At 42.2% G+C, this 72,089-nt stretch overlaps 2 long non-coding RNA genes and 1 pseudogene across 2 annotated transcripts in view; 2 read left to right on the forward strand and 1 right to left on the reverse strand.

The window, feature by feature from the left end:
* Positions 1-9,500: 9,500 nt before the first annotated feature.
* Positions 9,501-45,248, forward strand: LOC117082538. Its single transcript, XR_004436652.1, has 5 exons — positions 9,501-9,556; positions 10,208-10,352; positions 11,330-11,466; positions 36,627-36,662; positions 43,485-45,248. It is a non-coding gene; the product is annotated as an uncharacterized LOC117082538 (long non-coding RNA).
* Positions 37,772-37,897, reverse strand: LOC117082935 (annotated as a pseudogene).
* Positions 45,249-69,379: 24,131 nt separating the features above from the next.
* The window catches only part of LOC117082537, a 3,588-nt gene continuing 878 nt past the window's right edge, over positions 69,380-72,089 (forward strand). Inside the window, exons 1-2 of the long non-coding RNA XR_004436651.1 lie at positions 69,380-69,558; positions 70,554-70,678. This is a non-coding gene — a long non-coding RNA (uncharacterized LOC117082537). The remainder of the gene's footprint in view (positions 69,559-70,553; positions 70,679-72,089) is intronic.

Here is a 72,089-nt window from a genome sequence, read left to right on the forward strand (position 1 = left end):
AGGTTGCAGTGAGCCATGATCCTGACACTGCACTCTGGTCTCAGCAATAGAGTGAGACCTTGTCAAAAAAGAAAAGGAAAAGAAAGGAAAAAAAGGAGGGAGGGAGGAAAAGAAATGAGGGAGGGAGAGAAAGAAAGGAAGGAGGGAGGGAGGGAAAAAAAAGAAGAACGCGAGAAAGCAAGAAAGAAAGAAAGGAAAGAGGCCGGGCGCGGTGGCTCAAGCCTGTAATCCCAGCACTTTGGGAGGCCGAGAAGGGTGGATCACGAGGTCAGGAGATCGAGACCATCCTGGCTCACACGGTGAAACCCCGTCTCTACTAAAAATACAAAAAATTAGCTGGGCGAGGTGGCGGGTGCCTGTGGTCCCAGCTACTCCGGAGGCTGAGGCAGGAGAATGGCGTGAACCTGGGAGACGGAGGTTGCAGTGGGCTGAGATCCGGCCACTGCACTCCAGCCTGGGCGGCAGAGCGAGACTCTGTCTCAAAAAAAAAAAAAAAAAAAAAAAAAGAAAAGAAATGAAAGAAAGGAAAGAAAAAGAAAGAGAAAGAAAGAAGACAGAAGAAAAGACAAAGAGAAAGAAGGAAAAATAAAGAAAGAGAAGGAGAAAGGAAGGAAAAGAAAGAGAAAGAAAAGGAAAGAGAAAGAAACAAGAAAAGAGAAAGAAAAAAGGAAAAAGGGAAAGATAAAGCAAGAAAGAAAGAAAGAGAAAGAAAGAAAGAAGAATGAGACAAGAATTGCTCTTGAACATAGCTGCACAGGGGAGGCAGACACTTAAAGGATGATAATCACAGTTTAGGAGCATTCAGGAGGACACGATGGAGTCTGTCTAGAGGAGACAGTGTATGTTAGGACACTGTACATGACCAGATATGAAATGCTGTTAATATGGGAAGCTGTTAATGTGGTTTGCTTTTATCAGATTATTTTATAATAGTAGAAATGATTTTTCTTCATCAGGGAGAAGATGGCACACTTCCAGCTGAGATAATGCCTATTTTCTAATGGAATTTATGAAGGAATGCATGGAAATGTGTCATGGGTCACCTCACATTCTGCTACTTCGGGTCAAAATCTGACACTAGCTATGTTTAACTCATTTGCTACTCTCTTAAGAGAGTTTGGGGAATCTATTCTTCTTAGTTAAGCATGGCACAGTAACTGAGTTTCATGCAGTGTGCCTGTAGCTGTGTCTAGAGCTACAATAAAGAAGAATACGAAATTGTAGTTAGACAGGAAGAATAAGTTTTGGAGTTCTGTTACAGGGTAGGGTGACTACAGCAAATAACAATGTAGTGTATACAATATTTCAAGATAGAAGATTTTGAATGTTGTCACCACAAAGAAATGATAAATGTTTAAAGTGATGGATATGGTAATTACCCTGATTCAATCATTATACTATGCATACCTGCATCTAAACACCACACTGTACCCTATAAATATATAAAATGATTTTGTGTCAATTATAAATACAAAATTAAATAAAAAATAAAATATCAACCCTTGGATAAAACCAAAACAAAAAAGAAGAAGAATACAGAGGTTGCTTTTTGAATTAGAATATCTGAAACAAGATCTGGGTTGTAGGAAGAAACCAACATTGTTTGGGTCTCCCTCTGTTGCCAGGCTGGAGTACAGTGGTGCACTTGTAGTTTACTGCAGCCTCAGACTCCTGAGTTCAAGTGATCCTCCCATCTCAGCCTCCTGAGTAGCTGGAACTACAGATATGTGCCACCATGCCTGGCTAATTAAAAATTTTTTTTTGTAGAGAGGGATCTTGCTTTGTTGCCCAGGCTGGTCTCAAACTCCTGACCTCAAGTGACCCTCCTGCCTTAGCCTCCCAAAGCACTGGGATTATAGGCGTGAGTCACTGTATCTGGCCTGAACCAACGTTTGTATTGTGTGGATGTGTGCAAGTGCATACACACACACACACACACGCTCACCCCCTGCAGAGATATCAGCCTATGAGTAAAATAGTGGCCCATGATATTACACATGTTCTTCTGCCTATCAGTCAACAAGAAGGTTTATGAATTTAGAATTGGTAGTCAGCTATGGACTTATTGATTGCCTTTGTTTTCACAGCTATTCCATGCACTCACTTGAGAGCATTTTCTATGATGAATTCAAGCACTAGCCCATTAGTGAGCATTTACCTTAATGTTCTAGAGTCCTTGTTAGTACAATACAGAGTTAAGGGCTATTTCACATTGCAGTAAAGATCCGGACAGTGTCTTTTATTCTTTGTGGGGATAATTAAGAAGCTGTTGCTAGTGTCTGATGAGAAGTGAAGCTGCTGTTTCTGGCAGAGGGGCAATGAGGATCAAAACACATATTTGGAATTTTATGTTGTTCCTGAGCTCCCCTGCTGGGCCAGGATGTGGGTTGAATTTGCTGTCTTGTATTAATGAAAAAAAAAAAAAAAAAAAAAAAAAGACACAAGGGAGGCCAGGCAGTGGAGAGCGGAGAAAATAAAAGGCGGGGAGATGAAGTCGAGTTTCCTCTGATCTCCCTCGGAGCTGCTGTCGACTCATCAGCCTCAGTTAATTATAGAGGCAGAAACTGAGCCACTGCCAAAATAAATGGTGCTGGGCACATACGTAGTCTCTTGATAAGGGCTGCATTTATCTGTGAGCAGAGCGTCTCAGATAAATGTGGAATGACTTACTGCCGGAACTTGGGACCTTTGTAAACCATGTCTACTAAATCTAGAGCTTGTTTATCAGCCAGTCTGCAGCTACTCGTCCCTGCAAACATTTTTTTTTTGGTGCACATTCTGTTTCTCTTCCTGAAGGAATGGGAAAGCTGGTCTCCTGTGCCCTGGAATGAAAGTATCTTAACTATTAATATCTGGGTTTAGATGGAGTGGTACTGCCTTTTAAGTTTGTGGAAAGCTTTGGAACCATGACTCTGCTGCGTAAAATTACTTTTCCCATTCTCTAGAGGGGGAATTTTGAATTGAAGTTTGAGAGGATCAAGTCAACAGAGTTTACAATTATTGTTGATAAGCGTTGGGATGTGATCTTGTCTGTTTTATTGAAATTCAACACAAGACTTTCTGAGCCCTTCCAAGTGTGGGATTTCAAAGAGTGCCCTTGGACCGTTGGGGAGCTCAGTCTTTTTTTTTTCCTTTGAGGCAGAGTCTTGCTCTGTGGCCCAGGCTGGAGTGCAGTGGTACAATCATAGCTCACTGCAGGCTTGAACTCCTGTCCTGGGTTCAACCGATCCTCCTTGAGCCTCCCAAATAGCTAGGACTATAGGCACACGCTACCACACTCAGCTAATTTTAAAATTATTTTCGTAGAGATAGGATCTTGCTATATTGCCCAGGGCCTCAAACGGTCCTCCTGCCTTTGCCTCCAAAGCACTGGGATTATAGGTGTGAGCCATCCGAAGCGGAGCTCAGTCTTGAGGTGGGATAAGCAATACAGATACCTAGATCTCTAGTCCAGAAACACGTTTGGAAATGTGTTCCCACCCTGCCAATATCAATATTCAATACCTTTTCCATATCATGTATGATGCTTGCATGGAGTTCTTTTTTTGCTAATGATTAATGGATTAAGAAATATCATTTTCAGATCGATTTTTAAATACATTCTTACAGATCCATTAAGAGATTATTTTTATTCCATAAAATCAGTTTTAAAGTTATTCTTTTATTCAAAATTTGGAAAGCATCAACCTCTCAGGTATCCTCAGTCGTACGCCTGTGTGCTTTTTGCCTTAATAATTAAATAACTTTTCATCGCCTGAAAGCTCCAAGCTGGTTGACTGTGGATAGTTAAGTGTTTATCTTTTGTTGCTTCTGGGTAGCACATTTTATGCTCCTGCGTGCTTTTGAGTGGTAGAAAAAAGTCAGTGTTATCATCAAACATTACCCCTCTGACCTGCTTGTTTATATGCCTACTGTAACATGGCTTTGCTTGAATTTCTGAGGTTAGTCAAAGCAAATATCCGTACAATCTTGAGACAACTGCATATAAACTAAAACATCTTTTGTCAAGATTGCCAGTAATACATTCCTTCAGACCAAAGCCTTAAGGAAAACTAGCTACCGATATTAATGGAGGGAATTTCTTAAAAACTTAAGAGGAAATATAGGACTTTTGTACCACCTCCCATTTACCACTTTATCCTGAAAGATGTGGGGTGGAGGTCCTCCCCCGGCTCAACTTAAGTGCCTTGTAGGGTTGTTGCTACAAGAAGGCACTGTTGTGTGAAACTAACTGTGCTTTGTGTTTGTTAAACTTAAATATTCTAAAATAGGCATTCGTTTTGTTTGTCCATTAGGCAAAGTATGGGGCAGCGTGAAACAGAAATATCTGGCTTCAAATAAATTGTATATGCTAAATTTTCACTGTGTATGTGAATCTAATTATAAGACAAAGCTATATAAGACATTTAGCAAACTGTTTTCTAGAGATGATATTAGATAAAACCTTAGAAATCACACTGATTTTTTTCCCATTCTAAAAAGTGCATTTTGGCTCGGTAGCTTAATAGCCATCTTTCCAGGATGAATCGTTTATGTTTTAGGGGTGGAGAGAAATCTGATCCACATTAAAAGAAAGGCCAATCACTAACTACTCCAGAAATCATATAAATAGATTGTTATGGGTCAGGTGCTGTGGCTTATGCCTGTAATCTGTACTTTGGGAGACCTAGCGGGGGAGGATTGCTTGAACCCAGGGCTATGAGACTAGCCTAGGCAACACTGAACTTGTCTCAACAAGAAATAAATAAATTAGCCGTGCAAGGTTGTGTATGCCTGTGATTCCAGACACTCAGGAGGCTAAGGCAAGGAGGATCGCTTGAGCCAGGGAGGTTGAGTCTGCTGTGAGCTGTGATTGTGCCACTGCAGGTCAGCCTGATGACAAAGTGAGACCCTGCCTATAAAGAAATAAACAGTTTCTTGCTAACGGTTGGCTTCACTATTTGGAAAGAAAAGTTTAAAAAGTTTTAATAATGTTGTGCCCTCCATATCAATTGTTAATGACAACACTCTGTGTCATATTGTAGAAGACAAAATCATTCTGGGTCCAAGGCTCTGCCAATAAAAGCAAGTTCACATTCTCCACAGTGGGCAGCAGAGGGGTACTCTTGATTTCTGGAGGCGTCGCTGAACTCGAGAACCCCTGTTCTAATCCCTAGAGTTCCTTTTTCCCTAGGAATTTTTCCCTAGTTGTTCACAGTGTTTCCATGCCAAGCAACAGAAGGATTTCCTTAGAGATCTTCATAATGAAACAAACCATAGACAAATTCCTATTACTGAGTCATGGCTTTGGTTTACTCATCAGATCTCCAGCACAGGACTCACAGTCTCTATCTTAGGCCTATCACTTTGTGGATTTTGTTTCTCTAGAGTGCTAGAGAAAGAGTTTTTGATTCAAATCAGCATAAACTGCTGTTAGGAAAGAAAATGTCCCTTCTTTATTTGCAGTTTGGTAGCCACAGTGCTGATTTAGCCTCATGCAGAATATATAATCCCTTCCTTTGTTTTTCTTAATACATTTGCTTGTGCCTCAATAATGAAAATTTCTACTTTATATTTATAGTAATTTGTTTATTTGCCTTCTCCCCCTACTCTCTCTCTCTCTCTCTATATATATATATAGATATATATGTGTATATATGTATATATAGATATATGTGTATATATAGATATATATGTGTATATATGTATATATATAGATATATATGTGTGTGTGTATATATGTGTGTGTGTGTATATATATATATATTTTTTTTTTTTTTTTTTTTTGACAGAGTCTCTCTCTGTTGCCCAGGCTGGAGTGCAGTCGTGAGATCTCAGCTCACTGCAACCTCCACCTCCTGGATTCAAACAATTCTCCTGCTTCAACCTCCTGAGTAGCTGGGATTACAGGCACCCGCCACCACGTCTGGCTAATTTTTGTATTTTTAGTAGAGACAGGGTTTCACCGTGTTGACCAGGCTTGTCTCCAACTCCTGACCTCAAGTGATGTGCCCTCCTCAGCCTCCCAAAGTGCTGGGATTACTGGCCTGAGCCACTGTGCCTGACCTTCCTCTACTGTATTATAACATCTTCAGGATGACATAATTTCTCATTCCACTTAAAATCTTCCATAGTATAACAACAATACTTTGCACATAGTAGGCTCTTGACAAATTCTGTTGAATCAAAAAATGCATTAAAAATGATTACCTCATACTAGTAGACTTTCTTCCTTATTAGTAATTTTAAAAGAGGGTCACCCTGTTTCGATTTCTTATCACATTGGAAAGGGTGCATTAACAGAAAGAGGCCCGTCTTCCTCAGTGGTTGGGGTCCAGAGAGTCCAAATGCTGCTTCTCCATTCTAATTAGATCATATTTTATTCTGAACAAAGCCCACTTTGAACTGACATTCAAAAGCCCCTTCTCTCCTCCATTTCTGCCCTTTTTCTCCTTGCCCATCTATCCTTCCTTCGTATTGCTGCAGCTCCTTGTGGTTGAGACCTGTTCTTGTCTCTATCAATAGATTCTTGCAGTCTTCAAATTGGAGCCTAAAAAAAAAACACTGTATTTTTTTTTGTTGTTGTTATTGCCATGGTAATCTGCAGCACAATAGCTTCTGTATTTTCATGCTCAATGACTCTATCTCTACCGAGAAGAGGATGAAAGGAATTCACTATAAATATAATCAACAATAAACATAGTAATAAAGTAAATTACATAGAATGTTAGAAGATAATAAATGCTATGCTCTCCAAAAATGAAAGAAAGAAAAAAGAAAAGGAAAAGTGTAGGGCAGGATAAGGGAACAGCGTGTTTGAGGAAGGAGCTGAAGTTGTGTGTTTAAATAGGATGATGAGAACTGGCTTATGACAATGTAAGATCATGAGATTTGAGTAAAGTCTTAGACAGGGAGAGGAAGTGAGCCATATGGATCTTTGAGGGCATGGTGTTCAGGCCGAGGAAAGGAAGGAGGCTGGAGGTTGATTGAGGAGCAGAAGGGAATTGCTGTGCTGGAGCTGGGATGGTAGGAGCTGAGACTAGGGAGGTCACAGAAGCCTGAATCACATGGAATAGACGATAAGGGGCAAGGTAGGAGCAGGGGGGCCTTTCAGGAGGCCAGAGCAGTTCTCCAGATGGTATTGGGATCAGAATAAGAGCAGCAAAAGCAGTGAGAAGTTGTCAGAATCCGGATGTGTTTTGAAGAAAGAGACAAGGGATATTCTTGTCTCTTTGAATCTATTGATACAGACAAGAATGGGTCTCAACCACAAGGAGCTGCAGCAATACGAATATGGATTGGACATAGGGTAGCAGAGAAAGAGACGAGTCAAGGATGAATCCAAGAAGTGTTCCGTTTTAGGCCAGAAGGATGAAATTGCCATCAACTAACTAACATGGGGAAGGTTGGGGTGCAGTAGGATAGGTAGGGAAAATCAATTCAGTAGTAGACGTGTGAGTTAGAGAAGTATATTAGATATTCATGTGAAAATGATGAGTATGCTATTGGATATGTAGGTTTGGAGTTTAGGACATAGGACTGGACTGGAGATATTCATTTGGGAGTTATCAGTGTGTGTAGTATTTAAAACCATGGAACCAGATGAGATCTCCAAGGGAGTAAGTAGAGACAGAGATGAAAATAAGAACAATGACTGAGCCCTGGAGTAATTAGAAGTTAAGAGGGGCAAAGGACTGCAACAAATGTGCACGACAAGATCCATGTATTGCCATCAAAGTGAGTGGCTGTTTCTGTGAGGGTAGAGGTCAAGATGACTGAAGGAGGAGAGAAGTTTAATGACCTGGAATGGTGGAGTTTTGGAAGCATTATTATCTATGCATTGAACATGCTCAGAAAAGAGAGGAGAAGTATTGGAGAGGATGCCAAGGGGCTGATGTTGTTGAAAAAGGTGGGGAACAGTGTTGGGCAGGGGTATTACAGGACCAATGCATTCATATGCCTGTCGTGCAGAAACAGATCAATACACCAAGACAGCAGGCTTTGCAGCAGAGAGGGGGTTTGATGACAGCAGGGAGGCCAAGTGAGCAGGTGCGAGAAGACCCTCAAATCCATCTTTCTGAAGAGTTCTCAGCTGAGGTTTTCAAGGGGATTGTGGGGGGTGAGGGGATGAAAAATTGTAGTCATTGATTGGTTGGGGAAAGGGGGATGGAATCATCAGGATGTAAAAACTGCATTCTTCAGTGAGTCAGCTTCTCATGGGGTCCTTCAGACCAGCTGGCATCAGTAGTTTCATCAGTATGCAGGACTTACAAGAATATCTCAAATGGAAAACAACATTTCACAATGTTCAGTTGTTTTCTGTAGAGCAGTGAAGGGGAACTCTAATCTTGTGACAGGGTCTGTGTGATTCTGGAGCAATAGGTAGCAAAATACTATGAGGAAGGATCAGAGAACAGCTGACCCCATGACTATCACTGAGTATGTGCAAACTTGGCTTATTTTTGTTTCTCTTCCTCTCTTCTCTTCTGATTAATTTTAGGGACAGTTTCAGGGGTGACAGATGATGATGGCATGAGATTTGCAGTAGATGCCGGGTGCGGTGGCTCAAGCCTGTAATCCCAGCACTTTGGGAGGCCGAGACGGGTGGATCACGAGGTCAGGAGATCGAGACCATCCTGGCTAACATGGTGAAACCCCGTCTCTACTAAAAAATACAAAAAACCAGCTGGGCAAGGTGGCGGGCGCCTGTAGTAACAGCTACTCGGGAGGCTGAGGCAGGAGAATGGCGGGAACCTGGGAGGCGGAGCTTGCAGTGAGCTGAGATCTGGCCACTGCACTCCAGCCTGGGCGACAGAGCGAGACTCCCTCTCAAAAAAAAAAAAAAAAAAAAAGAGAGATTTGCAGTAGAAGGCAAGGAGAAAGCTCTGGAAGGGGAAAAGAGGACCAGCAGGGCCCCTCCATCACTTCCAGGTCTGCAGGAGGTGGCAGGAGGGCCTGGAATGAAAAACAGCCTGCCGTGGTGCAGTGGCTCACGCCTGTAATCCCAGTACTTTGGGAGGCCAAGATGGGCAGATCACAAGGTCAAGAGATTGAGACCATCCTGGTCAACATGGGGAAACCCCGTCTCTACTAAAAATACAAAAAATAGCTGGGTGTGGTGGCGTGTGCCTGTAATCCCAGCTACTCGGGAGGCTGAGGTAGGAGAACCATTTGAACCCAGGAGGTGGAGGTTGCAGTGAGCTGAGACCACACCACTGCACTCCAGCCTGGTGACAGAGGGAGACTCCATCTCAAAAAAAGAAGAAAAAGAAGAAAAACAGCCCGCGCATAAGAGAAGAGGTGAGCATCGTCCTCAGGGAAGAGTCAGTTTTTGTCAGAGCAAGGAGGGACTATTTGGAAGTTAGATTTGGGATGTGAAGAGTTTTGCTATTAGTGGATCAGGCTGATGGCACCGTGGACGGGCTTCAGGAGTCAGGAATGGGTGGGAGAAAGTTTCCCACTGTGGGTTGTGCAGCACCTCCTGGCCCGGAGAGTGTGGGTGAGACAAGTGGCCTGGGAGACAAGAATGAAGAGCATGAATGCCAGTGTGCAGCACTGAGTTCGCGTCTGCCACATTGTAAGCTCTCAGAAGACCTCAGCTTCTATTCATTTTGTCACAAATCGATTAATTATTGAGCTGAAGGATATATTAGAAAAGGGTCAATAGCAATACTTCTAACTTCCAATCTGTACTTAGGCTTGGCATTCAATTGATGTTATCAAAACCCGTGCTAGCTCCAAGGAAGAGAGGACACTGTTTTCTGATTTAGTTGCTTCCTGAAAGGAGCTGAGAGCTGTAAAATGCAGGCAAGATTGGACTTTTCAGTAATGCTTATATATTGACTTGCAGGAACAGTATTAGAACATTTTTTTTAATGCACATATTATCTCCTTAGGGTAAGGGAAAAGGTTTTATCTTTTTATTTTTGCATCTCCCCTTTGAGTGAACATGGTTCTTTTTTCTTTAACTCACAACTTTGCAAGGTATTTGGAGAAACATGAGAGAGAGTTTCTGTTTCTTATCTCTTTAAGCAATATCCTCTTGTATACCAAATAATATCTTCCTGTGGTTAATGATGCGAGAAACAGAACACTTCTCCAGAAACCTTTTCACATCCCAGATTCAGAGTTCCTGTGTCCAGAATCTGATCTGACGTATTTTACTACTTAGGTAAATCCTTAATCTCAAGAGTGACAAGAGTGAAGTCTTTTTATGTTTGTTTTTTAGAGATGGGCCTCCTTCTGTCACCTAGGCTGGAGTGCAGTGGTGTGATTATAGCTCACTGCAGCCTCAACCTCCTGAGCTCAAGTAGTCCTTCTACCTCAGCTTTCTGAGTTGTGACTACAGCCACGAACCACTGCATCCAGTTCAGGTTTTTTGCTTGTTTGTTGTTTTTCTTAAAAAACACTAGTGATTCTATTTTGATTCTGGCAACTTTCATAAGGTCCAGGGACAAAATAAATGTGTTGTCTCCTGGGAGGAGATGGATTTATAAGCCCATAGGCACCATTCAGAAGCGGTGTGCCCTGGAAGCACCAAGGAATGTTGCTTGCTCCACCTTCCCAGGTGCTCAAGGCAAACCCCTGGATCATCCTTGACTCTTCTTTTGCTCTCACAGGGCACATCCAATCTATGAGGAAGTTAACTTGGCTCAGGTAGTTTAAAAATCTATCTGAATGTAGGGGCCAGGCACAGTGGCTCATACCTGGAGTCCCAACTACTCAGGAGGTTGAGGCGGGAGGATTGCTTGAGGCTCCAGGAGCTCGAGGCTGCAGTGAGCTATGATCATGCCACTGCACTGCAGCCTGGGCAACTGAACAAGGCTCAGGCTTGTCTTTAACTCCTGGCCTTCAGTGATCCTCTTGCCATGTCCTCCCAAAGTGTTGGGATTACAGGCATGGGCCACTGAGCCCTGCCTAAAACTTTTAATGTCAGTGACTTGGAAGAATGCTCTGGTGGACAGGAAAACCCTGGATGGAGAGAAGGTTGAGGCATTTGAGAGGTCAGAGAGAAGAAAGGTATCCAAGGACAATGGAATTGGCTGGTTGTTGCTCAATTGCATTGAGGCTCTACAGTAGGATAATGAAAAGCTGTAGGCAGGTAGGGAGCAATTGAAAGCCAAGTGTGAAGGCCTGAGGGCCTCCAGGAGAGAGGCCCATATTCACTCAATTCAGTGTAGAAAAAGCAGAAGACCAAACTATGGATTTAATAGGCTTGCCTAGCTTCAAAGATGATTATCATTACGCAAAGATCAGAGCACTGGTTGGGAAAACATGGAGCTCTTGTGCACGGAATGGGGACATTTGCGTGGATGCCTCCAAATATTTTGAGCTCTCAAACTCTTCTAAGCCCTCGGAGCCTGCAGAGGTGGCTCACCCTTCCCTGTTATCATCTGGAACTCCCACCACAGAGTTCCGTTTCCATGGGCCAAGAGGGCTTCTCAGGATCCTCAACTCCTTGCCTGGTTGTCAGACCAATCACTAGAGGTAAGTCACAACATCACCAAGCCAAGAATATTATGGCAACATTGATGAGCTAGAAGGAGACTGTACCTCCCCCAAACTGTGAGTAATTAGCCCCTATACTAGAAGGAAAGAACTGGATTTCGAAGGTGCTTGATCAAAGAGCAGGATAAAGGTAAATAAAGGAACTTGAGGGCATTTTCTCAGGATGTGGGACTTAATGCTTGGCAAAGACCCTAGAGGATAGTGCAAACTTGCTGCTTGGGTGGTTCAAGCCTGGAGATAGGTCCATGCTGAGTGGAGCTGAAACAGATTTTTAAAGGCTCAGGGAAGTGAACATGCTGGAGAGGGTATATTACGGTGATTAGAAGACCCACCAGAGGATTACGAAGCACAAGGAGGTCTGGAGAACACAGCATTCACCAAGCCGTTGGGAAATTAGCTGGAGGCTTTCCTCTGCAGGCCACAACTGGTGGTATGAAAGGTTGTTGTGGAGTTGAATCCACAGAGAGCAGTGACGATGGGGTGAAACAGATGGGAATCTTGTGAGGATATTTCTTAATACATCTAATTAAAAGAAAGCCAACACAAGCCGGGCATGGTGGCTCCCACCTGTAATCCCAGCACTTTGGGAGGCCGAAGTGGGTGGAACTCTTGAGGTCAGGAATTCAAGACTAGCCTGGCCAACATGGTGAAACCCTGTCTCCACTAAAAATACAAAAAATTAGCTGGGCGTGGTGGTGTACACCTGTGGTCCCAGCTACTTGGAAGGCTGAGGCAGGAGAATCACTTGAACCCGGAAGGTAGAGGTTGCAGTGAGCTGAGATTGTGCCACTTCACTCCAGCTTGGGCGACAGAGTGAGATCCTGTATCAAAAAAAAAAAAAAAAAAGCACCAACAAGGATGCCCAGGAGGCTGAGGGTGTTTGCTCTATCAAACATTTGCAATCCCTTGTCTAGTACCTAGAACCTGAGGCAGTTTTCAGACCTGGAATACCCCAATAGAAAGGGTGGCCACGTTCCCAGGATGAAGGACCCAGCAACACCACACCAAGTCTATGATGGTATCATTCCTTTTGTCCTTCCCCAAAGGACATTTATTCAAGTGACTCTACTCTGGGGAAAAACTCCCAGATGTTTTGAAGATTACTGGATGCCCTGTAGGGATGGATGGAGGTAGGCATTGAGGTGTGCAATGACTCAGATCTTCACTGGAGAAAGGACTTACCTGGCAGCTGCGAGGAGTGTGGGCAGCTGACAGCTTCTAGCTGCAGTGCCTGGAGGATCTGCTTCAGCTTTTGAACCAAGACCACACTTTTTCTAGGCAGCTCCCAGCCAATACCCGCACCATGGCGGTACCAAGGCTGTGTCTGTCCAACACAGGAATCCTCTTTGCTCCAGAGCTTCCCATCACATTGGTCAAATCTGTGCCTGACCCACCAAAATTTGAGACTCTCTCTTGTCTATCTTGTTTTCTACCCTTTTTCCTTTTGTAAGTGTCAAACGTACATCGTGATCTGAAGGCTTTCCATGCTTGGGCAATCTTCATATTTCCTCTTACACTTTTTACAAACATTACCCCCCCAACCCCAAATCTCTTGCACTTCTTTTTTTTTCCCTCCCCACCCGAGACGGAGTCTCGCTCTGTCGCCCAGGCAGGAGTGCAGTGGCCGGATCTCAGCTCACTGCAAGCTCCGCCTCCCGGGTTTACGCCATTCTCCTGCCTCAGCCTCCCGAGTAGCTGGGACTACAGGCGCCTGCCAGCTCGCCCGGCTAGTTTTTGTATTTTTTTAGTAGAGACAGGTTTTCACCGCGTTAGCCAGGATGGTCTCAATCTCCTGACCTCGTGATCCGCCCGTCTCGGCCTCCTAAAGTGCTGGGATTACGGGCTTGAGCCACCGCGCCCGGCCTGCACTTCTAACTCAACTTCATTGTCTGCTTTCCTTAGGATGCAACTGACATGATGCTTTGGTCTGCTCAGTTGTAGTCTGTTTAGCCACAGATAAGGCAGTCGGGTACAGTAAATGACTTTGCAAGAGGCTCGCTAACACATGGAAATGTTTATACCCATTTAAAAAGTTAATTCACAAAGTAGTACCAGATTTTCTCATTACAGTATTTTAATGCAGGGGCTCGTACAGTTAAAATATTCTGGAAGTTAAGTAGGAAAACTACATTGAAGATAAATCTACGTTAATTACAGATGCAAAATTTTTGTTTTAAATGTAAGCATCTACCCTACTCCCTTCCACCAGAGTTAGGCTGGGGTTCTGTGAATTGCACACAGACATTTCTTGCTTGTTATGGAATTTGCTTTTTGTATTTTGGAAGCAGCTAAATTCTGGGCAACAAAACCAAACTGGTCTCACATTTAGATTAAGCACCTTCAATGGCTGAGCCACTTCCTCTTGTATGTTTGATAGTCACCCAAAATTGAGGACAGTGGTGGATACACTCTTTGCCTTCTGTTTCAACACTCTCTTGCCTTTCTTATTTCCTAGTGCTATTTGTGGCACCGCAATCATATATGTTTACTAGGTTTAGACAACAACACCATCTTGGCTGACACTTTAAAAAAAGTATTTGAGATCCTTGACTACAGCTCAATTCCTCAGACTTAGGAAGAGGTCACATGGCTTCTCACAACGGCTAAGACAAGGGTGGGAGTAGGAAAGTCTTTCCATTTCTTCATCTAGGCACTTAGTAAACAAAACCAGCTCCTCAAAATAGCTTTTATACAAAGAACATAATCTTTTACCTAAGAATCTTTATTTGGGTTTCCATCATCCAGTCTTTTCCTTTTTTCTCTTTTAAAGCTCGAAGCCCACGGACTTTGAGATTTGTTGCATCTTTATCCACAAATCTCCTCCCTTTAATAACCAGTCTTCTCAGAACTTAGATTCCAGCCAAGCCAACACCTTCAACATCTTCTTCGGATGTTGACTATTACTAGACCGTTTTCCAGCCATTCTCATTTTATCAATAGCTCCTTCAATCTTGAGATTCCTTCTTAAGAACCATTTCCTTCTAAAGGTCTATTCTAACTGCCTCCAAATGATTTCTTCTTCTTCATCATTATCTTAATGCTTCCTTAGCCATGAGCTTGTTTGTACAAGTGTAAAGATAAATGGTGACTGGCAGAATGCCTGTGCTTGAAAGATACAACGGGCTTATTTGCCAATTTCTTCTGTCTTATAGAACTGTGGTTACACTACTCCGCCTTCATTGCAATCACAAATGTGTGAGAATGAAGGAGAGGCCAAGCATGCCTGTGATCTTGGCATTTTGGGAGGCTGTGGTGGGAGGATTCCTTGAGCCCAGGAGTTTGAGACCAGTCTGGGCAACATGGTGAAACCCTGTCTCTACAAAAAATACTAAAAATTAGCCTGGCATGGTGATGCATGCCTGTGGTCCCAGCTACTCAGGAGGCTGAAGTGGGAGGATCATCTGAGCCCAGGAGGTAGAGGCTTCAGTGAGTCCTCATTGCATTGCTGCACCCCAGCCTGGGTGACAGCTAAACCTGTCTCAAAAAAAAAAAAAAAAAAAAAAGAGTAAAGGAGAAATCACCATCTGAAATCCGAGGATTAAGGGACTAATTTGGCTAGTTTGTAATTGTTTTATTATTATTATTATTTTGGGATGAAGTCTCGCTCTGTCCTCTAGGCTGGAGTATAGTGGTATGATCTCGGCTGACTGCAACCTCCGCCTCCCGGGTTCAAACGACTCTCCTGCCTCAGCCTCTCGAGTAACTGGGACTACAGATACCCGCCACCACGCGTGGCTAATTTTTTGTATTTTTAGTAGAGACGGGGTTTCACTGTGTTAGCCAGGATGGTCTTGATCTCCTGAGCTCGTGATCTGTCCACCTCGGCCTCCCAAAGTGCTAGGATTACAGGCGTGAACCACTGCTCCCCGCCTGTGATTTTTATAAGTTGTTTGCTGTCAGAGCTAAGGATTTTACTTGAGTTAACAAATAACTATGCTGTAAGTAACAAAAATGCTTAGCCAAAGATGTGCTAATAGTTTTCCTGGTATTAGCTGGTTCCCCTTTGAGTTAGAACATACCTATGAGAACACATAGGAGGACATCTCTCAAAATGTAACTGGCACCAAGCTATTTATGTATACCTGTTTGCTTGTCATCCATTGAGCCAGACATCTGACATCTTTGTTGCCTTTTTGTTTCTAGGTCTTGGTACTGTTGACATTTGATAAATATTTATTTCTTGATTTTAATTCTTAGCCTTTGTTTCATTTAATACTTCAGTTCTTCATGCCAGAATTGTCTGGAAGGCAACTGGAAGTTTAACAGAGATAAAGGAAATCGAGATCACAGTATATTCTTCATAGTTCTAACATCTGCATTTTGGGAACAGAAGGCAAATGTCTTAAATGTTTTGCCAATTGCAATTAAACCAAATGATCAACTACTCATCATGATACAGTTTCAGGGATGTATGTCTGCAATTCACACATTTCATCTCCTAGCTTGTTCTTCTTTCAATAAAGAGGTCACGATTGGAGTGACTTTTAGGCTAAGTTATAAACAGTTACCTTTGCCTTTGTGTCTCTTGTAATAATTGTTGCATTGGGTAAAGATTACATGTGATATGTGCGTTGTGATATGCTTCAGAACAGGAGAGGAAATGTGTTGGTCTTCCCCAGGATCACCTCTGTGAACCACTCTAAAACTCTGGTAGACAGAGCACTGAAGAGTGTCCCCCAGAGAACTGTTTTAACTGGCCATCTGCCTCCTCACCCTCTAGATTATGGACCTGTGTTTTGCAGCTTTTGGGCTCCAGATATTTTTTTTTCAGTCTCAACCCCTAAATCCTAACAAGGCTAAATAGTCTTTTGTTTCTTTAAGTGTGTAGAAGCTATTCCAAAGCTTTTTAGCTTTCATTGACTAGTAAATTTCCAAAAGACACTTTTGAAGCCTTGCTTAAAGTTTTTAACATTTTTATTTTCTCAGGTAAAAATAGTTCTTAAAAAGAGATTGTCAAAGATATATATATTTTTTTTTTCTAGAAATATTTACTGTGGCAGATATTCCTCTCTCCTTCCTTTTTGGCAAAACTTCAATTTCATGTGGGAGTTTATCCCTCTCCCATATGAGTTAAAATTTAATCTTGACAAGTCGAAGCCTCTAAGTCAATATCCTTGAAAGCGATTGGCTTAAGGGGAGGCATGAGATCCTTTTCTGGACTGCTATGTACACGGGAAGGTCTGTTAGGGGTTTATGCTGGTCTGTTTCCATTTGTCCCACTCCATCCAGAACTCATCTGTCTTTTTCTGCTTTGTGCCCCAGGAGGTTGACCTCTAAGGATTGCGCTGTGAAGTCTTCCTTGTCCTCTGGCATTCCACTGGATTTGGCTAATGGAGGCATTGCTAGGAGGGCAGAGTATTCATAATTCGACCTCAGACTCCCTTCCTCCTGGCTGCGATCCAGACAGTAGCCACATTCCTGTAAGGCACAGCTCCCGTGTCGGGCAAGCTCTCTCCCTCAGCTACAGCTCTCTTTATGAAGGGTGGAAACTTCCTTTCTTCTTTCTCCTTCAGGACCAGAAGCAGGAGGACCCTCTGCTGTAATCCTTGGCATTTCACCTTTCCTCCTTGGTTCTCTTAACTTTGCTCGCTTGCAGTCTTTAAACAGCCCCTCCATTAAATTCACTTCTATTAAATTCTCTGAGAATGCAAGCTCTTCCCTGCTCAAACCTTGACTGATATAGGGGGCTTCGAGGAATGGTTCTTGAAAAGACTCACAGAGGAGGAAGACACAGTTTCTCTTGTACTGGAGGTCATTGTGTCAGCAGGTGACCCTGGAACCTTGGAGGCAGCCATTTTGAACAAGGAAGGGAGGGATCCAGGTGAGAGAGACTAACATGCTGTGGATAGCAGAGTCAGAAAATGGAAGGGGAGTGTGTCCTTGAGGCCCCTGTGCTTTTGAATGAATCAATTTTGGAGGTGTCCTGAAAAGGGACAGTGTGCTGGATGATCTAGTACACATTGCTGATGCTTTATGTCACTTTGAGCAGCAGTCTTGTGTTCTGTGAAGCTGAACAATTTCTCTCTCGCTCCCTTCTTGAGATGGGGTCTTGCTCTGCACTCAGGCTGGAGTGCAGTGGGGTGATCAAAACTCACTGCAGCCTAATACTCCTGGGATCAAGCGATCTTCCTACCTCAACCTCCCCAGTAGTTGGGACTACAGGCATGTACTGCCACACCCACCTAATTAAAAAAAAAAAGCTTTGTGAAGAGGGATCTTACTATGTTGCCCAGACTAGTCTCAAATTCATGGTCTCAAGCAGTCCTCCTGCTTCTGCCTCCCAAAATACTGTAATTGCAGGCATGAGCAACCATGACCATCAGAAAGTTTTCTTGAGTCTGATAAAGCAAACCCACAGGGTGCAATTATAAAACAATGGGATCGTTGTGGGGGAAATGTACTTAAATAGAGTGCGCAGAGATACATCTAAAGTGACTTGAACAATGAGAAGTTCAATGAGAGATGAGCAGGTGGGAAAACTATCACTACTACTTCAGAAAGAAAGGGACATTTAAATTCCAAATATGCAGAAAGAAAATAAACTGAGAATAAATGGGAGGGCTAGAAAATGAAATGGAATATTAAGGACATTCCTTTTATTTTTTCTCAATGTTTGGTAAGCACTAATGTGTGTGTGTGTGTGTGTGTGTGTGTGCGCGCACGCGTATGTGTGTGTGTAGTGTCTTTTTCCATGGTTTATGGCTTAAAATAAATTTTTTGGTAGAAATTATACAAAGCACTCATTGCTGCATGCATATGTAACAGGGTGGCATTTAACCCAGTTTAGGCAATGGGGTAAAGTCAGTGAAGGCTGGTGCCGGGATCCTGTACCTGTAAGACTGATGTGGTTTTCAGGGCCGCCGCTCCACTCCCACACGCCTTCACCAATTCCTGGTCTTGTCTCTGCCTCATCCTGCTCTGGGTTGCTCTGCTCTGGTCCTGGTCATGGGCCCCGAACTCCCTCCCGCCCTGGCCCTCCAGGCTGGCTTGCTCTGTGCTCTCCGACATGCGGTCCTGGGCTGGGGTTCCCCATCTTCCTCCTTATCCTTCTACCTGGCATTGCACCTCTGTGATTCTCTAGAATAAATTCTCTATCCTTGAACGACTGCAGTGGTGATTTTAGTCTTGGTAAGCCCTTCCCCTTGAAAAAATAACATTTAAAAAAACACAATTTTCTCTAATACATTTTAGAATAATTTTAATTTAAAAAAACCCTGTATGGTATTCGATTCTCATGGGCTGTTTTTAGGCTTGCCCCCTCTCTGTGCTCCTTGTCTTACTCTGGCCCCTTTTTCTAGACCCTCCTCCAGCTTATGGCCCTCCTTTGCTTCTTCACCTCTTTTTTTGAGACAAGGTCTTGCTCTATCACATAAGCTGGAGTGCAGTGATGCCATCATAGCTCACTGCAGCCTTGAACTCCTAGGCTCAGGTGATCCTCCCACCTCAGCCTCCTGACTAGCTGGGACCACAGACACTCACCACCAGGCCAGGCTAATTTTTAAATGTTTGCTAGAGGTAAAGTTTCACTATGTCGGCCAGGCTGGTCTCCAACTCTTGGCCTCAAATGATTCTTCCACCTCACCTTCCCAAAGTGCTGAGGTGACAGGGGTGAGCCACTGCACCTGGTCCACTCACCTCTTTGAATCACTGTCTTCTCAATTCTGAATCCTTCTAAATTTTCCTCACCAACACTCAGATTGAGAAGTGGGAAGAAGAAACAAGAAAATAGGAGGAGAAAGAGGGGCCCAAAACAATTACTTTCTAATGCAAGCAGAACAGAATCAAGGTGAAAGAAAAGATCTTTTGAGGCCTGGAGTTGAGTGAGCCCATGAGCCAAACCTTAAGGGGAAGGCGGGAGGCAGGACTTGTGATTTCTTCTTGGGTGAGCTATTTGCTTAAGTGATGCTGGAATTGTAGGCCATAGATGCAAATTATAGAATCATTCCCTGACTTGCCCACTAGATTGGGCAAGTTGGGGAAAATAATCAATTTATCCGTTGAAAATTAATTCTTTCCGTTGGACGATAGCGAAAGGGCCTAAGAAGATACTGAATAAATGCTTTCTGATGATGTGGGTGCAGCCAGGAGCCACTGCACTGATGTTTTGAGGCCTTTCCAGCTGTAGAGTTCAAGAGTTCTTAATTAGGAACACATGTTCTGAGAGTCCACACAGTCACATCTTGTCACTGTAAAGGAAGTCATTAAAAGGTATGGTTCTAGAACGAAGAATGGCCTGGTGCAGTGGTTCATGCCTGTAATCCTAGCACTTTGGGAGGCTGAGGCGGGAGGATCACTTGAGTCCAGGAATTCGAGACCAGTCTGCGCAATAAAATGAGACCTCTGTCTTTACTAAGAAGTAAAATAATTAGCCAGATATGATGGCACATGCCTGTATTCCCAGCTACATGACAGGCTGAGACAGGAGGATGGTTTGAGCCCAGGAGGTTGAGGCTGCAGTGAGCTGTGTTTGTGCCACTGCACTCTAACCTGGGCAACAGAGCAAGACCTTCTCTCAAAAACATAAAAATAATAATCAAAGGAAGAAACTTGCTCCTTGTGATGTATGGAGCAAGACGTTCTGACCTTTTCCTTTTTTCTTGGCTTTGGGACCTCAGGGGATTCACTGAGCCTCTCTGGGCTACTAGTGTTGTGATCTGTAACACTGAGATGATTAATTCTGTTCTGCTCACCTCTCAGGGTTGGACAGGATCAAATGATACAGATGACAGCATGTTGTGACACACAGCCTTCCACACTAGTGCAAGGTATCACTGAGGTTTTACTATGATGTGTGACCCAGTTGCACGGTCACCAGGTACTGTGAGTGCTACTGGCCAGCTCCCTGCTGCAGAGGAAGGCCAGAGTAAACTGCAGTTCCACCCTGGGTAGCTTCACTTGGCTGGAAACAAAAATCACTTCCCAAGGTTGTGTGCCTAGACTGTGCTGAGAAGCCAGGGGAAAGAGAGAGATGTCTCAACCAGGGCATTTACAAACCGAAGCCTGGGAGTACTATCAGACTTACCAAAGGGCCCTTAGGTTAATATATTTGCAAACATAGCCACCTGGCAGTTCAAAATGAAGCCATGTTTGTTTAAGAAAATTATAAATAAGTGTGTTTTTGATTCAAGTTCATCTTCTTGGCCCCTTCTCCTAAGTATTTCTGAAATCTGCCCACTTCTCTCCACCAATACCACCGCTTTATTCCAGGCCTGCCTCACCTCCCATGTGCTTCAAACTCTCAGCCTCCCACTTGGTCTCTTTTGTTCCAGTCTCTTTCCCGCAGCACCCTACTGTCCACGTCCACCTCACATCATCTCTGCCTCTAGTCAGATCATGTCACTTCCCTGCTTAGCATCTTCCAGTATTTCCCTGTGTGCTCAGTGGGCATGCTTACCCACCTTCCCTCCTTGATCTCACCTGGTGTCCTCATATCACACTGCTTTGAAGAAGGAGAACTCTCTGACTCTCACTAAATCTTCTCATTAAAACTGCTGACTTGAAGCTTGGACAAGAAGGTGGAACAGGATATGGAAAGGAATTATCACAGACCCCCACTAGACAGTAACCATGTGTCTTTTTTTTTTTTTCTCTCTGTCTTTGAGATGGAGCCTTGCTCTGTCACCTAGGCTGGAGTACAGTGGCACGATCTTGGCTCACTGCAACCTCCACCTGTCAGGTTCAAGTGATTCTCAATTCTCGTGCCTCAGCCTCCTGAATAGCTGGGACTACAGACACCTGCCACCACACCCACCTAATTTTTCTATTTTTAGTAGAGACAGGGTTTCACTATTTTGGCCAGGCTGATCTCGAACTCCTGACCTCAAGTGATCCACCTGCTGTGGCCTTCCAAAGTGCTGGGATTAGAGGCCTGAGCCACTGCGCCCGGCCCATCTCCTACTACATCTATAATCATCTCCCTCCACTGTTTCCTCTTTCTTCCCTCTAGGTACAATTGTCATGCCTCCCTCTCCTGTCCAAGGCCAATTCCTATGCTCATGCCTTGCACACGATCCCTGCACCATCTCAGGGACTTCCTCCTTTTATTATCTCCTCTATCTCCAACCTCATCAAGCTTCCCCTTTCTCCTGGATTATTCCCATCAGCATGCAAACATTCTGAATGTTTTTCCTTGATCCTTTAGAGGATGTTCAGCTGTCCTTCCATTTGTCTGCTTTTTATGCCTAAAATTCATGGAAGAGTCAGCTGGGCATGCCATGTCACCACCTCACCTCTTCTCTATGCCTGTTGGGCTCCCGCTTCTGCTGTTTGATGGTGACTACTGCTCCAGGTGAGCAGTGTCCTCCTCCTTGCCACACTCAGGGCTCAGTTTTCTTTTTCCTTTTCTTTTCTTTCTTTTCTCTTCTCTTCTCTCCTCTCCTCTCCTCTCCTCTCCTCTCCTCTCCTCTCCTCTCCTCTCCTTTCTTTCTTTCTTTCTTTCTTTCTTCTTTCTTTCTTTCTTTCTTTCTTCCTTCCTTCCTTCCTTCCTTCCTTCTTCTTCTTTCTTTCTTTCTTTCTTCTTTCTTTCTTTCTTTCTTTCTTTCTTTCTTTTCTTTCTTTCTTTTTTTTTTTTTTGAGACAGAGTTTCACTCTGTTGCCCAAGCTGGAGCGCAATGGCGTGATCTCGGCTCACTGCAAGTTCCACCTTCTGAGTTCAAGTGATCCTTCTGCCCCAGCCTCCCAAGTAGCTGGGATTACAGGCATGTGCCACCATACCTACTAATTTTTGTATTTTTAGTAGAGTTGGGGTTTTGCCATTTTGGCCAGCCTGGTCTCAAACTCCTGCCCTCAAGTCATCTGCCCGTCTTGGCCTCCCAAAGTGCTGGGATTACAGGTGTAAGCCACTGTGCCCGGCCTTAGCTTTCTGCCTTCATCTTGCTCCTTGCTCAAGGGCAGTCACCACCTCCCCTGGGTTTCTTTGTCTTTTCCAGTTCCGTTGCTAGCTCCTCCTTCCCTCCTAACATAGCTATGTGACTGTGTTCCTGAGCCCTCCACTGCTCTTACCACACTCTCTGTGGGTGGTCCCAACTTGACCCACGGCTTTAAATAGCATTTATTTGCTGGTGATTCCTGAATTTATAGCCTCAGCTTAGACCACTGTTCCTCTGAACTTCAGACTTGTGTATCCAACTGCCCACTCTCCACTCCCATGTAGCAATTTCACAAGCATCCCAAAGTTAATATGTCCCAGAATGAACTCTTGATTCCTGCCACTTCAGTCTATTTCTCCCGTCTTCCCTGTCTCAATAAATCACTCCTTCATCCACCTGTGGCTCCATTCCGAAACCTGGATGGCCATTCGGAAATCTGGATGGCCTACGTGTCTCTTCCCCTATACTTATCTTCATAGTTGATTTGTCAGAAATTTCGGACTATTCTACCTCTAAAATACATCTTGAATCAGTCCACCTGTTGCCTCTTCTCTCACTATAGTCCAAACCACCACTAGTTTTTTCTTCTCCTTCTTCTTCTTTTATTTGGGGAGCAGTAGGGGGGGGCATGGTTTTGCTCTGTCGTCCAGGCTCCAGTGCAGTGGTACAATCATAGCTTACCGTAGCTTCCACCTCCTGGGCTCAAGCGATCCTCCCACCTCAGTCTCCTAGGCAGCTAGGACTACAGGCCACACCATGATGCTCAGTTAATCTTTAAATATATACATATTTTTTTGTAGAGACAAGGTCTTGCTATGTTGCCCAGGCTGGTCTCACACTACTGTCCTTAAGTGATCGTCTTGCCTCGGCCACCGAAAACGCTGAGATTACAGGTGTCAGCCACTGTGCCCAGCTCACCATAAGCTTCTTAAGTGGTTTACTTGATTCCACTTGTGGAAGGCTTCGATCTCTTCCTACACAGCATCCAGGGAAAGTGTGATGCCTGTATAAATCTTTCAATGGCTCCCTATTGCCCAGCTCATATGGCCCTACTTGGTTTGGCCCCTGCCTTTCTATAAGCCCTCCTTCTCTCACCATGTCTCTGCCCCTCCTCTTTTCACAACCCGTGGCCGGCCCTCCTCACATCTGTCTGTTTCACTGATTAATACTCGGTCTCTGGTAACTGCCCCAGTGCAGAGGCTGTGCAAATCAATATTTGTTTTGATTGTTGAATTTATTGCCACACGTTAGATCCTAGAGTAACTAAGATGAACTAAAGAAAGCTTCCCCCAAACAGGAGCTGTTAGTCAAGTAAGTGACATAAATGTGTACACAGAGAATATTTACAATTCATTGTGATGGGGTGAACATGAGGGGAAGCCAAGGAAAGGCTTCTCAGGGAAAGAACACTTGAATTGAGTTGATGACCTTCCCCGTAAATCTAAACCATCACATAAAAACAATAACTTCAGGAAATAGAATGGAAAAATATGCTAAAATATTAATATTAGCATTCCTGGCTTTTAGTTTATTGGAAGTTTTTTTCTTCTCTATTTTCATATTTCCAAATATTCCAGCATGAATTATAAAAGTTAGCTTTTTTATGATGAAAAAGTTAAAAAAAAACCCGGAGGAAGTAGTTCTTTAGTTCTTACATACACACACACACAATAAAATAAAAACAAATGAAAACAAAAATCCCTGTTGAGCAGTGCAAACACACATTACACTTTGATATTAATAGAACAAGACACACTGGGATATCTCATTGTGCATTTTCTCATGTGTTTCTGGAAGTCAGCTACAGGTACTGGAAATGAAGCTTCTTCTCAAAATAAATCTTCCAAAAACAACAAAAAAATTGAAGAAAAAAGAGAAAAAGAATGAGAAATGTTGAAATCTTTTTACTGAGTTTATGAGTTGAGTGGGTAGCAGGGAAAGGATGGGTTGGGAGGGAACAGGGAGGAAAGGAAATAGGATTTTTTGGTGATGTTCCACTCGTAAAAGTCAGTGGATATTTTTACAGGTACCAGCTAGTCCTTCCTGAAAATCCTCTACTGGTGACAGGCTGTGAAGCAGCAATAGGAAGATAAATGCTTTTCTGAAGAGTAATTTTAGTGCCGTGTGGAAAATGTGAGGGGAAAAAAATTAAAGATCGAATGGAAAATCCATGCACGGGCCAACCCACACCACAGAAGCGTTGGGGACCTTGCGTGTCCTAATTAGCCCCTACCCCGGGAGCAGCAGCCCCAGCAGAGGCCTCTCTCTGGGCAACTGCCCTCGTCCTTTGTGGGGGGCAGCCTGGGTAAAGAGCATTCATTTACTCCACATGCCCTGAATGTGGCTATCATTTTGAGGGTGCAGAAGAATTGGAAAGTATAAAAAGCTAAGACCACCAAGCAGTGACCTTTTCCCCTTATTCTACAATGCAAGTCTATTTTTCCATAATGGGTATTTAGATGTTTTTGAATGGAGCCTTCCCAATGCAGGCAGTGATGCAGGGAAGCTGCCTGCAATCTCTAATCTCTCTCCAACTCAGCTTCTTTTTCTACTCTAGTCAACTCTTTTGTAATCATGATGAAGTTCATGCAGATCTCACCAAGACTCATATCCCTTCCTTTTGTTTTCTCTCCGTGCTGAGATGATCCTCATATAGTGCTCTTCCGCAGTTCAGAATTTTCCCATGCTCCCGTGGCAAGCTTTAGAGTTTCCAATGCCCGAGAACCACCCAGCTGGCAGAAGCTAAAAACAAGATGGCGTCGTCATGAAATAAACCCTACTAGTATGTGGGGGATTCATAGCTTTCTCCCCTCTTCTTTACTCATACAGCTTCTCTTCTAAGTCAGAGAGTTTGAAATGATAGAACATTCTGAGGATTTCCTGAGAGCTTTGTACTGAGACATCTTTAAATATCTAAGAGGAACATGGGCAACTGTAATTTCCTTCCTAGGACCACCTCACTAGATGATACAGTTCCGTTTTAACAAGGGTAGCTAGTGGGTGAAAATAAGAGTCACACCCCGTGTTCAGAGCATTGCCATTTTATGTTTTGAGGTACAATTGACCCTTGAGCAGCTTGAAGGTTAGGGGCGCTATGCATACTCCTGAATACTCCAAAATCTGTGTATAACTTTTGCCTTCCCAAAAACTTGACGACTCATAGCCCGCTATTGACGGGAAACCTTACCCGTAAGATAAACCTTTGATTAACACATGTTTTTGTATGTTCTATATATTCTGTACCATATTCTTACAATAAAGTCAGCTAAAGATAAGGAAATGTTATTAAGAAAATTATAAGGAAGAGAAAATGTATTTATTATTCATTAAGTGGGAGTGGATCGTCATAAAGGTCTTCAGTCTAGTTTTCTCTTTGTTGAGTAGGCTGGGGAGGAGGAGAGAGAAGAGAAGTTGGTTTTGCTGTCTCGGGTGTGGCAGGGGTGGAAGAAAATCCACATGTAAGTGGAAACTTGCAGTTCAAGGGTCAACCGTGTGTTTTTTTTCCAGTCAAAGGGACTTTCTGCTCCCACACGGGCAGTCATTGAGTTCTAATGGTTGACGTTTAAAACACAAAAACTATAGGATCTACAGGAATGATTTCACATTTAATTGAAAACAGGAGACAATCCCGAAGGACTTAGCATAAAGGAGATGGTTCCTGGTCCAGTCTTAAGCCACCTGCTGTAATATGTCCAAAGTCCCTTTTTGGTCCCGATAGCCCAGACAATAACTGGGAATGTTTACTTCTCTTGTCTTTAATCCTTAGCCTAAGGGTTTGTCTGTTTCTTAGTTTTAATTGTTGTCTTTTGAGGAGTTTCAATCAGGTCTGGTTAGATGTAGAATTAAGTTGGAATCTAGTTTGAAGGAGTTTACTTCCTTTGGCTATAATTGAAAATGGTAGCTGGGGCCAAGGGAGTGCTGACAAGATTGCTAATTTGACCTCTTGTGACCAAGAACCTGACTTGATGAAGCAGTGATGTGGGATTATTGCATTTGAAATGATGTACTCACATGAGTTTTGGTACAGAAGTTGCTGAGAGCCTCAGGAGCACCAGGATCCAGCCTCGCCCAGCTGACTTAGGGAGAGCAATGGTTCCTGTTTGCTGGGGACTATTCTGGGTTTAAAGGGGAAAGTCTCAAGCTCTGGAAAACCCCTTAGTTCTGGGCAAATAGGAGAGTTGGTCACCTGGAATTCAAGTCTGAATGAATCAAAACAAAAAACAACTTGGGAAACACTGATGATATCAGGTTTGAGTTTTCTTCTTTTGTGGGATGAACCTTGTTCACAATCATTTTATTAACTGGGGTGGAGAAGAGTGTGAGAAAGGGAGCACACAGAGAGAGAGAGAGAGAGAGAGAGAGAGAGAGAGAGTTAGACAGGGTCTCACTCTGTTGCCAAAGCTGGAGTATGATGGTGAGATCACAACTCACTGCAACCTCCACCTCCTGGGCTCAAGTAATCCTCCTGCCTCGGCCTCCAGGGTATCTGGGACTACAGGTATGCGCCACCAGGCTTGGCTAATTTTTTGTATTTTTGGTAGAGACCAGGTTTTGCCATGTTGCCCAGGCTGGTCTCGAACTCCTGGAATCAGTGATCCACCCACTTTGGCCTCCCAAAGTGTTGGGATTATAGGTGTGAACCTCCATGCTCGGCCTACATACATATATGTGTGTGTGTGTATATATATATGTATATGTGTGTGTATATGTGTGTGTGGGGGGGGTGTATACTTGCAATGAGACTGTGTTTTCAAGGCAGCTTGTCTTCAGTAGTGGCCAAGATTAGAGAATGGACCAACCTGTGATACCAACAGAGGTTGAGCCTAAGCTAAGGAAAGCAATTTGGGATGAAGAATGAGTCTTTCCTTCCTTCCATCTTTCCTTTCTTCCTTCTTCCTTCTTTTTTGTTTTTTTTTTATTTCAAAAGTAATATATGCTGTGTAGACAGCAAGGCTGAAACTATCAGAATGTGGGAGAATCTCCTTGTCCAGAGGCAGCCACCCTCTGTGCTCTAGTACTTGATGTTGAGTATTCATCATGGGTCTATCGCTCCAGAAGACCAAGGTTGATTTAGGAGCTGTGGTCAGCCTTCATGATAGAACTTGGCCTTTTAGCCACTTCATTGTGTTTGTGAATCTGTCCTGGATAGTGACCAACTCTCATGGTTTGTCCAGAGCTAAGGGGTCTTCAAAGGCTTGAGACTTGCAGGTTTGGGCAGTAATATTAATATTATCTATACCTCTTCCTCATCTACAGGGGTTAAATTGAATCCAAATAGTGTGCTGTTTACCTCCCTCTCCATCTTTACCCAATCAAAAGTGACAGCATTATTCACTAAACTGTGATATATATATGAAACAGTCTGGCTCTGTTGCGCAGGCTGGAGTGTAACGGTGTGATCTTGGCTCACTGCGACTTCCATGTCTCAGGTTCAAGTGATTCTTATGCCTCAGCCTCCCAAGCAGCTGGGACTACAGGCATGTGCCACCACACTCAGCTAATTTTTGTATTTTTAGGAGAGATGAGGTTTCACCATGTTACCCAGACTGGTCTCAAACTCCTGGCCTCAAGTGATCTGCCCACCTCAGCCTCCCAAACTGCTGAGATTACAGGCATGAGTCACTGTGCCCGGCCCCACTGTGAATAATATAAAACCCAGGTATGCCAGGGTTTCTAAAAAGGGAGATTCTTCCTGTGGGCAAAAATGGTAGGACTTATAGTCTTGCTCGTTGAGTCTTTGACACTATTGTGTTCAGGCTAAACACTTAAACTTGAGTTCAACAAATGCAAAGGGACAATTGTAAGGATATAATTCTACAGAGGAACATGATGTTAAATAATCTGGCTTATAAAATCATATCACTGCATTTTCCAATTACTGTCTCTTCGTGGTCACCTTCCCACATGGCTTTATAAACCCTGTGTTCACAGGACAGTGGACATGTTTGATTCTGCCTCCTGGGAGGGCCTGCAAGAGAAGCAAAACACAGAGGCCCATAAAGACAGAGATGTTCCTTCTTATTTCACTTTTTTTTTTTTGTACTTTGTTGTCCAGACCAGAGTACAGTGGTGCAGTCACTGCTTCCTGCAGCCTCAAACACCCAGGCTCGAGCAATCCTCTCACCTTGATCTCTCAGAGTAGCTGGGACCACAGGCATGCATCATGATGTCTGGCTTATTTTTAAATTTGTTGTAGAGATGGGAGTCTCACTATATTGCCCAGGCTGGTCTTGAACTCCTGACCTCAAGTGATCCTCCCACCTGGACCTACCAAAGTGTTGGGATTACAGGCGTGAGCCACCATACCATGCCCCCTCTCATTCCTATCTCGGGACATCTTCAGGGTTCCGTTTTGCTTCCAAGATCCTTCCTCCTCTCCAATGCTGGGATGTCCACTCCCTGTAGGGAGGGGCTAACTCCCACCCTAAACTTCGACCACTCTTACCCCAAGTCCACAGTAGGGCCAGCATCAGACTCTAGCAGAGCAAGCCCAATGGCCACACGAAAGGCAGACACCCCCATCACAGGACGGGCATTGTGTTGTCATATGACACTTTCCTATTTTCCAGAGTGTGACATGTTGATTTTTAAAACAGAAATCAGGGAATGGAGAAATTATATAGCTGTGCGTATGTGACTGTACCTTACCTGGACATCAGTTTGCCCTTTGCTTGTGGTAAAATGATATAGATGATATTGTCTTGAGGGGTCACTGAGATTTTCATACTCTTTGAGCAGACCTTTGAGAAATTCCTTGCTGAAATCATTTCTTAGTGGATTAGTATCCTTATAAATTATGAAAACATGGCATCTAACGATGAACAATGACCTCAACATAAATAAAATGATGAGAGCCAAGCTGCTGTGGACCTCAGAGGTTCTAGGGAGGTCTGTTCTCATGACCGCATGCATTTGAGCTGGCCTAAAGATAACAAAAAGGTACTTCAAAATATTAGGCTGTGGTTGCTTCACTGATCAAAAGGAGGAGGGAGTTGTTTTGAAGGTTTTGTCTGGTTTCTACTATGGTGGCGTTGCAGGTCCACTCAGACCAGTTGTTTTGTATCCTCAGTCAGCGTATCCAGAAACTGAAAGGATCTGATGCCTGAAAAGAAAACAACAAAGCCCTCCAATCTGGAGTAAATCTGACAACAAAACAGATTGCAGCAATAATAAGAAAAAAAATTCATTAAGCCAGACATGTTTGAAATATAGGGACTCCCTGCAGAACCACAATGAAGACAGATCAGACACAAAAGCATTCAGTTGTCTCCATTGTAAAATCAAACCTCCAGTTAATGGGGCGACTTTGAACATAGTTGAAGTAATAGGTTCATTATTCTGCCTAATCCTCACTTTTCACTGTGAAACAATGTTAAATGTTAGGATTCTTTGGAGGTATGAATTAACAAATACTGGGTTTCCATGACATTTTTAGGGACATGTTTTATTTTCCCCATTAAAAAATTCAGCTATTTCTTTAATGTGGTTAATCTCCAATGTGTTCCCGAAGAAGCAACTAATGATTAGACAGCAAAGTCAAACAGTTAATTTTAAGAATATGTGCTATGACCCAGAATTGGTGCCTAACGTTAGCTACAGATCTAGAATCCGAAAATGGGAACTGCCATGGAATCTGGCAGGAAGAAGGTAGCACTTGGGTTAAAGGGGTCCAAAAATGAGTGTCATTGAAGTTTTCACTACATCTTAAAATAATGTGATTTTGAATTATTATTTAAAAATTTAATGAAAACCTTAGTTTACACAAAAATTTGACAAGTAAGTAATATTTGTAACGGTTTGGTGGGAGTAGGGCAGGAAAAAACTTTGTCAAATTGGACTTTCCTGTAAGAGAATCTTTAGAATTAAAATGTTACCACTGATGATGACATAATAAGTTGGCAGAAGGAAGACATGTTGGAATGATGTTAAAACGAGCAAGTTCAAGTTATTTCTTGGTGGTCTTACGATCACGGACATGGGTTTATTAAAAAATCGTTCTTGTAATGATCATGGGGAAAATTGTAACCTCGAACATGAGACAGTCTAAATTTAAACATTCCTTTTTACAGGTTTCTGTGATAAATTGTTAATATGGTGCTCCTTAAATAATTGGTTATTAAATATGGCCCTGGGTTGTACAATAAGAATAAATGTAGTGTCACTTTAACTAATCTTCAAAGGACTATTATTCCAGATATTTAGTTTTACCAACACAGGACCCTATAAAGACTTGCAGAGCAGACATATTTCCTTTTTGCAGATTTAAGAAATGTAAGCTTTAGGCTTGTCTAAAGCTGAGAACCGCTGGAGTGAGTAGGCAGCTCTTCCTTTCTCTGGATCAGTGCCCACTGTGTTTTGGTGATCGAAGAAGATGCTTTTGCTTCTGGGTTGCTCTTGAATGAGACCTGAAATTTTAAAAATATTCTTGGCCTGGCTCACGCCTGTAATCCCAACACTTTGGGAGGTCGAGGCGGGTGGATCACGAGGTCAGGAGATGGAGACCATCCTGGCTAACACGGTGAAACCCTGTCTCTACTAAAAATACAAAAATTAGTCAGATGTGATGGCAGGCACCTGTAGTCCCAGCCACTCAGGAGGCTGAGGCAGGAGAATGGCGTGAACCTGGGAGACGGAGGTTGCACTGAGCCAAGATCACGCCATTGTGCTCCAGCCTGGGTGACAGAGTGAGATTCCATCTCAGAAAAAAAAAAAAAAATGTATATATTCTTGGTCTAGTTTTAGGCTAAAAAAGTGCATTATCACTCCTTGCCATTCTGTAGTGAATGAATGTACTATAAATCTTCATTTAACTTTATTATTATTTTTAATTACAACTGTTTTTACAGACAGACAGGGTCTTGCTCTGTTGCCCAGGCTGGATTGCAGTGGTGCAATCATAGTTCACTGCAGCCTCCACCTCCTGGGCTTGAGTGATCCTTGACCTTGACCTGCCGAGTAGCTGGGACTATTGGTGTGCACCACCATGCCTGGCTAATTTTTATATTTTTTTGTAGATTCAGGACCTTGCTATGTTGCCCAGGCTGGTCTTGAGTGTTTGATCTCAAGCAATCCTCCTGCCATGGCCTCCCAAGGCTCTGAGATTACAGGAGTGAGCCACCATGCCTGGCCCTAATTCTTCATTTTAATATATAAAATCTAGGTGCCCTTTTGTGTCCTATCTGTGGAATTGCCTGGTTTTTTTCATCTGCATTATATTTCCATCTGAAGGGACTCCTAAGTTGCTACTATAATCAATGAATAATTTATCACTCACCATCAATTATTGAGCATATGCTGAAAACAAGTTGGCAAAGAACTGAGAATGATATTTAAAGAACTTTTAGAATAATGGAAATTATTGTAAAAGGGCTTTTGGGGAACTGTCTTTCATTTAAAGAGGTTTTGTCTAATAGGCAAAGTGTGGAGTTTGGGAGAAAGGTAAGGTGAAGATATTACTTTGGGAGTCCCCAGCATTGAATCAGTCATCTAGGGTGTGAAAATGGGTGGGAAAGAAAAACTGAGGTCTGAGAACTATAGTCTAGTGATGCCAGAGTATAGAGTAGGGCTCCCTTCCTGGCTGCACAGAAGTTTAAAATCGTATGGTCTTGGAAGCCAAACTTAGGAAGTGTTGAGGAAAAGGAGATTGTTCAATAGTGCCAAGCACAGTGGATGCAACAAATAAGACAACATTGGCCATTCATTTTGTCAATAGGGAGGTCGTTTTGATCTTGACATGGGCAGTTTCTGTGGATTAGTGAAGATGAAAGTCTAAATGGAGGATATATTTTTTAATTTTTATTTTTTGAGACAGGGTCTCACTCTGTCACCCAGACTGTAGTGCAGTGGCACAAACGCAGCCCACTGTAGCCTCCACCTCCTGGGCTCAAGTGATCCTCTCTCCTGGGCCTACGAAAGTGCTGGGATTATAGGCATGAGCACCATCGCGCCCTGCCTAAATGGAGTATTTTCATGAGAGAATAAGAAAGGAGAAAAGAAAGATGGTCAACATAGATAAATCTTTAGAGAAGTTTTATTATAAAAAGAAACAGAATATGGGAGGTGCCTTGAGGGACTTGGAGTTAAGGGATTTTTTCTTTTTTTTTTTTTTAAGATGGTAAAAAGTTGCAGCCTGTGTTTCTGGTTTTGTTTTGTTTTGTTTTTTAGAGACAGGGTCTCGCTTTGTCACCCAGGCTAGAGTGCAGTGGTGGGACCGTAGCTCACTGCAGCCTCGAATGCCTTGGCTTTACCAATCCTCCCTCCTTAGCTCCCTGAATAGTTGGGACTACAGGTGCACACCACCTTGCCCAGCTAGTCTTTTCTTTTCTTTTTGAGACAGGATCTCACTACATTGCCCAGGCTGATATTGAACTCCTGGGCTCAAGCGATCCATCTGTCATGACTCTCAAAGTGCTGGGGTTACAGGCGTGAGCTACTGTGTGGCCAAGGTTTTTGATACTATTGTGGCTAATGTCATCAACTCCCCAATATTCACTCCACTACAATGGATTAACCTAAGCCAATCATGGTGACTGTGCAACTCATGCCAAGGATGGGTTTCGGAATACACGAGGGACCTCACTTTAGTTGATGGATATGACAGGAATTCTAACGCAAAGGTGGAGAGCTGGCTTGAGGGAGACTTCAGGGAAAAGTTCTAAATTCCTTTACAAACCATTGAAGAAGAGATGATTCCTCCTCTTCTTTCTCTAGATGCTTTTAATTTTGAGGCCTGGTGCTGATTCGGTCATCTTATCTCCAGTCTGTGATCGAGGCTAATACACATGGAGATCCAAGTGGAAAGAAATGCAAGAAGTTGACCTGGAGCCTGACATATCACGCCTAAGGCAAACCTTCTCTTTAGGCTTTTTTTGATGTGAGCTAACATATTTCCTTACTTTAAAGTCACTTTTAGTTGTGATTTCCTGTTACTCGCACCTGAAAACATCCTACTGGTACTGATAAGTCCTGAAACATTGCTCTTCAAAAAGCTCTGTACATGCACTCCTTGAAAATATGCCACAATATGTTGAAATACATCCTTAAAATAAATAATAAATACCTTAAAATATGTTTCAATAAATCTAAACGCCATTGGGTATCATGAGTGTGTTTGTCAGTATGATTTTTTGTCAAAATTAGTCTGATCAACTTTTGAGGTGTTGCGTATATCAGGGGCACAGTAAGTATTTGCTGGTTACATGTGACTGATGCAGTGTGGAGGCTCCCAGGGGGAGGTTTGCTCTGTGGCCTCGGGCCTCAGGGTGGAGGCAGGTTGTGTGAAGGCAGTGTCACTCTTGATGGATCACATATTGAAACTAGTTTTTGAATATCTCTTGAATCTTTTCTCTCCATTCCCAGAGCGTCTGCCTTTGTTTACCCCCTTATAATATCTTCACTGGATTCTTGCCAAGACATTCTAACTGTGCTATCATGAGACTTCTCACTCCTCTGCTACAAGACAGTCTTATTCCTCCGCACTCTCTCCTTGTGGGTTAAGTCCCTTCCAAGGTGCTTCCAAGTTCCTTCCTTACAAACATAAGGAATATGGTGCTCTCATTCTTCTGGTTCCCTGGATGTTCCTGATATCTCTGCATCTTTGGGTTGCACACCCTTTGACCTTTGAGCTGGATACAGAAGACATTCAATACAATTTGAAGGAGGAATGAATAGGGCAACCTAGCAGTATATGCATTGTTGTCTGAAAAAAAAAATCGGTATGAACTGCTTCAGGAGAGAAATGGAAAGCTGGAGGCTTGGGAAGTGAATTATGCCTGCAGGCAAGTTTTCTAAAAAATGTTTTTTTGTTTTTTGTTTTTTTCACTCTTTTTCCCAGCCTGGAGTGCAGTCGTGCAGTCTCAGTTCACTGCAACTTCCACCTCCTGGGTTCAAGTGATTCTCCTGTCTCAGCCTCCCAAGTAGCTGGGATTACAGGCGCCTGCCACCACACCCGGCTGATTTTTGTGTTTTTAATAGAGATGAGGCTTCACCATGTTGGCCAGCCTGGTTCTTAACTCCTAACCTCAAGTGATCTGCCTGCGTTGGCCTCCCAGAGTGTTAGGATTATAGGCATGAGCCACTGCCCCTGGCCTAAAAAATGTTTTGACCAGGTTGCTGGCATTAAGAAATTGGGAGATTTTATATTAAATCATCTGGATTTCTGGCTTATTTTGACATCAATGGCTCATTCCCAAAGAGCAGTAGCCAGTTGGGGCCCACTAGGGTCCCTCCTTCTGGGGGTTCTCAGTTTGACTCATTCCTCAGCTGGCCTTTCTGTTACCTGCATGCTGCACTCAGCCTCAGCTTTGGGATTGTTCCAGAACTTCCAGTGCTCTGCTCTTATGTGTTCATGGTCCAGGCCTCTGTGGACTGTGTCAGAGGCTGACACTGCCCTAGTATAGGGATCAAAAGCTCCATTATACATTTGTCCTTTGGTGTCCAAATGCCTCCTTGTTTCCTGCAACAAGCCAAAATTTGGAAACCTGGTTTCTGATTAGAGCTGAGCTTTCTTTTGAAGTCTCTCACTTTTCTGAATTCTTCCCACTTTTCAGAGTGTCAGCATCCTTATTTGTAAAATACATTATCTGGACAGATGAGCTGTGAGGTTTTGGACTGTCTGTGGTTATTGTGAATTTATCCTGAAATGTATCTGCGTGTTATGCGACCCTTAGTTGAAGGGGTACAGGGCGGTTGGGGAGGGTACTCTCTAATAGGAGGCTTGCCTGACATGGGGGATAATGGCCTATTTCCTTCCTGTCAAACCTGAAGCCTTGGGAATTTCTGAAATACTGAAACCCACTCCTTTGGCTTATGGCTCCGTGTAAGCTGTAAAACACACACTCAACACTTGATACTTTTCATTACGATGAAAGGACCCTCAAGTGCAAGTGACAGAGTATGTTGATCTATGGTTGGGGCATAACATTGTGCTTGACTGTCTTCAGAAGAGTTTTGCCCAGTTGTGGCTTTAACTTGACATCCAGACAACAAAGCTCCCTGATCACATTTAATAAGAACAATTAATAACCCCCTTATTGAGTATTTCTGCTGCCCCCATAGATAAACCTTTAACAAATGAAGCTTTTGTTGCCACACAGCCTCAAGAATGTCCTCTCTGTGATGAATGTGTCTAAATTTGTGTGGATGTGAGGTCTCTGGAGGCTGGGAGAATCCTGTTGGGTGTGGAACAGTTCCCAGGGAGCCAGCTCTAGTGGAATCGATGTCGCCAAGACACTAGGAATGACTTCCAGGGCCCACAGCCTCCCAATCACACTCATCCACACTAAATTATGACATATAGAAGAAACCCATTTCTCCAGGTTTTTACATACTGGACACGCACAAACAGCCAAATGATTTCACCAAGATTTTTAAATCAATGGTCATCTATTTAAACATGGAATGATGGACTGGCTGTGCTGGTTCACACCTGTAATCTCAGCACTTTGGGAGGCTGAGGCAGAAGGGTTGCTTGAGCTAGGAGTTCGAGACCAGTCTGGGTAACATAGCAAGACCCCATCTCTACTACAGATTAAAAAAAAAAAATTAGCTAGGCATGGTGATGTGTGCCTGTAGTCCCCGCTACATGGGAGGCTGCGGTGGGAGGATAGCCCGAGACCAGGAGTTTGAGGCTGCAGTGAGCTATGATTGCACCACTGCACTCTAGCCTGAGTGATAGAGTGAGCCCCTGTCTCGAAAAAATAAAATAAAATAAAAATGAACAGTGGGTTACTGTGGGTCACAGCAGCATAGCCGTTGTTGGGAGGTGTTCGTGATAATGTGATGGGACAGTTGGTGTTGTCATGGAGACTAATCCACATTATGTGGACAAGAAAAAAGAGTCAAAAAATGTCTGTATTTTATTTTGTGAATACCTTATAAGCATTATGAAACAATGCTTATTTACCATTTAGCAGAAGATACTCTAGATGTACGAGCTTGAAGAGAATTTGAAAGAAAGAACTGATAACACTGCAGGATCTTTCCCAAGAGCTGTTGCATCACTGTTTCCTGGGGTTTAACTGGATGATATCACAACAAATCCTTCTACATGATTTTGTCATACTGCTCCCTGTAGATCACAGAAATTTTGATTTACAATCATTTTTATTTATGATTATGAATGATGGCTTTGAAGATATTTTAAGGCAATGAATGTGTCATGGAAATTTCTATTACTTTCAGGTTATGCTGGATAAGTTCACAGCTTGAATTATGTTTAGTCTCTAATATTTAAGGTTTAATTATTGTTGTGTTTTTTTTTTTCATTTTCAGGTAAGCCTAGAATTGTATGATTGGAACTCAATGACGGTAAATACTTATTATATGCCACAGTTTATTTGCATGATATATGATATATTTTTATTAAGTGAAAAAGTTTTCTAGTACATATATATGTACACACACATACACACATACATGTACTTAACACTTACTTATTCTAACGAAACTTTACGTTCCTTATTATATACTATACCTTATGTGCTCAAAGTGCCTTTTTGCACCCTTGGATCTGTTTGAAATCAAGATTTCTGGCTTGTAGATATATTTTTAATTGGGAACAGATGAGCCCCTGGCCACCCGGGTGAATTATTTGGGACTGTGGTGTGTTCCCCTCTAGCACTCTGCACCCTATGTGTTTCTTCTGCTTCCCTAGGGAGGTGATTGGTGAGTCTTAGGGAGGGGCCAGGACAAAGGTCCTGTGGCCTGGGGAGGACAGGTTATAGTTTAAGCTAACACCCCGTACGTGCTAGGAAGTCACCAAGGAAGGAGGTGGCCTTGTCCCCGGGGGGAGTTTGCACTTGTGTGCCTGTGGCTTGTCACGTAACCAAGGTGCCTGGAGAGACTGGCTAGGTCCTGGAGAGTCTCATATTTTAAATTTTAAGTTAATTATTACTTTTTGAAAGGAAGTTTGCCTGTGTTGTGCAGGGTGGCATCGACCTCTTGGGCTCAAATGATCCCCTCGTCTCAAGCGATCCTCAGGCTGAGATGACAGTAGCTGGGACGACAGGCATGGGCCACTGTATTACTCAATTTTCATACTGCTATAAAGAAATACCTGAGACTGGGCAATTTACCAAAACAAAAACAAAAACAAAAACAAAAACGTTTAATGGACTAACAGCTTCACATGGCTTGGGAGGCCTCACAATCATGCAGGAAGGTGAAAGAGGAGCAAAGTCATGTCTTGCATGGCAGCAGGCAGGAGAGGGGTGCAGAGGAACTCCCCTTTATAAAACCATCAGATCTCATGAGACTTGTTCATTACCACAAGAACAGTATGAGAAAAACCCATCCCCATTATTCAGTTACCTCCCACTAGGTCCCTCCCATGACATGTGGGGATTATGGGAACTATAATTTAAGATGAGATTTAGGTAGGGACACAGCCAAACCATATCAGCCACTGTGCCCGGCCAAGCCTGCAGCACCTGATATTCCCAGGTGGTCTCCCATCCAAATACTAACCAGGCCCAACCCTGCTTAGCCTCTGAGTTCAGATGAGATCAGGTGCATTATCTTCAAGATGTAGTATTTGCACCATCGATTCTAGCTTCTACACAATGTGCAGGGACATTGAATAGATATTGTCCAAATCCCAATTTTTCTCTATCAAGCATTGCCTCATCCCATAGTAGGAATGAGATAGAGAACACGGTAATGCCGCAGTTCAACCACCCTAGAGTGACAGAAAAATGAGATGGGTAGAGATAAATACTACTACAAAAGCTCTTGTTTCCTAAGTGCTCTGCATTCTATAGCAGATGGAAATAAAATGGGCATCTATTCTGGACTCCAATGTTACCTTGCCCAGGACTTTGTGACTGTCATCGAGGCATGACTACATAACTGTGTCCAGTTAACCACCAAAATAAGAGCAATGGCTCCTTCCGATCTCCCCTTCCCCTACTTGGAGGATGTGTGTGTGTGGGAAAGATTGCCTGCTGAAACTTCACACACCTTTGGACCCCAGTATGCACCCCAACTTTGCGCTTGCTGTTTCAGGTCACTTAAGCTGATACTAATGTTCCTTCCCATCTATTCCCTTCCCTTTTTGATGTAAACAAGAAAAAACAAAACAAACAAACAAAAAACCAACTTTCATTCCATTGTTTAAGGCCAGATGCCGTGAGTGAAGAGGGCTGGTTAACAGTGAATATGTGACTGGGCACGGTGGCTTACGCCTGTAATCCCAGCACTTTGGGAGGCTGAGGCAGGAGGATCACCTGAGGTCAGGGGTTCGAGACCAGCCTGGCCAACATGGCGAAACCCTGTCGCTACTAAAAATACAAAAATTAGCGAGGCGTGGTGGCAGGCGCCTGTAGTCCCAGCTACTGGGGAGGCTGAGGCAGGAGAATCACTTGAACCTGGGAGGTGGAGGGTGCAGTGAGCCGAGATTGTACCATTGTACTCCAACCTGAGTGACAGAGTGAGACTTTGTCAAAACAAAACAAAACAAACCCAGTGACTATGCATGAGGGAGAAGCTTTGCTATCTTGTGAATAAAAGGAAATGTGTTCTGAAGGCATCAGGTGGCTTATCTTTGAATCTCTGGGACATTGTCACAGGACTGTGGGGTGTTTAAGCCCAGACAGAATTGTCTAAGATTATTAAATGAAGGAGTCCCGCATTCATGGTGACTCAAGCTGTTAGTACTTCCTTTCTTCTGGGATCCAGCCTGTTGTGGCCTCTTTAGTATCAGCAGTGGCTGCGCAGAACATTGCCAAGCCCTTAGCAACCTATTCAGAAGCTCTGTGGGGGTGGCTGGGGAGTCCCAGGTTTGCAAATGCAACTGTGAGTCAGCCTGGAAAGTCGGCACCACGGTGCCCTCTCCCTGCCCGGCTCCTTCCAAGAAATTCCCAGCTACCCTGCTGTTTATTAAACAGCTCAGTAAAGAAAGCACAGGGGGCAAAACAGTCATCCTACATGAGCAGAAGGCATTCACAAGTTGCCAGAGTGATTTTGTCTGAGTGTTCGGCCTGGAGGTGGCTGAAAGAGGAATAATGAAACAGAACGGGCAGTCCAAGTGGACATGAAACAACGATTACACAGTGGATATTTCTTTGTAGTTAGGCACTCTCTTTGCCAGCGTGAAACTCAACTTGAACTTACTCAACAGTTTAAAGTCAGGGATTCCAGAGACTTAGCTTTGGAGAACACGTGAAGAAATACCCACCGTTCAGAGGCAATGCTGACATTTACAAGGCTGATGCGAAAGATCGCATGTGTCAATGGAAATGCTTTATCATTACTGATTTATCCTCTAATGATGCATGTTTGTAAAGCAGCTAAAACTAAAATACATTAAAAAGTTCTCAATAATTTTATACACACACACATCCAAAAGCAGCTGCATTTTTACAGATTAGCTATTTAACTGGTCAAGGGCAGTTAGGCTTAATTAATGTGAACTTAGCCACTAAAGTTAATAAATTCTCCCATGGGAGTTATGAATTGAGAATGTGAAAGGAAGTTGTCTATTTAATAGCTAATTAAATGACTAGTGTTTTCCCACAAAATCATTTTCTGGGTTTTGCAAGCTAACAAGGAAGCATCACTTTGATTTTCTTTTTTTTTTTAATCAAGAAGATTTAAGACAATTTTTGCTCTGTAAAGCAACAAAAAAAATTCATATAGACTTCATGGAAGATTTGTTTGTTTGTTTGTTTTTAGAAAAACCTTAACTATTGTAAATATTTCCCTAGTTGCCTGTAATCTAAAAAGTCAAGACATTTGCTATTGGATTAACAATGCTTTGACTGACTCACATACTGATTTTGAGTTATTATTTCAGCTAAGATGAAAGAAAGTTTCATAAAGAAGGCAGTGAAAACCCAGGATCCCTGGCCCCCAGGGTGGTTTTGTGGTAATAAGAGGTTAGGGAGCTTTAATCAGTGACTTTGGCATCTTTACTCAATATATGAAAGAATTACGAAGGTTCCTTAGGTACCGAACTTCCTCCCGAGGAGGGAGCTTATAACTCAAAAACTTAAGGATTTAAGTGCATTGACTAAAATTCAGTTGTGAGAGAAGGGAGAATTCTTGTTTGAGAATTCCCTGCATAGTCATTTGACAATCACCGTAAGACTTTCTTATAACACTTTACTGAGGTAAATTTAAATATAGTAAAGTGAAAAAAATCTAAGGCAAAAAATGTGATGACTTTTATATGTATGCTTACAGCCACGTGACTACCACACAGTTCCGTGTTCCTCAGCTAAATGCAATGCTAATCTTTAAGAGGAGGTTTTTGTTATTTTTTTTTTTTTTTTTCACAGTCTGGCACTTAAAGTGAGCCAAATATTTCTCCAGGTACACTCAGCTGTAGAACTAGTGATCCTGTCCAATGCTATAAGAAAAATAGGCTGTGATTAAATTTGTTAAGTAATAATGGTTTATTGGGGCTGGGTACAGTAGCTCATGCCTGTAATCCCAGCACTTTGGGAGGCCGAGGCAGGTAGATCACCTGAGGTCAGGAGTTTGAGACCAGCCTGGCCAACACAGTGAAACCCTATCTCTACTAAAAATGCCAAATTAGCCGGGTGTGGTGGTGCATGCCTGTAATCCCAGCTACTCGGGAGGCTGAGGTAGGAGAATTGCTGGAACCCGGGAGGTGAAGGGTGCAGTGAGCCAAGATCACACCATTGCATGCCAGCCTAGGCAACAAGAGCAAAACTCCATCTCCAAAAAAAAAAAAAAAAGAAGAAGTAATAATGGTTTATTGGACTTGATTTTGGTACCTCCTTGAAGGATTTTGAAGAGTAAATGTGAGCGTGTGAAGTTTTGCAATGAGAGATTATTTTACTCCTTCCTAAGATAGGATTCCCCTATAGTCTCAGAACAAAGAATAGTTCTTTGAATAGTATATTTCAGCCTTAGGGAATCACATTTTAGTACTTCATTTTATAGTGGGTGGGTGAAAATTTCATTATGGGTGTTGATCAATTCTCAGAATTTAAAGTCATAAATTAAAAATCACTAATTTAAAAGGGTTTAATGTCTCCATTGTAGAAGGCATTTGGGATCTTGGTGTTTGAGTTAGTTTCCTGACCCAAAGGCTCAGACAGTGGGAGTATCATCTCCCTAGTCTCCAGCATTCTTTAAAAACACAATTACAAGAGATAATGGATGCAGTGCCTGGCACACAGCAGGGTGAAAAGCAAATGTAAACTCTTTCCTCTTCCCTCACCATCCTTCTCCTCCTTGATCCCACTTCTAAATGTCATAGCTGAGTACGGGTACCTGTGAATAGATCAAGAGATGTCAGACAGCGGAGACAGGTGAATCTTGAGTTAAGGGGGAGACGAGGGTGAGGTAGGGGTGCAGAACATAGGTAGGTTCAGGGTCTAGAAGGTGAGTTGGGCTGGTGTCCTGAAATATAAGCCTTGCTGGCAAACATAGGCAAGAGAAGGTCCAAGTGATGAGAGTTGATATTAAGGACCAATGGATATTGGGAAACAGTTGAGCAAAGGCAATTAATTGAGCACAATCATTCCATTCAATTCAACAAACATTTATGGAGTCCTTTCTATGTGCAACTAAATGCTCTAAGATTTCTGAGTTAGGAACAGCCTAGCATGTGGCAAGTATAATTGATGGCTGATTGCCAACCTTGGGCAAGGAGAGTCGATCTCTGCTCTGGCTTGAGTAATCTGGTTTGGGTAGATTAGGATCACAGTAAACACTGTGGTGGGGGAAGGTGTGGAATGGGGGAATGACACATTTCTGCATGGTTGCAACCAAAGACAGGGCTTCTGGGAGACCTACGTTGTAAATGTTCCATCTCATTGGGCTGTGTCCATTTATATCTGTCTCCCTCTGGCGCTAGATATTTTTGGTTTCATGTATTTCTAAAACAGAATCCTGTCAACTCCTTCTGAGGTCTTCAACTGGAGTTTGGGTTGGGAGGGCCATGCTGTGTAGAGTTTGGAGCCACGTGGGGCCTGCCAGCATTATTAAGTTGCATTCTTTTGATGTGTGTATCTCCCTTTGCCCCAGCCCTGTTCCCCACCTGTGAAGCAGGCTTTGACTTCCATATATTATGGAATATTATGCACATAAGAGAAAAGAGCTTCATTTTATTTTCAGTTTTTTTCCATACTTTGTCAACAATTAACCACGTTAGAAAAAGTAGAGCTGAAATCCCATCAGGAATTGGCACTGGATTTCTGGAAAACTTAGCCCTAACCACCTCTTTTATTTAGTGTGTTTGTCTAGGAATTGAGAAAAGCTTGAGTGTTGGTTTATCTTATGTTTCCAACTAAGAGCAATTTCATAAATACTAGAAACTTTGCAGGGAAAAAATATATTTTCATTAAATGATTAATGCACTAGGCAAGAGAAATTTGAATGAGTGGAGACTAGAAGTGGGTTTCTTGATCTTCTTCTGCATGCAGCACTTTTTTTTTTTTTTAATTTGGAATCTATCCTCAAAGTTTGGAAATCTGTTTAGGTTATGAAACCCAGTAGTCAGAAGAACGTCACACCTTCATTAAACAAAACAAAACACAATTTTGTGCCTTCTGGACTGAAGAGTGGTGTTACCCATCTCTGTGGAGTAGGGGATGTGGGGGGCTCTCCAGCCTGTGAATATAGGATCTAACAGCACACACCCCTTTATGTTGAGGGGCCTCCCAGTTATAAGGCTGATGTTGTTTTTTATGACAAGGAACTATTTGCGAAATTTGATTTAGGAACCAATTAGCTAAATTTAAGATTATGAAAATGAACCAGAAAGAGAAGATTCTGATCAAACAACTTTGGCTCTTGGGAGGCGGACCCCTCACATCCCATGGGGCCTCCAATCAGAGGCCTCGAGAGAATCTCTAGAAAGCCTGAGAGTGAGTGAGGCCTGGGCCCCTGGAGACTGCTTCTGGCCCCTGGCCTTCCTCGACTTTGGGAGAGACCATCCTGTCCTGGAAACATGCTCCGTGGTGACGCCATGCGCAGGGTTGGCCTTCTGGAGTCCGTGTCTCTGGAAGCCGCATCCACGTCCCGCTTCCTGGTCCACACTGAGTGAGGCTGGGAGAGGGTTTCCAGGGGCACTTCCGTTTCAGCTTGTTTCTATTTTAATGCCTGGAGACAATTAAGACCAATGTCTGCTGCCAGTATTTTTTTTTTTTCCCCCCACAGTTCACGCTATTCTTAGAAACAGTTGAGCCAGTGGCGGTGGAGTCTGAAGGGTCTGGAATCTTTTCCTTCGTGTGGCAGCAACTTATTTTTCCTGCGGAGGCTCAGTGGTGCTTTTTTTGGGCTCAGGATTGCGGCTTGGATGGCTCATTCCCTGGGAGTGCACACACTGAGCCCTTTGGAAAGGCAGCAGCAGGGCAAGGATCAGTGGCAGGCAAAGAGGCAAAAAAAGCAGGGCCCGGGTTCCATAGGCAACTGCTTTGTTTACAGTTCCAGAAACGGTGCTTGTTCAACTATCCTGAACTTTTGTAGAAGTTCAAACTTGGAAACTGTAGTGATGAAAATGAGAACTGTGTTTTAAAAATTACTTTTAACTGTCTGTGAAGCAAGTCTACATTTTGGCAAAATGGGCTGCTTTTAATCTGGTCATGTGGGATTTAAAAAAAATTTAATTCAGCTGGATTTTGCAAAGCCCTTGCACTGTATGACACGAGGTTATTTAAGGTATAGTTTTGTCTTCAAAGAGAAGAAATAAGACACACGCATGGATTTCTAGAGTAAAAATAACGAGGGAATGTTATTACCCAAAAGCATATATTAGAAAGCTCACTTGCAGTGATGTTGAACTGGGAACATTCCAGAAGGATTCCACGTGAAGCAGTGTTTGCTTTTGTATGTTTGAAATGCTCCATAATAAAAATGAAAAACTGTAAGAGCAAAAGAAATAATAATACAGATTATGAGGTAATTAAAATGAAGCAGAGAAAAAACCTGTAGGATGCAGCCTAAATAAATGATACTTTAAATCAAGCTTATCCAACCCATGTCTTGTAGCCCGCAATGCGGCCCAGGACATATTTGAATGCGGCCCAACACAAATTCGTAAACTTTCTTAAAACATTGTGAGGTTTTTTTTTTTTTTTTTTTAGCTCATCAGCTATCGTTAGTGTTAGTGTATTTTACATGTAGCCCAGACAATTCTTCTTCTGATGTGGCCCAGGGAAGCCGAAAGACTGGACACTTCTGATTAAAATAATCATTTACGCCTCAGTCACATATATTAGAAAATGAGAAAGACTGAAAAATTTGCCAGCTATGTGCTTGACATAGTACAATAGAAAAACAACAGCAAAGCAAGCAGAAAGAAGGCAGAAGGAGGAAGGAAACCATAAAGATAAGGAGAGCAATTAATGAGCTAGAAAACAAAGTAATAATGCAGAAAATCAACCCAACTAAAAGCCGGTTCCTTGAAAAGAGTGATAAAGCCATCTCTGGCAAACTGACCAAGGACGAGAGAAGAAAAAGCACGAAAAAGAAACAGAGCATAGCCACTCATGGAGATTTTAAAGCCTGTAAGAGAATACTATGGCCAAGTTCCTGACAGTACATTTGGAAAGAGAGAAACCAGACAATCTCCTAGAAAAATATTAATTACAAAAACTGATGAAAGAAAAAGCTGGAATATACTTATAATCAACAAAAGAAGTGAATCAAGTTAATAATCTACAGCCTTCCTTCCCCGGATGCCTCCCCCTCTGAAAAACAGGCCAGACACAACCAAGTTTACAAAATCTTCAAAGAACAGATAAGCACTACTTTGTATAAACTTTTTCAAAGAATAAGAAAAGGACAACTTCCCACATCATTTTGTATGCATAACCTTGATAAGAAAACTGAACAAGTAAAGTAGAGTGTAGCAAAACTATAGGTCATTGTTAATTATGAACATGACTGTAATGATCTTGAATAAAATATTAGTAAACCAAATCTATCAAAATATTTAAATAATACATTTTTGACCAGTTAGTGTTTATCCTGATGTTGCAGGATGGTTTACATTAGGAAATCTTTTTAATGTAATTCACCACATCTGTACATTTAAAGATGTTCAAATGTTACTGTATATTGCTTACCGTTTTGTCTGTAAAATATAAAAATATAGTTAATTACTGTCTATCTCTGGTGATGGAGAGTAAACAATGAAATGGGAATGCTTTAGCTGACACTAAAATATTTTCTTTCTCAAAAAATCAAAAGGTAACTAAAGGAAAGATTGTGTTAAGGGTAACACTTCTTAGATTTAGTGGATGAACCTCTTGGTCATTGTCATTGTTTTCATTTTTTTCTGAATTGCTGAGATGTTACACAACTAAACGTGTTTAAGAAAAAAAAGAGAAAAGGGCAAAATCTGGAACTTAGATGATATCCAGCACTGTTCTATTGATATATTTCATTTATACTCATTTATGCACTAAATGAATATTTCTACTAAAAATACAAAAATTAGCTGGGCATGGTGGCACGTGCCTGTAATCCCAGCTACTTGGGAGGCTGAGGCAGGAGAATTGCCTGAACCGGGGAGGCAGAGGTTGCAGTGAGCTAAGATCATGCCACTGCTATAACAGATTATCTGATATCATAGATTATCTTTTCCATTTAAAGTTTTTTCTTAACTAATCTCCTGCCCTACCGTTATCGAGGCGTCTCCATCCAGTGTTTGCCAACACTAAAATTGATTCACTGGCACCTTTCTGTCTGTCCCTTCCAACTCTCTCTTTACCAAGCCAGGAATGTTGCCAGCCAAAGTTCTGCAATTGACAGGTTTGTTGGTAATGGTGGGTCTGGGGTATTTTTCTGCTCCCGCCCGCTAGTGTGGACTCAGACCCTGGGTCCACCTTCACACTGACTTTCTTAGGACTTAGGAGGGAGAAATCATCCTCAACTTTGGAGCTAATCATGTGACCCTTGCTCAGTGACTCTCAAACCACAAATACTCTTCCAGCCAAGGTCAGAGGTCAGTTACCCATGGGGGACAGGAGGGCAGCAGAAGGGACATCATAATTGGATAAATCTGTTAAATTTTCATATTCCCAATTTATTTGCTGTTCATTTAGGCAATGTCTGCTCTCTGTTCCTCAGCCTATTCACAATTGTGAATTCACAATTCACAGCCTGTTACCCCTATCATCCCCAAGTCTCTCTGCATTTAGTAGTTCATCACACACTTGTTCAGGGTACTGAGGTCCACATATGAGGGTTGGCACTGACAATGCCATGAAGAGTAAGACCTACGCCTAACCCTGGCGAAGATTTCCCCTTTGTGGGTGAGACAGATGTGCACTGGAGGTAGAAACCATCTCAGCTGCTTTATTCTTTAGACATTTCTGGTTTATGTTCTTTTTACATCTTAGTTCAATTCCAGCTTTCTTGTGAAGGTTTCCCAGATTTCCCTCCTCTGGGTTCAAACATACATATTCATGTTGTTACCAGGTGTTAGATCTGGCACTTAGTCCCCCCTGCATTGTGTGGGGAAAGACCACTGACAGAGACAAACGGACCCGCGTCTGGTCCCTGATCCATCTTCTTAGCCATGTGATTTTTCCTTCAATTCTCAAATCTTTTGTCCTTTCCTTTGTCAAAGGAGGGTAATCCCCATGCCTCACAGAGTTGTCATGAGTATTCTGTGAGATAACGTATAAGGGAACCAGTCTGGGGTCTGTCTTACCAATAGTCACTCATTAATTATTAGTTTCTGCCTTATGTTTTCATATCTTTATTCTTCATCTATCAAACAGTTAGTCTATCAACTCTAATTTCTCATCTGCCTCTAAGATGCTGAGATTCTGGTATACTGTTCTTTGATTATTAGCAAACTAGTTATCGCCTATGTATATTTTATTTTCTGAGCATGATTGTAAGTTTCTTGAGAATTGTTATAATTTTGGCATCCTCACTGTGCTCCAGGCAGTGAGGTCTCTCTGTGTATATCACTAATCGGTGTGTCATTTCTATGTCTGTTTGTTGTGTTTTCCATTACGAAACACAGACTCCTTGAGAGTATAAATTATAAAACTTCCTGGCCATATTTCTTCAGTGTTTGCTACATTGTTGTACAAAGGGGAGTCTGAGAAACATTCAGAGTGGTAGGGAATGACAAGCCATCTTCCACCATAGGCCCAGCTTTCTTTAAACACTATTTCTAGAATTATTTATATTCAGAATAATTGATCTTCCATTGAAGCACTCTGTTAGAGTGCAACGTTCCTCAGATATCCTGTTCTGATAATAGCATGATTCCAAGTTGTCATCATTTTATTCGTTTGATTGATCCTTGGAGCATGTACCCATGAACTGTTTATGGCAAGTAATTGAATTTCAAATCTTATCTCTCTATTATAATCTGATATGTGTTCCTACTGTGCTTTGGCTCCAAATATAATAAAAATCACATTTCTGAAATCCAAATTTTACCTCCAGGGATCTTTCTGCTCTTGTTAATGAACAGTTTGTGTATGCTGAACTCTCTGAAAGAGTTTAGTCAAACAGTCCTCAACCCTTCCACTCTTTGAAAGCTCGTTATTAGTACATACTAATACAAAACAAACAGCAAGTCTTTTGTCATGAGAAATACTCCCCCAGGCTGAAGGAGTTTAATATTTAGAAAATGACACTCACTCTGTCATTCTTCAGAGAACTTACTTCTATCAGTAAACAAATATTCAGTTATTATTTTCCCAGATAGCAAATATAACTAAAGTATTACAGCATTTCCTTGTTGGTGCTCAAACAGTCCAAGTACTGCCTCTTTAAGTGGGATCTTATCCCCCAAGTTAACAATTTAGTTAATAAGTGTTTAGTTTGAACCTCTTCTAACACTTAACACCTTGACTCGAGTAGGCCCTTGGTCCCTGGTTGTCTCAAGGATCTGTCTGAAGACTTTCAATAATCTAAGTTTAGTAACACTTCTGTAGCACAAAATCAGTCTCTCTCTCTCCCTCTTTTTTTTTTTTTTTTTTTGAGACAAAGTCTCGCTCTGTAGCCCAGGCTGGAGTGCAGTGGCGCAATCCTGGCTCACTGTAGCCTGTATCTCCAGAGCTCAAGCCATCCTCTTGCCTCAGCCTCCCGAGGAGCAGGGACTATGGGCACACGCCACCACGTTCGGCTGATTTTTGTATTTTTGTTTTGTAGAGTCGGGGTCTCACTATGTAGCCCAGGCTAGTCTCAAACTTGTGGGCCCAGGCAATCCTCCCATCTTGGTCTCCCAGAGTGCTGGGATTCTAGGTGTGAGCCACTGTGCCCAGTCAAAGTCAGTCTTGAGCCAGTTAGGAAAAGTGCTGCCTGCCACACATGAGCTTTGAAAACAAAAAACAAAAACCCTAAAAGTTTGGCTGGGCACAGTGGCTCATGTCTGTAATCCCAGAACTTTGGGAGGCCAAGGCACTTGAGGTCAAGAGTTGGAGACCAGCCTGGCCAACATGGTGAAATCCCATCTCTACTGAAAATACAAACAAATTAGCCAGGAGTGGTGGTGTGCGCCTGTAATCCCAGCTTCTCAGGAGGCTGAGGCAGGAGAATCACTTGAACCCAGGAGGTGGAGGTTGCAGTGAGCCAAGATGGTGCCACTGCACTCCAGCCTGGGTGACAGAGTGAGACTCTATCTCAAAAAAAAAAAAAAAAAAAAAAACTAAAAGTTTGTTTTATAAGTAATGAAAGTGTATATTGCATCTCCAAATAGACTTTAAACCACTTGGCTTGCGTCAAGGACTAACTCTGAATTCTCTGGTTTCTAATGGCTATAATTGATAGCCTGGAAAAATTGTGATTCTTCTGTGTGCGGTGTGGGTGTGTGTATCAACGAGTTAAAATAAATGACTTTTGTTATGTAACAGCTTCTGGATTTGTTTGAGATATTAAAGATTAATTTGTGCAACCTAATGAAGCATGCTGAACTCCAGGTTCCTTAAAACAGAAGTGAGGCCCATGTATAAGAAAAAAATAAGGAAAAATCCTGATTCACCCCCATCTCCCAGCCCTCCCTATTCTTATGGCCTGAGCATTTCTTTCCCAGGATGGAAGGGACTGGACACTGTGCCCTTTGCGCTGTGAATTGTCTGTCCCGAGCACACATTTTAAATCCTTTGCTTGGATCCCTTCTCTAAAAGAAAAACAAAACCAACAAAAATCCCAGCAACTTAGCTTAGCATGGTGGCATATGCCTGTAGTTCCAGCTACTTTGGAGGCTGAGGTGGGAGGATGCCTTGAGCCCAGGAGTTTGAGGCCGCAGTAAGCTGTGATTGTACCACTGCACTTTAGCCTGGGTGACAGAGTAAGACCCCAACTCCAACTCTTAAAGAAAAAAAATAAAAAGAAAAAGAAAAAGAAAAAAAATGTTCAGGGGTGAGTTAGGTTCTAGAAATTAATTTGAGCATTCAAGATATGCATCAAAGTGGCCCTACCCTTTGACTGGGGTTCTGCCTTCTTGTGATTTCTTGGCCGTGTGTTTCTCCACTCATAGCCTCTAGTTTTGATGGAGAGTAAGCTTGTTCCTTGTGGGGAGAGGGGACACCCCTCTAGCAACTGTTAATACAGTAGTGGGAACTTATATCCCATTTGCTCATTTTCAGTAAGTTTCTAAAACGGCGGTGTGATCACTGTTGGCATGCTCTCCCGATCAGTACTGAGTGAAGCATAATCTTAGAAGTACTAATAGCAATAATAATAATAGCTAACATTAATTAAGCATTTAATCTGTGTTAAGTGACATAGGATTCAGTGCGTATCATATGGTCATATAATTCTTTTTTCTAATTTAAAAAAAATTTTTTTTTCGAGATGGAGTCTTGCTCTGTTGCCCAGGCTGGAGTGCAGTGGTGCGATCTCAACTCACTGCAACCTCCACCTCCCTGGTTCAAGCAATTCTCCTGCCTCAGCCTCCCTAATAGCTGGGATTACAGGTGCTCTCCACCAGGTCTGGCTAATTTTTGTATTTTCAGTAGAGATGGGGTTTCACCACATTGGCCAGGTTGGTCTCAAAGTTCTGACCTCATGATCTGGCCGCCTCAGCCTCCCAAAGTGCTGAGCCACCACGCCCGTCGTCTTTTTTCTAATTTTTAATTTTTAACTTTGTGGGTACCTAGTAAGTGCATTGGCCCTTTAACTCTTATAACACCTGTGTGAGTTAGGAACTGTTATTTTCTCCATTTTATTGATGAGGAAAGTGAGGCTTCAAGAGTGTAAGTCATTTGCCTCAGTTACTAAGCAGTGAAACTGAAATTTGAAAACGCAAGTCTTATATCAAAGTTCCTGATCTCAATTTTTTATCATATGTAATGCACAATGTATCCTAGTTGGAAAAATGTTCATGCAATAGAAATGCAGCTGATGTCCCCCTTAACTCCCCTATCTTATATCAGTCATCTCCCAAAGTTCTTAGGAGATTCCCAGATCTTTGTTTTTATGCATTTGTGGTATGTGTATAAATAACATGATTTCCTTCTGGGAGATTTGAAAAATATGGAACATATCATATCATATGTTTCAATATGTAACTAACATTTTAAAAATATATAACAACTTATTTAAGAGATTTTTTTTCAGTTTAATACAAAGATTGTGCTTTATTCTTTCAAAATGGTTGCATGGTATCCTATATTACGGATGTACCCTATAATAGTCAATTGTCTCGCTAGTGTCCCATCGTGATTAGATTTTTTGTAATACAAACCGACTGATATCTGTTTCACCTGTTCTCAACTTCCAAGATTAGAGAAACACAATTAGAACTTTAGAAAATTGCCTATACAAGGCCAGGTGTGTTGGCTCACACCTGTAATCCCAGCACTTTGGGAGGCCAAGGCAGGCGATCGCAAGGTCAGGAGATCAAGACCATCCTGGCTAACACGGTGAAACCCTGTCTCTACTAAAAATGCAAAAAATTAGCCAGACGTGGTGGCACACACCTGTAATCCCAGCTACTCAGGAGGCTGAGGCAGGAGAATCACTTGAATCCAGTGGGGTGGCGGTTGTGGTGAGCTGAGATTGCACCACTGCACTCCAGCCTGGGTGACAGAGCAAGACTCCATCTCAAAAACAAAACAAAACAAAACAAAAAGAAGAAAATTGCCTGTACAGGTGGTGTTTGATTTTTTAAAAAATTTCTTGCCCCTTAATGTCCTGGGGTTATTGGAGGATACAGTGCATCTGGCCCAATGTGAGGTCACACCACCCCAGTGAGGGCAAATCCCTCTTCCTTGATAAAGTTTCTTTTGCTTTGAGAATAAAAATGACCTGGGAAGGAAATTTCCTTTAATACTCCAGTTTTAGTCGCCCCTGAACACTGGCCAGTGACCTTCCTCCTAGGTGAACCATTTTAGCTGGAGAGAAAAATCCTATTGCTTCTTGTGGATGTATACACACACACACACACACACACACACGTACACAGACACACACACACACAGAGACCCTGTCTCTCCCTCTCTTTATATATATACACACACACATATAGATAGATCATACCATTATATCTATATCTCTCTCTATATAGATACATAGCTCTCTCTATATATAGATTATACCACTATATATAGATATATTTAGTGGTCTGTCTATCTATAGTGGTGTGATAGATATAGGTATATCTATATCTATCTATCTATCTATCTATATAGTGGTGTGATCCATATATATATAGAGAGAGACAGGGTCTCACTCTGTGATCATATATATCTAGATACATATCATATATATCATATATCTAGATCATATATACTACATATATCTAGATATATGTAGATCATATGTATCTAGATACAATCATCTCTCTCTCTCTCTCTCTCTATATATATATACTTCTCTCTCTATATATATATATATAGAGAGAGAGAGAGAGAGCAGTGGTGTGATCATGGCTCACTGCAGCCTTGAACTTTCAGACTTAAGCAGTCCTCCCACTTTAGCCTCACAAGGAGCTGGGACTTCAGATGCTTGCCACTCTGCTCGGCTAATATATATATATTTGTAATTTTTGTAGATATGGGTTCTCCTTGTGTTGTCCAGGCTGGTCTCAAACTCCTGACCTCAAGTGATCTGCTGCCTTGGCCTCCCTCGTTGCTGGTGTTACAGACACAAGTCACCATGCCTGGCCCTCTTGTAGATAGTTTACATTATGCTAAGAAAACTGGTTTTTCATCTTCCCCATCCAGTTTGTGAATAGTTCAGTAGCAGCATCAGTGGTTTCTCTACCTGTGGTTTCACTGAAATGTACATTTAGATCTTTGGCTTCCTTTGGGTTCACATTTCCATGGAAAATCATGGGTATCAGCTCCATAGCTTCACACCAGAAATTCTCCATATTTTCAACTTTTGCTAAAATATTCTCTCTCATCCAATGAACGATTTTCCCCCAGCTGGATCCTTTGTTAAAGTAGTTTTTAAAACACTTTTCTTATATCACTACAAAGAATAAGCTAGGCTTCTTTACATGGTAGATCTGAGTTAACTGCAGAGGTTAACATCCTACCCTTCCAGGTGTCTAGAACTCCTTGTTAAGGCCCTTGACTTTCTTAGGTATCTTTAACTCCTTTAATGATCAGGAATACTAATAAAGTAGCAAATTTGGCCATTTGTCCTCAGTTGTGATTAAGATGGTTTCATTTGCTTTTATCCCTCTTCCTCAGGGCTTTGTCAATCCATGTACAATACTTTCTAGCATCTTAGATTTGGTCATTTATTTTAGAGAGCCATAGAATTTGAGAGATGGTCATTCTTTCAGCTGTCATTTAATATACATTAAAAAAACCTCGTGTGTATTAGTCCATTTTCACACTGTTCTAACGATACTACCTGAGACTGGGTAACATATAAAGGAAAGAGGTGTAATTGACTCACAGTTGCCATGGCTGGGGAGGCCTCAGGAAACTTACAATCATGGCGGAAGGTGAGGAAGCAAACACCTTCCTCACAAGGTAGCAGGAGAGACAGGAGCGAAGTGGGAAGAGCCCCTTATAAAACCATCAGATCTCATGAGAATTCACGTAGTATCACAAGAACAGCCCAGGGGAAAGTGCCTCTGTGATCCAATCACTCCCCACCAGATCCTTCCCTCGACACGTGGGGATTACGGTTGGAGATGAGATTTGGGTGGGGACACAGAGCCAAATCATGTCACTATGTGATTAAATGAATCTCCTGAGGATGGACTAGAACGCAGATCACCTCATTCAAGGCCAGTGCTGCCCCACTTCACTTACGGTGACCTAAGTTTCTGAGTCAGAAATTGGAGAACAGTTGCCATAAAAGAAGATCCAGGTTCTTTTGGTCAGTGTTGAGTAAATGTGGATATTGTATCAGCTGGGTTTTTTTTTCTTTTTCTTTTTTTTTGGTGGGTGGGGTTTGGGTGAGGGGAAAGGGGATTATCACACACTGTAAACCCTAAATGAGTAAAAGGCTGTCATAGACCTTAGGAGTGGGTAGATATTGAATGAGGTTTTGGTCACTCTAGCTGAGAGCAGGCCTGACTGGGTCTGAGTTTATAGGACTCTCTCACTCCTCACATCCTCTAGAATCAGGGAAACTGGGACTCTTCTCCTGAAGACAACCCTAAGGGGTTGCCAAGAGCCCCAGGCAGCCCTTGTGGAGACTGAGGTGGGGAATGTGTTTCCCCTGCCTGGGGGCTGGGGGAAATGTTTTGTTGCTCCAGTTACAGAATGCAGTCAGGCACGTTGTGGCTCTGGGAGAGGCCCTTGCAGCTGTCATAACCAGGGCATGAGAAACTTCCAGAGCCTTCTTCACCCTCAAACTGAGGGCTTGAGCAGTCTCTTGCCTACATCAAACAGAGGTGGTATGATTTTAACTGTGCATTCAAAATCTTTGTGGAATATTCCAGACAAATCTCCTGACAGGAGACCTACACTGGAGACCACATTCTCAGATGACTCCTGAGGCAGGGCCCTGAGAGCTGAGGGTCTGCAGAGGGCAGAAAACCATCCAGGTCTCCTTCCGGCACTGGGTTCTCCTCTTCGTGTTGTTTTTCCTTTCCTTCCTCTGTGTTCTTGCTCTTCTTTCTCTTTGGCAGAATTTTAGAAGGGAGTGGTGTCTTCAGGGCTCGATTTTCCCCACTCCTCCCTTCTACCTGCACCTATTGACTCATCCTGGAGAGTTACATCGTTGGCTTCTAGTGCACCCTGGCTGGCTGACACCAAAGCTGGCCCTTCTTACAGTCAGGCTCAGTAATTAGCCACATGGGGCATAGAACCCGACAGCTGCTGACTAAGGCGAGGTGAAGCTTGGGGTGTGGGTGCTAGCAGGGCCTTTGTTATTGCTAGTGTGTAGCACTGGAAAGCCAGAGGTACCAAAAAACAGAGGCAAAGAACTAGGAAACAATCTGAGGAAGCAGACATGAGCAGTTCCTCATTTAAACTCTGTTCTGTCATCCTCAGGCCCTTCCTCTGCATGTGTTCCGAGAAGCACCACATCTAGGCCATGCTCTGCTGACACTTAGTGCTAAGTTTAGAAGGTGATGCAACAAACCAGAGAAAAGGCAAAAACATATACAGAGTTGCCTCCATTAACATTGGTTATTTTTTTTTTCCATTTTTTTTTGAGACAGGGTCTCACTCTGCTACCCAGGGTGGAGTGCAGTGGCGCAATCTCGGCTCATTGCAACCTCCACCTCCTGCGTTCAAGCAATTCTCCTGTCTTAGCCTCCTGAGTAGCTAGGATTACAGGTGCCCGCCACCACACCTAGCTCATTTTTGTATTTTTAGTAGAGATGGGGTTTCACCATGTTGGCCAGGCTGGTCTTGAACTCCTGACCTCAGGTGATCTGCCCACCTTGGCCTCCCAAAGTGCTGGGTTATTGTTTTTGATTTTTAACTGTATTCATTTATTTATTTTTCGAGACAGGGTCTTGCTCTGTGGCCCAGGCTGGAGTGCAGTAGCACGATGATGGCTCACTGCAACCTCAACCTTCTGGGCTTGAGCAATCCTCCCACCTTAGCCTCCCAAGTAGCTGGAACTACAGGCAAGCATCACGATACATGGCTAATTTTTAAAAATTTTGTGTAAAGGTGAGGTCTCCCTATGTTGCCCAGACTGGTCTTGAACTCCTGGGCTCAAGCCATCCTCTTGCCGCAGCCTTCCAAAGTGCTGGGATTATAGGTATGAGCCATTGTGCCTTGCCCAACTTTGTTTTTCATTCTGTGCTGGGTGTCATATGTATGTGACCATTTCCTACTTAATGTTGACAATATTATGGCTGCATAGAAAAACTCATTTTCCTCCAGAATGACCACAATTGGAAACAATTAGTGTTATAACTTTGATGATATTATACATCTAACCACGCGCTTTCCTAATGATCGATCAGCATTTATTCTCAGGGCTGTGATCATCTCTGCCACTCTTGGTCCAGGGAAAGAAGGTCTTTCTCTAAGGTACACAGCAATGCTTTAGGGTACAAATGTGAACTGAAATTAAGTGTTTCTTTAATATTAAACCACATGTCTGATTGTGCAAAGCATATCATTTTGAGGCTAATCCAGATTCTTCATTTGCTGTGACTCTTTCACTTCAAAACTCTCTTTTTTCCATTTCTCTTCCTCGCTAAGCCCTAGTGTGCAGGAAATAGTGTATCCTATATTTGCCAGTAATGGTTTTTGAGGTGAAATGTAAAAAAAATGATGCATAGCTTCTCTGAAACTCTGGGAAATTGAGTGTATTGATTTGTTTTTACCATGTGGTAAAAGGGGTTTTTGATTTATTTACCTTTTTAATCTTCAAATCTTGGCACAAAATAAAGGTGGCATGAAAAATGAGCTTTGAAAGGACAGATTTGGTTGTGGAAGAGAAACTGGCCAGGGCGATTTTTCCTACATTTCTGAGCTGTGTAAAGATGAAGGTCTGATAGGAGCTGACACTCATGACAAGGCCCGGGGCACAGAGCAGAGCTCCTCAAGGAGGCAGAACAAGGGCCCGTTCATTCTGGAATGTGGTTTGTGGGAGCACGAGGAAGGAAAACCATTCTGCCCCAAAGTTTTCTCCCATCAAGTCCAACCGGGTCCGAAATGCTAACATGTGAGATTCAATCTTCCACGTAAAACACTCCTTTCCTTGGGTTCTTACCGAAGAAGGAAAAAAAAAAATCCAGATACTGAATTATATTGGCACTAACACTCTGGTGGAAATCTACTTAGCCTTAGTAGCTGAAAATATCATGGAAAGTATTTACAAATTTGTCAGTGATTCTAGTGAATAAAGTTTTTTTGGAACACAGCCATGTCCATTTATACATTTTCTATGGCTGCTGTTGGCACTACAACGGCAGGACTGAATCATTGTGATGAAGGACACTTCTCAGAAGGCCCAAGATGCTTATTATCTGGTCCTTTAGAGAAAAAAAGTTGCTTATCCTTTGTCCATAGTTATGCTTTCTAGTACAGTAGCCACTAGCATCATGTGGCTATTCAAATGTAAATGTCTTAAAATTAAATATAATTAAAAATACACTTCTTCAGCCAGGCGCGGTTGCTCACGCCTGTAACCCCAGCACTTTGGAGGCCAAGGTGGGCACATTACCTGAGGTCAGGAGTTCAAGACCAGCCTGGCCAACATGGTGAAACCCCGTCACTACTGAAAATACAAAAAATTAGCCAGGCATAGCGGTGGGCGTCTGTAATCACAGCTGCTCGGGAGGCTGAGGTGGGAGAATATGAACCTGGGAGATGGAGGTTGTAGTAAGCCAAGATCGCAGCACTGCACTCCAGCCCGGGCAACAGAAACATATTTTTTCATTTGTACTAGCTACATTTCAGGTGCTTATTAGCCACATGTGGATAGTGGCTACCATATTGGTCAGCACAGACACAGAACATTCCCATCATTACATAAAGTTCACTTTAAAACTAAATATGAATGAAAACCTAATGTATTAATCAATAACATATTAATCTTGTGTATAAATCTACTCACAATCCAAACATACCACGTTCTTTGATCTCCATCACTTTTTAAAATCAAAGGTAAAAATCGCTTCAGGGAATGAGTTAAACCCATTGCCTGCCTCTGAGCAGTAGGGTAACACCTCACTCTGAATAATCCTCCGTACAGAATTCTCTGGAAAAATGATTATTTCCTTCTCGTATGTGAGTCTTAAAAGACGCAGGCATTCGGGCTATTTCCACATATTTCACTTGACTCCTGCATTCACAATTCCTTGCTGGCCTCTAGGTAAGAGAGAGATTCTGTGAGCTGTGGACTGGGTTGCCCCTTCTCAGAAGGAAGGTCACCCAACCCTCACGAGCCTGAGAACCTTTTGACTGCTGCCTTGAGATGACAACAACGAACTCTTCCAAAGGGAGAGCTGAAGATCATCACAGCTCATCACTGCTGCTCGAGTGAGCTGCTTGCCTGAGGAAAGAGTTGAGGGGCTGGGGGATCATTGCCCCTTGTCTTGGCCAAGGTTTGGCTTTCTGCACAATGAGGTGTGACTTTTTTATGTTTGTTTGTTTGTTTGTTTGGAGACAGGGTCTCATTCTGTTGCCCAGGCTAGAGTGTGGTGGCACCATCACAGCTCACTGCAGCCTTGACCTCCAGGGCTCAAGTAGTCCTCTCACCTCAGCCTCCTGAGTAGCTGAGACTACAGGCGCACCTCATCATGCCTGGCTATTTTTTTTTTTTTTTTTGTATTTTTTGTAGAGACAGCGCTTTGCCATGTTGCCCAGGCTGGTCTCAACCTCCTGAACTCAAGTGATCCTCCCACACCTGCCTCTCAAAGTGTTGGGATATAGACATAAGCCACCTTGCCCAGCTGACAGGTGACATATGAAGAACTGGTAAAGGAAGGATGGGACCTGGAGAATCTCTTTCTGATCTGATTTGAGAATTATTTTTATATTAGGTGGGGTAAAAGCTGAGCCGCCATAACACAGACTCAACAGTACAGAAGTTTAAAAGATGAAGAAGTTTCTTTTGTATAACCATCCAAAATAAATGTTCCAGGTGCAGCCTATTCTGTTCCACAGTTATTTAAGGACACAGGTTCCTTTCAAGTCATTGCTCTGTCCTCCCCTGCCCCCTGTTCTCTGGGAGAATTGTCATCTGCATGGCTGAAGCTGATTATAGAGGCATGTCTGAGTTTCCACTTGTGAGAACGGGAAAAAGCATGGACGAAACATGCCCACTCCCTGAAGGCCTGGGTTCCTCATTGCTTGGTCATGATCCACTGGACTGAACACCCTACCTAACTGCAAGAGTCGCTGGAAAATGTAGTCTAGACTGTGCTCAGGAAGAAGTGGAAAATGAATTTCAGTGAACTAATGGCACTCTCCACTATACTTTCCTTTCCTTTTCTCAGTTTTTTTTTTTTTTTCCCCAGAAAGTGTTTTGCTCTTGTTGCCCAGGTTGCAGTGTACTGGCATGGTCCTGGCTCACTATAACCTCTGCCTCCTGGGTTTAAGCCATCCTCCCGTCTCAGCCTCCCAAGTAGCTGGGATTACAGGCACCTGCCACCATGCCCATCTAATTTTTAAATTTTTAATAGAGATGGGATTTTAGCAGGTTGGCCAGGCTGGTCTTGAACTCCTGACCTCGGGTGATCTGCCCACCCCGGCCTTTTCTCAGTTCTTAATATTTTTTTCTTTTCAAACGCTATGACTCCATATCCATCAAGACAGTATATTGTTTCTCATCTTCTCCTACTTCTACCTCCCTCTCTTTCCAAAAAACAAAAAAAAAAAACAAAACAAAAACCAAAAAAAACAAAACAAAAAAAACACTAATGAAAGATAATTTATTTTTTCAACCTTTTTGTTAATATTTCAAAAATCACAAATTCCCAACAGACATAGACTGGGTTGAAAATAATTACATTTCTATGGAATGAGCCCTTTCTATCTAAATGCTAGACTCTCCCAAATGGGTGCTCTTTCATGTTTTCCTGGAGCAGGGGTGGTGTGGGACAGTGACCTCTCATCATATCGTCAACAGCCAGAAACATAGATACAACTGGAATGTTCTCCGTAGCCAGTCTGCTGTGTGCAGGCCTCAGCATTCCGTATCGTTTTGTTCCCTTCATTCCACTAGAGCGGCTCCAAGTCATGACAACCGGTGGGGATAATTGACGTAAAAGTGCTCAACCCCAAGTGGCCAAGCTTCCCCCAAACAATTGCTGGATTGTTCGGGGACCTGTTGATGCAACAAACCTTGTGCTGAGAAGTTTGCCCCGTAATTAGCAAGCAATGCTGTCAAGCCCATCAAATGGTTTTGTGTGACGGAGTGAATGAGACAAAGCACTCTCCTGTCCTTCGCTGGCAGGGAAGACAGTCGGTTTCTGAATGGAGCTGACACTTCTGTAAAGGGAACTAAGTGAATGTGGCTTCCATTTCACACTCGTGCTTTCCAGACTGATACCAAATCTATGAGCCTGGGCTCTCGAGTTTGGCTCTCTGGTACTGGGCTGATGGACAGCAAAGTCTTAATGAAGCTCAGAGAAGGAAACAATGGCTTTGGGGTGTGAGCCCTGTTTTCTTTATGCCTCAATAATCCTGAATAACCTCTGGGAATTCTCAAAAAGGAGCATATTTTGCAGTCACTCAACACAGAAAGGAAGTTCAATACGTGATAGTTTTAACCTTGACGTTGACTTTGCCTATTTGGGGAAATTAGAAATGATGCAAGGTGGTCTCCAAGTTACTCAGTGCTAGAAGAATACCATTCATTGTGTATACTGTACACTGTGATGAAAGCAAATGTAAATTTTATATCTTTTTTTATTTGCTTTTATGAAAACATACAGTTGTAAAGAAACATTGAGGAGTGTTGGGGAAAGCAGCAGATGAGAAAAAACATGGGTAGAAATTTAACTTTTTAGGGCCTCAGCTGCCTTGACTGTAAATTGGGAACATTCTTTATATAATCTATAGAATGTTATTCAACCCCAAATATGTATGAACAGATGGATTATGTCCTTTACAAAACATTGTAATATATATAGTTATGTTCTTAAAAATCCCTTTCCTTCTCTCTGTACATATATGTTGATATTTGTACGTTTATAACTATACGATAGATGATAAAGCTCTATGGACACGTTGATGCATTAGATATTTTTCCTATATACTTATACCAGTTAGAAATATAGATGCATTTAAAACCTGACTCATGCTTCTGAATTGAATGAGAGTGGAAATAGTTACTTAGCACCATACATATAAATATCCAAATAGTAATTGTTGTTAATATCAACATACTTAAACTGTGATGATGACTATAACACCATTAAAGAGGTATCTAAAAGGCAGAAATTTCTATCTTGCATTTTATATGTGCTAAAATAACTGTGACAGGAGATCTTTTAGCATAGAAAAATTTCCATTTATTTTAATTTTCACTGTAGATTTAATTCTTAAAAAGTCTTTAGTGGCCGGGCGCGGTGGCTCACACCTGTAATCCCAGCACTTTGGGAGGCCAAGGCGGGTGGATTATGAGGTCAGGAGATCAAGATCATCCTGGCTAACATGGTGAAACTCGGTTCTCTACTAAAAATGCAAAAACAATTAGCCAGGCATGGTGGCGGGTGCTTATAGTCCCAGCTACTGGGGAGGCTGAGGCAGGAGAATGGCATGAACAAGGGAGGTGAAGCTTGCAGTGAGCTGAGATCACACCACTGCACTCCAGCCTGGGTGGCAGAGCAAGACTCCATCTCAAAAAAAAAAAAAAAACCTTTAGCCAATTATGGCATGATAAAGTTGGGGAAAAATATACAGTCATAATTGTACATTGTTTATGGTATTTCTCAAACCATTCCATCTCTTGGTGGGCTTTAATTTATTACCAGTTGAAATGAAATGAAACCTCTGACATTCATGACACATGGGCGTGTGGAGAATGAATTAAATATGAATATTTACTTAGGAATTTTGTGTATATTTCTCCCAATTTCAGATTAATAGTACAAAATAGAAGCTGTTACGTAAGTTCTGAGATAACATGGGGGAGAAAAATATTATCTTCAACTTAGAGGATGGCCCAATTTTCAGGTTAAAGGAACAAAATTTTACTTCTAATTACTGTACTATTATTATACTATTTTATAATCTAGACTTATCAAAGATGAAATAGGTTGATATAGATAGGAAATATGTCCTTGTATTACATCTTTGCTTTTTTTTTCTCATTGTGTTCTCAGCTTATATCACCATACCTGGCACATGAAACATTAATAAATATTTGTTTAGTGACTGAACAAATGTCTGAATTTGAGAATAGGTTCCTATGTCTTTGTGAATGTAATGGTTAATTTTATGTGTCAACTTGACTGAGACGTGAAGTCCCAGATATTTGGTTAGATGTTCTTCTGGTTGTGTCTGGGAGGGTGTCTCTGGGTGAGATTCACATTTGAATGGGTGGACTGAGTGAAGCAGTTTGCTGTCTTCAATGTGGATGAGGCCCGTTCAATCCTTTGGAGGCCTGAGTAGAACAGAAGGTGGGGAAGGGAGAAGTCGCTCTCTCTGCTTGATGGCCTTGAGTGGGGATATCTGCATCCTTCTGCTTTCAGTCCCAGACTGCAACTTAGACCACTGGGCTCTCCCGGTTCTCCTGCCTTTGAATCTAGATTCTTTTCTTTGGTCTTTCCTTAAAAGTTCAATTTTGTTTTAACCGGGCACAATGGCTCAAGCCTGTAATCCCAGCACTTTAGGAGGCCGAGACGGGCGGATCACGAGGTCAGGAGATCTAGACCATCCTGGCTAACATGGTGAAACCCCGTCTCTACTAAAAAACACAAAAAACTAGCCGGGCGAGGTGGCGGGCGCCTGTAGTCCCAGCTACTTGGGAGGCTGAGGCAGGAGAATGGAATAAACCCGGGAGGTGGAGCTTGCAGTGAGCTGAGATCCGGCCACTGCACTCCAGCCCGGGCGACAGAGCGAGACTCCGTCTCAAAAAAAAAAAAAAGTTCAATTTTTTTTCAGCCACATTTTTGTTTGGTTACCTTGTACAGACAAAGGACGAAATGTCAGGTATAGTCAGAGAAAAATGAAACATAAATATCCTATGTTAAAGTGCATTATAGGGTGTGTGTGTGTGTGTCTGTGTGTGTTGGGGGGAAACTTATGAAGAGAGAGTTTTGAAAGCACTAAAAATATTGCCTTTAAGGGAAAATGTTGATAAGCATGGTAGTTTAAAAAAATGACTGCAAATTTTTTGACACTACTTCCCTTAAATCTGGGTGGGCTTGTTACTTTCTTCTAGCCAATAGAATACTGCATGACTTTCACAACTCAGTTGGAAAAACTGACACAGTTTTCACCTTGTTCACTGGGATACCTGCAACAGGACCCCGAGCCAGCCATCTTGTGACGACGTCCATACCATGTGGAGATGGCACGTGTAGGTGCTCTGACTGAGGTCCCAACTGACAGCCAGCATCAGCGATGAGGCATACAAGTGAAGGTGCTTCCAGAAGATTCCAGTCTCTAGCCATTTTGTCACCCCTAGCTGTAGAGTTTTTTCATTTGAGGTTCCAGGTGTAGCTGAGCAAGTCATTTTCCCTGTACTCTGACCAAAACCCTGACCCACCAAATTTGCAAGCATAAAGAACTGGAGGTATGAAGTGGCTAACTTTTGGGGGTGATTTGTTCCACAGCAATAGTTAAGTGGAACAACAAGATGTGGAGAGGAGGATGTGGGGAGGCAGAGAGCAAGAGCCAACACAAGGTATTACTCTGCCTTTTCCTTTGGTACCAAGTGTTCTGCTGTTGCTGTTTTTGCCCTGTACAAACCCTGGTGCAAGGTAAACAGACTGGGAATAAGGGTTTAGAAGAAGCCTCAGCATCAATTTCATATATATACCAATACACACACACACACACATATATGTATATGTGTGTGTGTGTGTATTTTTTTTTTTTTTGGTTAACACCAGTCACAACAAAACTACTAGGTTAAATATACATATATATTTATATATCCTTATATTTTTATATATACATATATTTATATATAAATATATCTATATCTATTTTTATAGAGAAATATCTATATATTTATATGTGTATATATATATATTAAATATAAATACATGTATTTAACCAGTAGTTTTGTTGTGACTGGTGTTAACTAATTGCAGCCAGGCATGGTGGCTCATACCTGTGATCACAGCCACCTGAGAGGCTGAGGCAGGAGGATCACTTGAGGCCAAGAGTTCAAGACCAGCCTGGGCAACATAGCAATACTTCGTCTCTAAGAAAAAATAACAATTGGAGAATCGTTTCACGTCCACCAATGTTATATTCCTTTATGCAGCTACAATGGAAGGAGGAGGAGATAGGGAGGAATTCTTGTGGTCAGCTGCTCCAGGCAGCCATTTTTGGGCGACCCAACATAAATACAACGTCAACAAATCAGTGGCCACCTCAACAAAAGTACTTTTATAAGAGCTGAAGGTTCAGGTATGGGGATTCTGTTTTTGTAAACGCAGAGATAGAGATCAGTTTCTTAGCTAACAACTAAGGACTGTTTTCTATATGGAATGTGGGGATGGGTATCCTCTGGAGTATCTGGCAGGGGAGGGGAATGGCACAGATGAATTCAAACCAGGGATACCGCATGCAGGCCAGGTGAGGCCCATGAAACTACAGGAGGCAGAATGGCTTAGGCCCAACTCAGAGGAGGACTCAGCCTTTGACAGGCAGGGAATTCTGCTCCAGAGCCCACCATCTTGAAGAGCAGTATGGTTCTCACAAGGCGTGGAGATGCTTTGTTACACAAATAAAGGGTATAAAGGGATTTGGTGCTTACAATATCCACTGTGAGGTTTTTCTCCTAGGACATAATTTATAGATTAATCTTTTTTTTAAGAAAAATAAAATGATCTCAACTAGGGGAGAAAGTCTTCCAACCCAGTAGACTTCTTAAATACTTCTTCTGAATAGACTGTTTTTCTAATTTCTTCCCTAAGTTTGTGTATGATATATTATTACACCAGCACATGAAGCCGGCCAAATGAGCCCCAGGAAAGAAATATTGCTCCAAAGTAAATATAGGAACTTGCTTAATACCGCATGATCAGATATCTTGCAAATAAGATACACAATTAAAATATCATTGTATATGAGATTGAGAGTTGCAGATTGTATGAGATAGTCCCACTATGCTGAAGTGGAAATTTGATATACTTGTTGAGCTTTGAGAAGAATTCTGGGAAAATGGAACTTTGAACCTGTGTGGGGAGGAGAGAAGGATGATGTGAAAATATGGCTGAAAACTAAAGGCCACGGAGGAATGAAGGTAGATCATAAATCTGGAATATAGAGCAAATGTTTAGCAAACCATTCTAGCTGCATAAAGGTATATAACATTTGTGGACATGAGGCTGCTCTCAAATTTTAGCTAGCACCAGTCACAACAAAATTACCAGGTTAAATTCTATTAAAGCAAGCATATATTTAAAAGAATTTTTTCATGGAAAAGAAATTCAAAGGCAAACAGTGGTCCACTTGTTTTAAGCAAAGCAAGGAAACGCCATTAGAGAATTAAGGATAGGATTAAAAAAACTCATCATAATGTGATTTTATTTTGCAAAGTTCATTATTTAAGAGATATATCTATCAATAAATAATATAAACACATGCACACACACACACACACACACACACAGAGAGAGAGAGAGAGAGAGAGAGAGAGAGAGAGAGAGAGAGAGAGAGAGAGAGAGATGCCTGAATAAGTTTACCTTTTAGTAGCAACAGAAAAGTAAGCAAAGGGCAGGAAAATGAAAACGACAAGCCCAGAGGCAAACAAAACAAAGTTTCAGGGAGTGTCTTATTATTGCATAGTTTGAAAAAAGTCATTGCCTGGGATGAAAAAACAAACTTTTTAAATGTAAAAACGTATTACATTGTGATATTATTTTACTTTAACGAGGCAGTGAAGACAACTTTGGATATATATTTACATGAAAAGTCACAAATAAGCTTAGGTGTCCCAGTACATGAAGATTATTAGGCACAAAAGGAGATTCAGAGATTTCCCTAGAAAACACAGTCTGATCTTTTTAATTTCTTTTTTCTTTTTTTGCTGGGGAAAGTTTAATGTAAATCTTTCCCTTTATGGGAAGTGATCGACTTTGTTCTTTGCTTAATGTAGATGGTGCCCTGGTCCCTGACATTGTGCTTTTTTACATATTTAAAGGAGTTTTAAGGGACACTAAGAATTTTCCTTCACTAAGATCTTAGAAATGACTGACACTACTCCAGCAAAATTGCACACATTGGTCTTCAAGGATCAAAGACTGAAATGGAGCTAATTTCCTACAACAATTCTACAGCCTGATGAGTTCGCTAAGTAGGAGAAGGCTGCCCATTGCCATTTATTGAACTAATTAAAAATAAAAACTTAGCTTTCAATAAAAGGTATATTTTAGAGCATGATACTAATTAGGATTTTTTTTTTGTCTTTAAACAAAATGTAACCTTATCCTCTTTTGAAGGTTAGCGTTGCTCACAGATTTTGTTAATTGGTTTATTAACTTTTTCTATCCTGGAATCATTCTTGTTCAGGCTTTCTTACATTCATGTCCTTGTGTAACTGTTGACTTTAGATTGAATTTTTTGTTTGTTTGTTTGACCAACAAAATGAGCAGAATCTGGGTTGGTAGAAAGTTTACAAGAAGTATATTCTAAGTTAATACAGTAAGATGTTCAGTCTGGAGACTGGGAGGTGGTTGAGTTTAGACCATGCACAGCCAGTGAGGTCATGACAAGGCAGACCCTTACAGCTTAGCTTCACAATCTGGAAATCCAACATGTATCTATTTCAGTAATAATCACGTTCTGGGGGAAGGAAGGCACAAACCCAGGACTCAGATTTCCATAATGCACAATGACAATTACTAGAATGACTTTGATCTGGAGAGTGTTTCTAGCGACCTGTGATTGAAGGTTTCTGCCCTACAACCACTGTGTTCTGAAGCCTAATAGGCCTTATATTCACCTTTTACGAGAGTTTTTTCAAAGGTGATTGAGTTAGAATCCACAACAAACCAGATGGGTCAGAACCTTTTGCCTATATTCTGTCTTTTGACACGTTGTTGTTTGAATGACTTTATTGGCCTTGGTGAAGTATGTGGCCTTGTATAATAAAACCACAGGCCTTTGGGTAACAAGACTTCTCTAATTTTGACTCATTCAAAGTTCCTAAGTGAAACAGTTTTTCATTAGCATCTTCAGTCCTAATCAAGTAGCCCTGGACTCAGAAGTAAGGTTTTCCTAAACATTTGTTGGGGAGAGAAAAAATCCTGGGACAGATTTTATCTGGCTCCCTCTGAGTACTTTTGAAGTCTTGGATAGAACTGGACATTTTTTAGACTTTCCTTTGTGTGTCGGAGAAAGTTTCAGCAAGGCAGGCTGCTAGATAAAAGAGAAACCCCAGCCTATTTGGAGATGAAAGTCTTCAAACCAGGGCATGCCAAATTCATTGGAGAATATAGCCTCAAAGGAAATGTTTGCTTTCTTTTGAAAATTCATTATTATAAAGCCCATTGTGTCATTAGGCCAGTTGTGTGATTATTGAGAAATAACTAGAGATAATAAACGAATGTCTCATCAAAGGCATGTTAATTCTGGGTAATCTTATTGAACTTGTGAGTTGTAGATGCCCTTAAATGCCTTCTCTATGAAAAGACACAGTCCATACCCATCAGCATTGTTAATTAGGAAAACTCCCAGAAAATTATGGTATAGACAAAAGTTGAGGCTTTAAAAACAATTACTGGAAACATGGAAAATATTTTACATCTGAACTTCAGAAGAAAGACCTCTTTTCGTGTTCTGGTTTTGGCTCGCCAGACTGGTCCTGCGCTTTGATAAATGGCAAAGTTACCTCGTTAATGAGCACTGAACAGATCCGGCCGCTGTCCCTGCTTGGGCTCTGCGCTGGGCAGGAAGCGGTTTTTTCCCCCCAGGCCAGATCTCATTTTCATGACTGAATCTTGTGAGATCTTGAAGCACGAAATCAATAGCTCCTATTCAATCAGCCCTGAAAGGAAGGCAGTTATCAAAAGGAACGCAGGTAAAGCAGGTGATAGCAGATGAAACTCGGCGATTATTTTCAAAAGAACCAGCAGGCTCTGAAGTCTGCGGATGCTTCTCTAATACACCCCAGATCTTTCTCTCACATCCAATTTGGTGCCAAGCTGTGCCTGTCGTCAGTATAGGGTGTACAATTTAGTTGCTTGAAGCAGAAAAAATGTGAAAATGGCCTATCTTGTGTCTTACTTACCTAGTCAAAATGCATATGGAAATGCGAAATGCAAAATGCATATGCCTATATTAAAAAGGAAAAACACATCCAGCACAGAAAGACATGAATATCAGACTCCACTAAGCAAGTATAACCTCTGTGATGAGGCACGGTGTACTTCAAGAATTGCCTCCCTGCCCGCCCCCACCCCGTGTAAAACAAGAAAGTCAAACATAACCATAGAATTTTCCAAATATAGAAAGGATCTTTTGATGATCAAATATACAAAGGAAAGCATGTCCCTGAGTCACAGTAAGAATAAAACAAGGGACTGAAAATAGAAAGACCATTTCCTCCAAGAAAGTATCCTGGATTTGCAAGAATATTCTCTGCCTCTCAACTCATGCCTTTTGCTCTTCTTCTTTTTTCTTTTTTCTTCTTCTTCCTCTTCTTCTTCTTCTTCCTCTTCCTTTTCTTCTTCTTCCTCTTCCTCTTCCTCCTCCTCCTCTTCTTTTTTTTTTTCTTGAGATGGAGTCTCACCTTGTCACCCAGGCTGGAGTGCAGTGGCAATCAATCTTGGCTCACTGTAGCCTCCACCTCCCAGGCTCAAGCAATCATCCCACCTCAACCTCCTGAGTAGCTGGGACCACAGGTGTGCGCCACCACACCTGGCTAATTTTTTGCATTTTTGGTAGAAACAGTGTTTCCCCATGTTGCCCAGGCTGGTCTGGAACTCCTGGCCTCAAGTGATATCCCTTCCTCAGCCTCCCAAAGTGCTGGGATTATAGGCATGAGCCACCATGCCTGGCCATACTTTATGTCTTCTATTTAATGCTGAATGTTATAGCAAAGACTAAGCAAATATATTTCCTGGCCCTTGTTTCAAAATTTCAGGAAGCTCAGATCCTAAGATAGCAGAGAGGAAGGAGACCCGAAACATTTTCAAAAGTCAGAGAACTATCATACTCAATCTATTCAAATAAATAATCAAATTTCCCTATCAAAACAAGGCTAAGGGCTTTTCTTTTTTCCTCCCTGTATGGAAATAGTTTTTCAAAGGTAACAAAAAAGGTTGCAGAGTTATGTTTAAGTATTTGTGACTGCAATCATGCAATCACAGCTTTTCTTTCTTTTTTTTTTTTTGGAGACAGGGTCTCACTCTGTTGACCAGGGTGGAGTGTAGTGGCATGATCATAGCTCACTGCAACCTCTGCCTCCCTCCCAGACTCAAGCAATCCTCTTGCCTCAGCCTCACCAAGTAGCTAGGACTATAGGTATGTACCACCATGCCCAGCTAATTTAAAAAATTTTTTTTTTTTGTAGAGACGGGGTTTTGCCATGTTGCCTGGACTGATCTCAAACTCCTGGGCTCAAATGATCTACCTGCCTCAGTCTCCCAAAGTGCTGGCATTATGGGCGTGAGTCAGTGTGCCCAGCCTGCAATCACATTTTCAATGTCTTTGTTTTTTAAAAGGCATTCTGTGATGAATCATTCATCACGAAATACAGAGAATTATTTTCTAATGTACAAAACTAGCTTGAAAATATGTGCGTTTTGGGGTTTTTCTGTTCGGAGAAGTATCTTTCATATTAAAGCTTTAAACAGGTGACTGTCTCTCTGATACGTGGTAATTAATTTCTGTTAATTTCTTACACTTAGTTCTGTTTAATGTTGATTTCAGTTTCAATTGTGTTTAAGGCATATCTGCACTATGGAGATGAGACAGTGGGCTCAGGGCCTGAAAGACACTTAGAAAGCATAACAACCATAACCTTCAGCTTCTCATGTTCCCTTCATGTATGGCTGATATAGTTTGGCCCTGTGTCCCCACCCAAATCTCATCTAGAATTGTAATTCCCATAATCCCCATGTGTGGGAGGCGGGACCTGGTAGGAGGTGATTGGATCATGGGGGTGGTTTTCCCCATGCTGTTCTTGTGACAGGAGTGAATCTTCACGAGAGCTGATGGTTTTATAAGCATATGGCGTCTCCTCTGCTTGGACTTCTCTCTCCTGCTACCATGTGAAGAAGGTCCTTGCTTTTGCTTCACCTTCCACCACGATTGTAAGTTTCCTGAGGCCTCCCCAGCCATTTGGAACTGTGAGTCAATCAAACCTCTTTCCTTTATAAATTACACAGTCTCAGGTATTTCTTTATAGCAGTGTGAGAATGGACTAATACAATGGCTTTCTTAATGAACTGAAGCTCAAAATTAATATTTCAGGGGCCACATTTTCATCTATAAATCCGTATTATTCTTATTTCTAAAAAATTTTTTAGACAGGCTTTCATTCTGTTACCCAGTGGGGCAATCATAGTGCGGTATCATAGCTCATTGCAGCCTCAACCTCGTGGGCTCAACTGTTCCTCCAGCCTTAGCCTCTAGAGTAGCTAAGACTACAGGTGTGCGCCACCATGTCCAGCTAAGTTTAAAGCTTTTTGCAGAGAAGAGGTCTTGATATGTTGCCCAGGCTGATCTGGAACACCTGGACTCAAGTGATCCTTCTGGTTCAGCCTCGTACAGTGCCAGAATTACAGGTGTGAGCCACTGTGCACTGGCCAAACTCTGTATTTTTGAAGAAAAGAGACACATGATTCAGTCATTAGAACAAATGTATCCAAATGTGCAAATGAATTATTTTTGCCTACACTGATAACCATAGTCCTATGTACTTTTGAGGAATCAGGATAATTAGTTCAAGAACCAATAAAACTCAAGTCACTGGAAGCCAGAAGACACTCACGCATATTTTCTCTAGTATACAATTAAAATTTGCAACTTGGTGAAGGGTCCATTGGAAATATATCCTTTTAAAACCAGTGGCATGTCTGTCATTCCCAGAACGCAGCAGGACAAGGTGGCTGGGCCCTCTCTGCTTTGGGGAATCTGGATGTGATGCCAGCACCAGGTCATCAGGGCACACACCCTTAGCTTCTGAGGAGTCTGAGCCCTGGAAGCTATAGGTCTGGGGCCAAAACTAGAATTCTGACACTCTGGAGAGTGTCCCCAAATCAACTAGAGTTGATATGTGGATGCCATTTTTCTTTGTTCCCTGCAGATTCATGACTTCAACTGGGAGATGAGTTTCAAGCCACCTTTCAAGGAATTCTGGGTAGAATGAAATATGTTCCATGGAGTCTTAAGAAGAAGAAGCAGAAAAAGAAAAAAATCAAGGTCCCTGTGGTAGGTATCAGTCATTGGTTTCTAGCTACTCAACCTTTTTACAAGTCTTAAGGATCCTATAAACTTTGAAAGTTGTAGTAAAATATTTATAGAGCAAGTCAAAGAAAAGTATAAAACAGTGGGTCTAGGTGAAATTTTGACATGGCTAAAATTCCTTTTCACCTCTTCTGCTGTTTGATTCATAAGGGTATAGGTACCTGGCCTGGTGAAATAGCAACTAATTTCGCCCTGTAGACCTGACATAGTACAATTTCCTCAGTTGCAAAGCCATTTCATTTCTTTTCCTCCTGGTGTTTACTTTAGAAGTTCAAGAGACGACTTTGATGAGAAATGACAGTCCGGTGCCTCATGAGAAACTCAGGCCGGTGCCACAGCTGAAAACTCTGAGGTCATTACCCCTTCTGAATTTTCCTGGGAAAGGGCCTTGGAGCCACTCTCCACTGTGATTGAGAAACTCAAGAGTGGCCATTGGTGTTTCAGGCTTTTAGGGGAGATATAAAATGGAGACCTGACTAGTAAAACCTGCCACCCATAGCCCCAAGACACTCTTTACTCAGGCAGTCACAGAGCTGGGATGGAACGTCATCTGGAGGAGCCCCACTTTGCCTGTGTGCCTTCACTTCCCCAGCCCGTCCGTGGGGTTCTTCCCTTCCTGACCAGGATGCAGGGGCTGTAATAGCAGGGTGCTATTTAGCAGCTGCCACAATATCACTACACAGTAAGGGCTGGCCTTAAGCAGTGTGTGCCGGGGTTCATAAACATGCATGGGGCAAGAAAACGTGATCACATATAAATGTGTGCAATGCTATTCCAGGAAAAGCATGTGAATGTTTTGGAAGTCATAAGGGATTTCCTAAAGAACGATGGTGTATGGAAGCCAAGAGGTTTTTTGCTCAAAGAAAGCCCAAGATCATAACTGAAAGTGTGTTAGGAAGCGAAAAGAGGTCAAAGACCATGGGCAAAATTAATGTCTTGTTTGATCCTGCTGTGATAACTCTGAGGGGTGAAATGAAGTTCATGTTCCTTTATTCTGAAGCATGATTATAAAGCAATGGAGTAAGTGCTTCAACAAATATATCGGAATGAATATATCTAAATAAATGCTGTGGCCTTCAAGTTGGCCATGGCGAAAACTCTAATTATTACGACACATATTTCTTAAGCCTTTGCTGAGACCCTTCCCAACCCTTCTCCTCCTGTGCACCGCTCTTCTGAGATGCTTGAGGTTTCATACATATTACTATTGTAAATATTTCCATTTAACATTGAAATTAGTTGTTTTCTGGGTTTGTGCCCCATCAAGGATTGGTACAGAGTAAAAATGTATTACATTAAAAAAAAATTTAAAGTGTGTTGAGTGAATGGCCTTCAGAGAGAACTTATGCCTCGCACAGGAAAACTTGTCTAATGT

Source organism: Trachypithecus francoisi, unplaced genomic scaffold, assembly GCF_009764315.1.
Source record: "Trachypithecus francoisi isolate TF-2019V2 unplaced genomic scaffold, Tfra_2.0 Lachesis_group9, whole genome shotgun sequence".
In the NCBI taxonomy this organism is placed as follows: domain Eukaryota; kingdom Metazoa; phylum Chordata; class Mammalia; order Primates; family Cercopithecidae; genus Trachypithecus; species Trachypithecus francoisi.